This window comes from Microcaecilia unicolor, chromosome 3 (assembly GCF_901765095.1).
Source record: "Microcaecilia unicolor chromosome 3, aMicUni1.1, whole genome shotgun sequence".
NCBI classification, from domain to species: Eukaryota; Metazoa; Chordata; class Amphibia; order Gymnophiona; family Siphonopidae; genus Microcaecilia; species Microcaecilia unicolor.
In genome coordinates, this window is record NC_044033.1 from 252,791,520 (window position 1) to 252,863,608 (window position 72,089).

The following is a 72,089-nucleotide window of genomic DNA, read 5'->3' on the forward strand; positions in this document are numbered from 1 at the left end:
GCAGCTGTGATTTGCACTGCCTACGAGACTCATAAGGTTTGCATAAAAGGCAAATGAATCATGGCTACAGGCAGCTGATATGTCCCTGAAGAAAAGCACAAACTGGACCCCTTTTTTTTTTTTTTTTTTTTTCCGAATGCAGGGTTTGTTTAATGTATCTGTGCAGAAGCGGGGAGGAAACAAGCTGCAACAAGCTGTCTCGGTAACTTTGACATAAGCTACAAATCTGAGTTTTAAAATCCAATGTTTTAGCTTTTGGGGTGTGGGATACCTTCTGTGGTTTTCTTTACATTCTTTAGGGACTATGGTCAGTAAATGAACACAATACCATAAATCTCACAGTAAATTACAACAGATGCACCGTGCTTTGAACCCAAGTGCAGCATGGAGCTATAAGAATACAAATATTAAATCTAATGTAATAAAAGAGAAACAAAGTGAGGCAACCCAGGCAGTTGCCTAGAAGGGCACTGGGATAGCACAAAATCCTGGTATACAAGGTATATAAAATTTGTAATAACTACACAATCCAAAACTCAGCTAAATAATTCCTATTTATTTATTTTAAACCTCAGAAAATGCCGTCATGCACCTTTCAGTAAATCACAAAGTTGAAAGTTAACATAGCGTGACAAAAACAGCTGGAGAAAAATCAAGGCTGCATTCCTGAAGGGAGGCTTTATATTTAACCTCCGTAATACTATACCCATAAGACTTAAAGAAAAGCATGAATTGTCATACCCTTTTTAACAACCAGATTCAAGAAAGATAAACAACATTATCCCCAGCAACGAAATCCTGGTGCTGCATATACAAAGCTTGCACCGTCTGCTGTAGAAGAGACAGGAACCTCAATATCAATATTAATATTAGCCATTTTACATATAGTACAATAGTATTGCAAATAATAGCAAAGAACAAAAAGTACAAGAAAAAATAAAAAATAAAACAGAAAAATGGCAAGCAGCGTAAGGAAATATAATACAGAAGAAAGAATGACGTCAAAGTTATACTCACAGGATCCAAATAACAAGATAAACTCTGCCACGAGATCAGAAGATTGCAGGGCACCTCTCACGAGCTGGCCAGTATCATAAGACCGATGCACCTGGGCTCAATCAACAGCTCCAAGGAATGGAGTCCCTTCGTGCAGGTCGCCAATTGTACAAAATCCAATAATTGTACCAAATCCAATTGCCCAAAACTCAGTTCATAGTATATAAAAAAAAATAATGTAGAAACCAAAGGTACCAAGGAAATATTTTTATTCAACTGTCAATGCCATGACAGAGCAATGCAACATCAGGTTGCATAGGAAGCAAGTATACACGAACAGTCTCATCAGTTACAAAGCTACAGTTATAATTGCTTGCTAATACATTTCACCTCTAGTTTATATACAGTTTTTTTCTTTTCATCACACACTGCTCTATTCTTTTCATGTGAATCATGATTCTCACTAAAGCCATCTGGCGTCTAGGTTCCTTTCACTCCTTTTTTTTCTTATCTGCAAAAGTTACAGCCACAAGTTTTAGTTCTCTTGCCAATCGTTGTTCTCTGTTATTTTTTCTTTATGACTCATATGCACATGTTCATTCTGCAGGCCTCTGTACATTCTGTACAAGGTCAGATTATATTTCAACTGCTGCTTGTCCAGCAAGCAACCATTTTCTTTCTGTTTGACTCCATTTTGTATTGCCAATTATTTACAATAGATGTTCAGGATACAGAGACTTCTTAATCTGGAGGCTGTGGGAGGTGGAGATCTGAAGAGAGGTAGTTGTATTGCAGGGGGAGGGGAGGTAGTTGAACAGGTAGAAATAGTCCAAAGCTGGGTGACTGCAATGTGCAATATCTCATTTGGAAGAAGATATTTACAGGGTAAAAAATCCAGGTTCGTTACAGGGATTTTCAGCAGGACAGAGCTGTCTGGAGCGAGATGGTGTTGGCTCCATGTCCCTGGCTATAATGGAGGAAGAAGCCCCTCGTGGCTGAAAGGACAAAGAAGTGGTGGGGCTTCACACAGGGAGGAGCAGATAGAGACCAATGGGGACAGAGCCTGCTATCGGATAGCAAGGGGTAGTCCTAGAGATAGGAGGGAAAGGTCATACCTGGCTGACCTCTGAGGACAGATAGTAAGACTGAACAGGAAGACAAAAGAGCCAAGCTTGGCAGAGAGAGAGGGAGAGAGAGAAGGTCTGAGCAGCCTCACAACCAGTGATAGCAGTTCTTACACAGCCAAACAAGTGTGGTTGCACTGCCTGTGAACTACATTACCCACAGTGCGTTGCTCATGTATTTTTCCAGTGGGGAAACTGCAGCAATGATAGTCCTTGGGACTGAGAATAACAGTAAAGGCATTACACACATTTTAGGATCACGTTATAAACTAGTGCGAGGCTGTCGGAGGACAGAACACTGGATTGTTATTGAATGTATGCATTTGCGTATCAGGCGTGTGTGTGTTTGTTCATCAGTCTGTGTTTGGCAAACTGAAAATAGGAGATGGAGCATTAAGAGAACTTCATGAATCATAAATGTCTTTTGGAGTAGGTGAACTTCCTGAAAGAGTGTTGTCTATGTCTCCAGGGTACAAAGAACCAATTTGCGGCTGGCTGGCTGGCCGGACCGGTTGCACCCTCCTCCCTGTAATGCAAAACCTCATCCTTCATACCATAGGTATGGAGCAGGTTAGAGTGACACTGCTCTTCCCCTTTGCCATCCCAGAAAGATTACAGTGGACAGCACTGGGGCAAAGTCAACCTATTAGCACAGCCAGGAGAGAGGAAGAAAGTGACGAGATGTTATAGAAAACCCTGGGGAATTTTCTTACCCCATTAAAGACCACAAGCCTCATGTCCTATGACACTCTTGGATTGGGGGAGGAGGGACCCTGAGAATGGGTCAGCATTAATGTAGACAGGTGACCAAAGCTGACAACCTGGGGGAGGGAATGGGGTTTGGTTACAATCAAAGCGGTTTAAATATTATATTCAGGTACTCATTTTTTACCTGGGGCAATGGAGGGTTAAGTGACTTAGCCAGAGTCTTAAGAAGCTGCAGTGGGAATTGAACCCAGTTCCCCAGGAGCAAAGCCTTCTGTACTAACCACTAAGTTCCAGTCCCTGAGCTGCTCCCCCAGAGGCATAAAGATTTCCTCCCCCCTCCTCCCCACCCGAACTAGCTGTCAGCCTGGCTCCGTTTGTAAGCATTACATGTGCCCTAGGGATAAGGGATCCTAACTGAACCTGTAGACAAGATGCTGCTGTAGTCTTAACTAGGGCTATTGCATAACCTTTTTCTTCCATCTGTAACTTCTCTGCCAAGTTATCTCTGTTTTCCAGCCAGTTCTTGGCTTCTGCAGCATCAACCTAGCTGTTGACAACTGATCTGTGTTCTGAAGCCAGCCTGCCTCATTCCACAGAACAAATCAGGCTCCACCCTTGTGCAAAACATTTTCTGGTGGTAATAAAGTGAAAAGGTAAAACAAAAAAAAAAATTCAAAGAAGGGTGTAAAGAAAGCAGCTTGATGCTCCTCAGCCAGGTTGGCTCTGCAGGATCTGAGACTGGCAAGTATACACTTTACCTGATAGTTTTTTGGGAGCGTGCTTGCTTGTTAATGCTATCGCAGATAATTGGTTTCTTCAGTCTGGGTTACTCAGTGCCTTTAGCTTAGGTTTCATTTCAAAGGAACCCAGGAGTCTTTCTGGCTGCAGGTGGTGACAGGTACGACACTGTGCCTGAGGCAGCTACAGAGCCCCTTCTGGTAGCTGCCTGCTTCTTTCTAAGCACTCGGGGAAGTTGGGAGATCACACTGGTCTGTCCAGTCTGTGTTCCTTTCCTTCCTAATTAGAAGACTGGTACTTTCAACTAGAGAATGACACGGGGAGTGGGACCCACAGTAACCACAGGGACGGGGACAGAGCCCATGGGGACGGGGCGGGGATGGGGGCAGAGCCCCTGAGGACAGGGACAAACTTTGTCCCCATGTCACTTTCTACTCTGAAGCCTGTTAATGAACTGGACTGTTATTTATGTTTGAGGGATGCAGACAACGATATTTTGATTTTTTAGAAAAACAAGCAAACGTGCTGGCCACAGTTAGCAAAATTTGCATGGGGATCCTGTACATTCTTGCTACCAGCACATCTTCTAAGAAGACATCTTCTATTGTAGGAAAGACTGTGGAAGACAGGAGAACTACACTGAATCCTGAGATTGTTGATGACTTATCCACAGATTAAAAAATCATAACAGTACTTCATAGGGCATATTTCTCCCCTCTAGGGCATATAATACGGATTGTATTTTGTACCCCTGGACATTTTAACAGGGTGGATTAGGATTCCTTGGGGTAGTAGAAGTCAGCTATTGTTGGGGGTGGTGGGAGGGTTATAGTTGCTCATTAATATTATTTTCTATTTGTAATTTATAAACAACAGTTGCACAGCATATTGTTCCTTTTTATACTTTCATAAAAAGATTTAAATATAAAATCATAAGTGTTCGGGGCTTCTGCAGATGAGAACAGAGCCCATGGGGATGGGACGGGGACAGAGACAGGGCCTGCGGGGATGGAAACAGAACCTACGGGGACGGGGCAGGGACGGAGACAAATTTTGTCCCCGTGTCATTCTCTGCTTTCAACCTCTGTCTTAATTCTGTCTCTTCTGCTCCCCAGCAGTGGCCCATTAAAAAGGAGAGAGGGGAAGGGAGAGAAGTGGACATGCAGCAGTTATTTGGCTCTTGTCCTGAGGTGCTGGTGAATGCAGTCCTGGATTTACCTGTTCTTTCTCACACTGCATGCTGGGACATGTAATTTTGAATAAACATTCTCTGTAATTACATCGAAGCACATATGTCTTTCCACCTGATTTACGTTTGCATTAACTAGGGAAAAGGTCTTTGGATGCAGAAGAAAAGTTCGATAAAGGACTTTGTGATGAAACATAAGCTGGAACTGAACACTGCCCTCCGACAGCAACAAAGAAAAAGTCAGTTTTCAAGCTTCATAATATTTTTTACTTTTAAATAAACGAACAATTGGACCACAGGTGTTTCTCAATAAATACAGACACAGAAAAATAATCAACAAAACCTTCACATTGGCAGACTTAGAAAAAAAACAGTTGTGCTGGGTTCAAGCTCTATTTTATGATGATTCTTGGATAATTCCTCAGCTTCTGAGTGAAGCTTCTCTGGTGATTCTCTGTTTGTGTTATGGACCAATGTATAATAATAATAATAATATATAATTAATAATAAATATAATACAGAAAACAGAACAAAATAAGTCAAAAATATTAAGTTATAAATACAAATACATATTACAGTTTCCTGCTTGAAAGACCAAATATATTAAATATCAAAACAATAAATAGTGGGAAGGATTTTTGGCAAGGAGGGTGAATGTTATTCTCACAAACACAGGTGTCGGCTGCACTATAAGGACCCCAACTGCCCTCGGCACCCAGGTGCACCTCTTATCTTGCAAAGAGGGGGTCACGCCTGGGGCACAAGCACTTGAGGGCAGAGACAACGAAGTTACCTGTAACAGGAGTTCTCCGTGGACAGCAGGATAAATCAGCCACATATGGGTGATGTCATCCGACAGCCCATTGGATGGAAATGCTCTCCAATAGCTCAGAGAGATTTTTTTTTTAAATCCCTCTGAGCATGTGCAGTAGGTGCCCCTACCGGGCGAGTCCCCTCACTCCCACTTCCTGCCTCAGTCAGTCCCTAGCAAGGGGCAGATCTTTCTAAGGGGAGGTGGGTGGGTTGTGTGGCTGACTTATCCTGCTGTCCACGGAGAACTCCTGTTACATGTAAATAACTTCATTTTCTCCTAGGACAAGCAGGATGCATCAGCCACATATGGGTGACTCCCGAGCCAAGGGGCGTAAGTTGGTTAGGTGCTCCAGTAGGTTTTCAGTCCTTACGGCCCTTGATGTGCTGTGGTAGGAGGGTCTGGCCCCAGCCGCAGGAGCAGGGGATGAAAAAGTTCATACCAAGTTTGTTGGCAGTAAATGGTCATGAAGGCTTACAGTAAACATGGTGCAGTAAGTACAGTGGAAAAAACAAACAGCCTGACTGCAGGCACATAGTCCATATAATGGTGACCGCCAATGGTAGTGTAGGCATGAAGTCCGTATCAGGTCAACCGGCATTGATAGTGTAACATGTAGAAGCGGAACAGGAAGAACGCGGCATTGTGGGACAGGAATACCACAGGTCATTCTTCTTCTTCGTCTTAATTTTTTTCCATGATATTTTATTGGTTTTAATATAGTGTTAACAATACAGAACAATAAAGAAAAGGGCAAAATATGGTATTGCATAACAAAGAGAGAGTGCCAGGGAAATGTACAAAGATAGCTACAAGAACAAAATTACCCTTAGTAATAATTATCATCTAATTTGTCTCAACAGCAATTGAAGCTAAATATGAAGCAACTGGAGACCATAAAACATTTGTCTTAATTATTGAGCCTGTAAGACTAGCTGAGGCCAATTCAAGTTTATGATATAACAAAACAGATTGCCACCAAAAGTCTTCGTCTTAATTTTATTTATTTATTTGAATGAATGCTGGTGATCTGCAATGATGAGTACCAGAACCGTTAGTCCGGAATACCCACGACACCTCAGTGTGAGGACCACCGGGATGGGTGGTGGTAATGAACTGTGGAGGAGAAGGTCAGGGAACTGCAGAGCTCTGGACGGCGTGGTATGCAGTTGATTTGGTCATGAAGGGTGGAAAGTTGATTTTGGGGTGTTTTTTTTTTTTGGGGGGGGGGGGGTTTCGGAGGTAGTCCTGAACTCTCATTAGTCAATATGAGAGCAGATGGAGCATGCGTGAGGTGTTGAGGAGATAGCACAAAAAGCTGTGGGGCATATGGAATCCAGCACAATGATTGTGTCCTCATCCAAAGATGTGGGGGTTGTGCTGTTTCGTGATCGTGGTGCTGCTGACTTGGTTGTTGTCTTTATCCCCATGTTCCATGAATATGGGTTGTCTATGTATGTAAGTAGCTGGTCTGAGTGTGTCAGTGAATCAACTGCTGTTTGAGGGCCAAGAAATAGCCAGAGTAGTGTGGGATAGGGTCGTTCCAAACATAAAGGGTCCTGTTGGTAAGTTTGCACCTTGGTCCATAAAATCGTTCACGGTGAGGCCCCGATCTATATCTCATAGACTTGCCAACCAGGAACACGGAAAGGTCAACACGCACATTCTTGAATCTTCACTACCCCAATTGCAAAGGACTTAAATATAAATCAACTTATGCAACTAGCTTCTCCTACATAAGCGTGAAACTATGGAACACACTACCAAATGTCATAAAAACAATGCATGACCTAACAATCTTCCGAAAATCACTGAAAACCAACCTGTTCAAAAAGGCATACCACAAAGATCCATCCTAAGCACTACCACTTATGAACTCTTACGCCGGAATGAATGAACTTTCTATATCTAAATGTCTAACCTACTCTATAATTTACTCTTTTATGAACTCTAACGTAATACCACTCTGTAACCTATTTTATTATTTATGAACCTTAATGCACTACTACTTTGTATTTCTCAATCCGGAAATGGCGATCACCATCACGGCATAATGTAAGCCACATTGAGCCTGCAAATAGGTGGGAAAATGTGGGATACAAATGCAACAAATAAATAAATAAGTGTTTGAGAATGTGGTTTTAAGAGCAAAGACCACTTTGGGCATTACTTTGTCTTATGTCGTTGAGTTTGAACTATTCCAGTTGGTGTTCCAATATATTTGCTGGTATATATGTGTTTGTCTGTATAATCTATCTGTACTGGAACTAATTATATAGGGGTCGGCCTTGACCCTGCATGGTAAGAGGTCCGTGTACTTGCAGGTGGATCCTAATTATATTTGTTTTCTGGTTAGGGTAGGGGGGAGGCTTGTAGCCTACAGCCCCTGTTGTGATGAATGAGAGAATGTGGTAAAGGCGGTTAGCTTAGCGGAGTTTAAAAAAGGGTTGGATGGCTTCCTAAAGGAAAAGTTCATAGACCATTATTAAGTGGACTTGGGGAAAATCTACTATTTCTGGGATAAGCAGTATAAAATGTTTTGTACTTTTTTGGGATCTTGCCAGGTATTTGTGACCTGGATTGGCCACTGTTGGAAACAGGATGCTGGGCTTGATGGACCTTTGGTCTTTCCCAGTATGGCAATACTTATGTACTTATGATCTCCACCTCGCTGGGGCCTCCCCCACCTCCGCTCCATGGCTCAAAAAAAAAAAAAAAAAGAAGCCGTTCAAACCCTTTTTTTTAAACTCTGCTAACCACCTTTACCACATTCTCAGAAGCAAGGCCCATCATCATGAGTAGCAGGCGGGCCTTAGATGAGTGCTCCAGATGAGAAGAGTGGAGCCAGGTGAGGTAGGTCGTATTGCCGTGTCCCATCTCCCCTCTGATGTCTGTGGGGGGGGGGGGGGGAGGAGTGCCAATCGGCGCAATCCCGCAATGTTTGTAATTTAGGATATCTGGGATCTGTAGAATGCCTAAGGGTTGGGTCCAGTTGCCTCCTGCGCTTGTATGGGCGGGGCCCACAGGAGCGGCAGTGCTGACGAGAAACGGTGGGCAAGGCCTGGGAGTGGTGTTGAGGCCTAAAATGGCGTGGGGGCTGGGCGGGAGTTAGGACCTGTGTTGTTAATGGCGCCAGTGTGGACAGGTCCCCTGATGTGTGTTGCTCCTCAGCCCAGGGTCCTTTCAGGTATCCCCCAGTGGTGGAGCCTTATTTGTGTTGCTCCTTAGACCAGGAGCATTTCAGGGTTCCCGCTGTTCGCACCTTTGAACAGGCGCCAGATGGAGTTCGGGCGCCAGGACACCCGTGTGTGCTGTCCTTGGACTGGGGCCATTTCAGGGTTCAGTGCGGCCCCAGGCAGCCGATGGGTGCTGCACTCAGCCCAGGACCTTTTCCAGGTTCCCGGTGATAGAGCGTGTGAGCAGATATTGGCTACAGCCAAGGCTCCCCGATGTGACCCTAACTCAGAGCTGGACCATTGCTGAGTACTTGGTGAAAAGCCATGAGGGGCAAAGGCGGGGGGCTTACCTTGATGTCCATTTTGTCCGAGCGGCTGCTGGTGTCTGAGGCATGAGCTGGCTGCGGAGCAGAGAAAAGTTGCTGCTGGTGCAGGGTTTTGTATCACCTCCTGCAGTGACAGTATTGTGGAGAAAAAGTCTCGCCTGTGCATGTGGGCGCGGTACGTGCAGCCATAGAGCAGACAGGCAAGGTGAAGTATAGACCAGATTTTCTCCTTGTGGCTTTAGCACCTTAATATCGGTGTCTGTATCCCAGACGCTTGATGTTCGACGGCGGAAAACTTAGATGAGGCAGGAAGAGGGAGTGAGGGGACTCGCCCGGTAGGGGCACCTACTGCACATGCTTAGAGGGATTTTAAAAAAAACAACAATCTCTCTGAGCTATTGCAGAGCATTCCATCCAACGGGCTGTCGGATGACATAACCCATATGTGGCTGACGCATCCTGCTTGTCCTAGGAGAATTCAAGATAGACCTGGGGGGGGGGGAGGGGGTAAAATATAGAAAGTCTGTAGCACCTCTGCATCCCCCCCATTCCCTGAGGGGGTAGAAAAATGGCACACGACACCCCAATGTCATGTCCTGATCTCGTCATGTCCCTGTGGTTCCTCATCCTTTTTCCTGTCCCATAAATTATTAATAAAAGACCCCACCTCCTGATTGGGGGGGGGGGGGGGTCACACAGATGCTGCCTCCTCCTCCCCAGGGAGATGAGAGCCAGCATTTACTACTCCCCCCTCCCCACCCTCTGGGGGCAGATCCTGCAGCAGCTTGTGCTCAGGCTCCCTGTGCCACGCTGACAGCGCAGCATGAAATTTTGGTGAGTATGGCGGCAAATTTCTCATCGGAGTCCTCAGTGGCTTCTTTGGAAGGTCAGGTGGTAGATCTCAGCTCACCAGGCTGGGACTGAAAATGTCTGTTTGTTGCACCATGTTGAAGGGATCTTCTGAGCCCTCACCCAGGTCGCTGTCCCCCAGGCCTTCGAAGGGGTCGAGAGTCAGATAGACAGCCTCCACAGGTACCTTGTTCACCAGCGGCAGGAAGTGGCAGAGTGGTGGCAGGGCTCTGCCTGTCCCGATTCCCCCAGTTCGGACATCGCTGAGGGTCAGCGGCATGCGATGCTTCTCCGAGAAGTACAAGTTGTAGCCGTCGGACAGGGGGACCTCCCGAAAATGGCAGTCGGTCTCGCTGTACACCTCCTGAGGAGAGGGAAGAGAAGAGACATGGAGATTCAGAGGAGGGGGTAAAGCATGAACGTACAAATATCAGCTTATTTTTCCCTAGGGGAGGGGCTGTTGTTTCAAACGAATGTCATCTAACCATAAGACACCCAGTATGCAGATACGGGACTGGATTTGATATAAAGCGTTGCGAGTAGTGCGTGGGGCCAATTCATGTGCGCCACTCAATTGAGTAGCGAGCCAAACAGTGATGATAATTGGCCGATAACACAATTATCATCAAGAATTGGAATTTATGCACGCTTCTTTGGCGTATTCTAAGAAGAGGTGTGTGTAAATTCCAGGGGGGTGTGGCCATGGGAGGACTGCAGGCATGTCAGGGACATCTATCAAATGTATGCGCGTTCTAGAATTCGGGAGAACGTGCGTACATTTAGGCGCGGTATTTGCACCAGGTTTTCAGTGGCATAACTGGCTGCTCGTTCCCCCGGCCTATATGCTATTCTATAAAGTGCATCTTACTGTAGGTGCGGTTTATAGAACAGTGCTACGTATGTTATTCCGACACGCCTACAATTCAGACATCATTTACTGAATCCGGCCCATAGTGCCCACCCTCCTTAAAGTCTTGCACTGGTTGCCTTAATGCGCAGTTTTTCCTGATAGAATGCACAAGTGTGTGCATATGAGATTGTTCGTATGTGCATGAGGGTTCACGCATTCGCGTCTATCGGGAAAGAGTGCACAAGGGGGGTAAATGCTCAAAAGGTGGCTGAAATGTAGGCGTTGGGATGTTGCCTGTTAAGCGAATTCTACAACGGCCATCACAGAATATTAGCGAAAGTCCATATTTACATACCTAACTTTGAGCGTCAGCGCTTATGCCACCTCAAGGCACATGGAGGAACGAGGAGGCTCGAGAGGGAGGGAGTGGGTAGAGAAAGGAAGGAGTCTTTTCCCCTGGGGGATTGGAGAAAAAGAAAAGACTACAATTCCCAGCAGCCCCTGAGTAGGTCCCATGGTAGAAACAGGGACTTCAATCCCCAACAGTCCCCAGAGGAGGTCAGGAGACGGGCAAGAGAAGGGAGTTGGAAAAACCTGTCCCAGAGAGCCAGGATGAGGGAAGGAGTTCTGAACTTGCCCAATCAAGCAAATGGAGAGCAGCTGAGCAATGGGTGTGGGGAGGAACCTATGGACTGGCAAGGGGAAGAAAAGGAGGAAGAACTAGAGCAGGGGGAGCCAATGGAGATTGCTGCTCTGACTAAACTGGAAGGAAAGGAGGTGAAACAGCAGAGGGCTGCTCGGGAGGAGAGCCTGGTAGAAGAAGGGAAAAGGTGGCTATCCCACAGGGGAGCTGAGAGAACTGGTTTACCACAGAAGGGTCATGCGGGTGGTGGTCAGGGTATATTGCTGGCCTGGTTGGAGAGGGACCCTTGCCACTCTCCCTAGGTTGATTTCTTTTGAAAGGGAGAGAGGAGGAGTGGTGGTTTTGGGCATAACTGCTATACATGAACTGCTGGGAGTTTGAACCCTTTCTGAACTGCTGTGTTTGGGGAATTGTTTTGCCTAACTGCTGACAGAAGCTGCTGGGGAGGGTTTGAACTAGAGAGTTGCACGGGGACAGAAATCCTACCCATCCCCGCCCGTCCCTGCTGGAATCTTACCCGTCCCCACCCATCCCCGCTGGAATCTTACCCGTACCCACCCATCCCCGCAAAAATTTAAACCATCCCAACCCGTCCCCACCCGTCCCCGCAAGAATTTAACCCATCCCCACCCATCCCCGTAAGAATTTAATAGTACATAAAAGAAAGTTTGTCAGCTCCCTTTCTGGATTTGAGCCACAGCACTGTAGGCAAGGACGGACCGGAAGTTGGAACTTGGAACACTCTGGTGCGCACATGTAAGATTTGTCTCTGATTCACTGGGATTGTGTGCTGAGAGGCCGCCACATGCACGCACCAGTAGGTCAGGTGACATCTGATTCTCGTGCCTGTGTCAGAGCTGAGGTCTGCACCAGCCTGGGAGCAAAGAGGATTAATAGTAACAAAGTAAGTGACAGCAAATAGACCTGAACGGTCCATTCACTCTGCCCAATAGTCACACTCATGATCAATTCATCATTAAATCAACGGTGTGATATTATATACTTGATTATGGTCTTTCTTTCGTGTTTCTGGAACAAAGACCACAGGAGTCTATCTGGCCCCATCCTTATGTTCTAACTGCTGGAGTTGCCATCGAAGCCCACTCCAGCCTATTCATGTTCTCATTTGTGGGACACAGACCGTAAAAGTCTGTCCAGCACTGTCCTCATGTTCCAGCCACTGAAGTTGCTGTCTAAGCCCTTTCCAGCCCATCCTACACCAGATTGCCATGTATGAGACACAGAACATACAAGTCTGCCAGGTATCAGCTCTAGTTCATCACAGCCAGAGTCGCCATCTAAGCGTCACTTGACACATCCACACACATGCAGCCATTTAAGGTTAGCTTTTATATAACTTCCATTCTCCGAGGACAAGCAGGCTGCTTGTTCTCACTGATGGGTGACGTCCACGGCAGCCCCTCCAATCGGAAACTTCACTAGCAAAGTCCTTTGCTAGCCCTCGCGCGCCCGCGCGCACCGCGCATGCGCGGCCGTCTTCCCGCCCGAAACCGGCTCGAGCCGGCCAGTCTTCTTTTGTCCGCACTCGGTACGGTCGTATTTCGCCGTGTCGGGCCCCGGAAAGTTGACCTCGCGCGTCCAAATTGTTTTTTGAGCGTGTTTTTTTTCTTCGGAAAGCTTTTCTAAAGTCGGGAAGTGCTCCGGAAACCCTCCACCGGGTTTCGTGTCAATCCTCCCCGTACTTCCAGCTTTTTGCCCCGGTAAGTTTTCTTTCGTCGTCGGGGTAGGCCTCTTTTCGGCCTCGGTCGAGATTTTTCTCCCTCTAAATTTTGTGCTTCAATTTTCGCCATTTCGGCTTTTGATTTCGCCGGCGTGATTTTTCCGCCCATGACATCGAAGCCTTCCAGCAGCTTCAAGAAGTGCACCCAGTGCGCCCGGGTTATCTCGCTCACTGATCGACACTCGTCGTGTCTTCAGTGTCTGGGGGCCGAGCACCGCCCTCAGAACTGCAGTCTGTGTTCCCTGCTTCAAAGGCGGACTCAGGTAGCGAGACTAGCTCAGTGGAACGTGTTGTTCTCGGGCTCTTCGTCGGCATCGGCACCGGGATCTTCGAGTGCATCGACGTCGTCAGCGTCCAGACCATCTTCCTCGGCCGCCCCGGCATCGAGTGCATCGAGGCATCGGGCCTCTGCATCGGCGCCGAGACATCGGATAGCTGCATCGACGTCGGTGGTACCAGGACCTCGTCTGCTGATGTCGTCGGACGGTGGTGCATCGGGTGGAGTGCAGGTGAGGGCTGTCCATTCCCCTGCTGGTGGCGGTGAGCCCTCGGGTGGGTCTCCTCCTACCCTGAGGGCTCCTGCGGTACAGCCCCCCCGAGATCGACCCTCTTCGGTCTCGGCCCCGAGGAAGCGACGGGTGGATTCGACGTCCTCCTCGTCGGTGCCGGGGAGCTCCGGTGACATGCTTCGGAAGAAATCGAAGAAGCATCGACACCGGTCCCCTCCCCGCGTCGGCACCGAGAGCTCTGGGTCGCCGAGGGAGTCGGCACCCAGCAGGCATCGGCACCGAGAGGACCCGCTCACCCTCTGTTCAGGAGGTGTCGATGCGCTCCGCCTCTGGACAGCCCGGAACAGCCTCCACGCCCGGAACAGGTACTGACGTCGACGCCTGCATCGACCTCCATGCCTTTCTCTGCAGCCGCTCTGAATGAGAGCCTCCGGGCCGTTCTCCCAGAGATTCTGGGGGAGCTGTTGCGCCCTACCCCTCCGGTACCGGCGGTGCTTGCGCCTCCGGTACCGTCGAGCGTGGCCGCCGGCTGGCCCATCGCCCGGGGTGAGGTCCCCGACGTCGGTACCGCGTGCGGTGCCGACTGCGGCCACCTCCCAGGATGGCTCCCCGACTACGTCGGCGGAGGGAGCTTCGCCGATGCGGGCGAGGGAGTCTACCTCTCGACGCCCCCATCGTGGACGTGGCTCCACGGAGTCGAGCCGGGCCCGGTTGCAGACGCAGGTCCGTGAACTTGTGTCTGACACCGAGGGTGAGGCCTCGTGGGAAGAAGAAGAAGATCCCAGATATTTCTCTGACGAGGAGTCTGAGGGTCTTCCTTCTGATCCCACTCCCTCTCCTGAGAGACAGCTTTCTCCTCCCGAGAGTCTGTCTTTTGCTTCCTTTGTCCGGGAGATGTCTACGGCCATCCCCTTCCCGGTGGTTGTGGAGGACGAGCCCAGGGCTGAAATGTTTGAGCTCCTGGACTATCCTTCTCCACCTAAGGAAGTGTCCACTGTTCCCTTGCATCATGTCCTAAAAAAGACATTGCTTGCGAACTGGACGAAACCTCTAACTAATCCCCACATCCCCAAGAAGATCGAGTCCCAGTACCGGATCCATGGGGACCCAGAGCTGATGCGCACCCAGTTGCCTCACGACTCTGGAGTTGTGGATCTGGCCCTAAAGAAGGCTAAGAGTTCTAGAGAGCATGCTTCGGCGCCCCCGGGCAAAGACTCTAGAACCTTAGACTCCTTTGGGAGGAAGGCCTACCATTCCTCTATGCTCGTGGCCAAAATTCAGTCTTACCAGCTCTACACGAGCATACACATGCGGAATAATGTGCGGCAGTTGGCGGGCTTGGTTGATGCTCTTCCCCCTGAGCAAGCCAAACCTTTTCAGGAGGTGGTCAGGCAGCTGAAGGCGTGCAGAAAATTCCTGGCCAGAGGAGTTTATGACACTTTTGATGTTGCGTCCAGGGCCGCTGCTCAAGGTGTGGTGATGCGCAGGCTCTCATGGCTGCGTGCCGCCGACCTGGAGAATAGACTCCAGCAGCGATTGCGGACTCGCCTTGCCGGGCGGACAACATTTTTGGCGAAAAAGTCGAACAGGTGGTAGAGTCTCTCCACCAGCGGGACACCGCATTCGACAATTCGCCCGCCGGCAGCCTTCAGCTTCTACCTCTACAGGTAGACGATTTTTTCGGGGGAAGGAAGACTGTTCCCTATACTTCTGGCAAGCGTAGGTACAATCCTCCTTCCCGACAGCCTGCGGCCCAGGCTAAGCCCCAGCGCGCTCGCTCTCGTCAGCAGCGTGCGACTCAGCAAGGCCCCGCGGCTACCCAGCAAAAGCAAGGGGCGAGCTTTTGACTGGCTCCAGCAGAGCATAGCCGACATCCAAGTGTCAGTGCCGGGCGACCCTGCCAGTCGGAGGGAGGTTGAAAGCTTTTCACCAAAGGTGGCCTCTCATAACCTCCGACCAGTGGGTTCTCCAAATAGTCCGGCAAGGATACACCCTCAATTTGGCCTCAAAACCTCCAAATTGTCCACCGGGAGCTCAGTCTTACAGCTTCCAGCACAAGCAGGTACTTGCAGAGGAACTCTCCGCCCTTCTCAGCGCCAATGCGGTCGAGCCCGTGCCATCCGGGCAAGAAGGGCTGGGATTCTATTCCAGGTACTTCCTTGTGGAAAAGAAAACAGGGGGGATGCGTCCCATCCTAGACCTAAGGGCCCTGAACAAATATCTCGTAAAAGAAAAGTTCAGGATGCTTTCCCTGGACACCCTTCTCCCCATGATTCAGCAAAACGATTGGCTATGCTCTCTGGACTTGAAGGATGCCTATACACATATCCCGATACTGCCAGCTCACAGACAGTATCTGCGATTTCAGCTGGGCACACGCCACTTCCAGTACTGTGTGCTACCCTTTGGGCTCGCCTCTGCGCCCAGGGTGTTCACAAAGTGCCTAGCTGTGGTAGCAGCGGCGCTTCGCAGGCTGGGGGTGCACGTGTTCCCATATCTCGACGATTGGCTGGTGAAGAACACATCCGAGGCAGGAGCCCTGCAGTCCATGCGATGACTATTCGCCTCCTGGAGCTACTGGGGTTTGTGATAAATTACCCAAAGTCCATCTTCTCCCAGTGCAGAAACTCGAATTCATCGGAGCCCTGCTGGATTCTCGGACGGCTCGCGCCTATCTCCCAGAGACGAGAGCCAACAACTTGTTGTCCCTCGCCTCGCGGGTGCGAGCGTCCCAGCAGATCACAGCTCGGCAGATGTTGAGATTGCTGGACCACATGGCCTCCACAGTTCATGTGACTCCCATGGCCCGCCTTCACATGAGATCTGCTCAATGGACCCTAGCCTCCCAGTGGTATCAGGCCGCTGGGGGTCTAGAGGACGTGATCCACCTGTCCACGAGTTTTCTCGAATCCCTGTTTTGGTGGACGATTTGCTCCAATTTGACTCTGGGACGTCCCTTCCAAATTCCTCAGCCACAAAAAGTGCTGACCACGGATGCGTCTCTCCTGGGATGGGGAGCTCATGTCGATGGGCTTCACACCCAAGGAAGTTGGTCCCTCCGAGAACGCGATCTACAGATCAATCTTCTGGAGTTGCGAGCGATCTGGAACGCTCTGAAGGCTTTCAGAGATCGGCTGTCCCACCAAATTATCCAAATTCAGACAGACAATCAGGTTGCCATGTACTATGTCAACAAGCAGGGGGGCACCGGATCTCGCCCCCTGTGTCAGGAAGCCGTCAGCATGTGGCTCTGGGCTCGCCGTCAGGGCATGGTGCTCCAAGCCACATATCTGGCAGGCGTAAACAACAGTCTGGCCGACAGGTTGAGCAGGATTATGCAACCTCACGAGTGGTCGCTCAATTCCCGTGTGGTGCGACGGATCTTTCAGGCGTGGGGCACCCCCCTGGTGGATCTCCTTCGCATCTCAAGTGAACCACAAGGTCCCTCAGTTCTGTTCCAGGCTTCAGGCCCACGGCAGACTGGCGTCGGATGCCTTCCTCCTGGATTGGGGGGAAGGTCTGCTGTATGCTTATCCTCCCATACCTCTGGTGGGGAAGACTTTGTTGAAACTCAAGCAAGACCGAGGCACCATGATTCTGATTGCTCCCTTTTGGCCGCGTCAGATCTGGTTCCCTCTTCTTCTGGAGTTATCCTCCGAAGAACCGTGGAGATTGGAGTGTTTTCCGACCCTCATCACGCAGGACGACGGGGCTCTTCTGCATCCCAACCTCCAGTCCCTGGCTCTCACGGCCTGGATGTTGAGGGCGTAGACTTTGCCTCTTTGGGTCTGCCAGAGGGTGTCTCCCGCATCTTGCTTGCTTCCAGGAAAGACTACCACTAAGAGAAGTTACTTCTTTCATTGGAGGAGGTTTGCCGTCTGGTGGTGACAGCAAGGCCCTAGACCCTCGCTCTTGTCCTACACAGACCCTGCTTGAATACCTTCTGCACTTGTCTGAGTCTGGTCTGAAGACCAACTCCGTAAGGGTTCACCTTAGTGCAATCAGTGCATACCATTACCAAGTGGAAGGTAAGCCGATCTCAGGACAGCCTTTAGTTGTTCGCTTCATGAGAGGTTTGCTTTTGTCAAAGCCCCCTGTCAAGCCTCCTACAGTGTCATGGGATCTCAATGTCGTTCTCACCCAGCTGATGAAACCTCCTTTTGAGCCACTGAATTCCTGCCATCTGAAGTACTTGACCTGGAAGGTCATTTCTTGGTGGCAGTTACTTCAGCTCGTAGAGTCAGTGAGCTTCAGGCCCTGGTAGCCCAGGCCCCTTACACCAAATTTCATCACAACAGAGTAGTCCTCCGCACTCACCCTAAGTTTCTGCCAAAGGTCGTGTCGGAGTTCCATCTGAACCAGTCAATTGTCTTGCCAACATTCTTTCCCCGTCCTCATTCCTGCCCTGCTGAACGTCAGCTGCACACATTGGACTGCAAGAGAGCATTGGCCTTCTACCTGGAGCGGACACAGCCCACCAGACAGTCCGCCCAATTGTTTGTTTCTTTTGACCCAATAGGAGGGGAGTGGCTGTAGGGAAACGCACCATATCCAATTGGCTAGCAGATTGCATTTCCTTCACTTACGCCCAGGCGGGGCTGGCTCTTGAGGGTCATGTCACGGCTCATAATGTTAGAGCCATGGCTGCGCCGGTAGCCCACTTGAAGTCAGCCTCCATGAAGAAATTTGCAAAGCTGCGACGTGGTCATCTGTCCACACATTCACATCTCATTACTGCCTGCAGCAGGATACCCGACGCGACAGTCGGTTCGGGCAGTCAGTTCTTCAGAACCTGTTTGGGCTTTAGGATCCAACTCCACCCCCGAGGGCCCTGTTTGTTCTGTTCCAGGCTACACTCTCAGTTAGTTGGTAAATTTTTTAGGTCAATCTCAGTTATGTCCTCGCCGTTGCGAGGCCCAATTGACCAATGTTGTTGTTTTGAGTGAGCCTGGGGGCTAGGGATACCCCATCAGTGAGAACAAGCAGCCTGCTTGTCCTCGGAGAAAGCGAATGCTACATACCTGTAGAAGGTATTCTCCGAGGACAGCAGGCTGATTGTTCTCACAAACCCGCCCGCCTCCCCGTTGGAGTGTCTTCCCTTGAAGTGTATTGTCTTGCTACATACTGGACTGGCCGGCTCGAGCCGGTTTCGGGCGGGAAGACGGCCGCGCATGGGCGCGCGAGGGCTAGCAAAGGACTTTGCTAGTGAAGTTTCCGATTGGAGGGGCTGCCGTGGACGTCACCCATCAGTGAGAACAATCAGCCTGCTGTCCTCGGAGAATACCTTCTACAGGTATGTAGCATTCGCTTTTTCTAATTAGAGATCCTCTGTGTTCATCCCACTCCTTTTTGAATTCCGTCATCATTTGTGACTCTACCACCTCCTTAATGGAAGACTTTCCACATTTATGCTGTTAAAGCAAGGAAGAAGAGGAGGAGGAGACAGCACTCAAATAAATTGGTATTCGGTAGATGAGAGGCTGGTGCAGGTGCAGCTTACACTTCCACGGGAAGCCCACAGAACTGGTTCCATCCCCGCGGGAACCCCGCAGGAACTGCCTCCGTCCCCGCGGGAACCCCGCAGAACTGCTTCCATCCCCGTGGGAACCCCGCATGAACTGCCTCCGTCCCCGCGGGAATCCCGCGGGTTTCGCGGGATTCCCGCGGGGACGGAAGCCATGCAGCTCTCTAGTTTGAACCCTTTCTGGAGCTACTGTGTTTGGAGAATTACTTTGCATACCTACTTTACATGAACTACTGGGAGTTTGAGCCCTTTTTGAGCTACTTTGTTTGAAGAATTGCTTTGCATAACTGCTTTATATGAACTGCTGTTTTGTTTTGAATACTATGCTGTTGAACTGCTATGTGTTATGATTCTGCCGGTTTGGCTGAGGGGCAGGGTTGCCAGGTGGAAAATTTTTTTCCAGCCTAAAGGAGCCCAAAATCCAGCCCAAAACCCGCCCAAACTCAAACCCCGCCCTGACACCCCCGCCCCCGCGTCATCACCCCCGCCCCCGCCGTCATCAACCCCGCCCCCGCCGTCATCGGCCCCGCCTCCCCCGTCATCGGCCCCGCCTCCCCGTCACTAACCCCGCCTCCCCCGTCACTAACCCCGCCTCCCACGTCACTAACCCCGCCTCCCACGTCACTAACCCCGCCCAGAAACGTCATTAACCCCGCCCACCGCGGCCGAAAAAAGCCGGCGAAAAAAACCGCAAAAAGCCGGCGAAAAAAACCGCCCCGAAGCCAAAAAGGAGCCCAAAAAACCGCAACCCGCCGCGGGCAAAAATTTCCTGCGGCGGGTCGCGGAAAACCGCCCAATTGGGCGGTAAAACCGCCCACCTGGCAACACTGCTGAGGGGGAGGGGGGACGTCTCTTCTGATTGGCTGCCAGGGTTGTGCTGACGTCAGGGGATAGTACTTTAGCCTGCAGCTGAAGAGTTTTCTCTGCTTTTGCGTTACTTATCTGGTGGTAACAGGAAAGCCTGATAGGTTTCTCTCAGAACGTGCTCTAGGTTCTGACAGGGATCTGTGTTGATTTAGAGTATTCTTTTCCTTCCCTCTGGGTTAGCTGCTGCTGTGTGTGGGTGTGTGCGTAGCTCTGTAATCAGGGTCAGCTGCTCGTTGTTTAGTGGGGGCTGGGCATTGCTCAGCCTCCGGGGCTCTGGGCTGAGTGAGAGCGTTCTCCTTTGTTTGTTTGTTTTAAGGATTTCTCTTCCCAGTGTCCTGGCCTGCTGGCTCAGTGAGTTTAACCCTTTGTGTACTGTGTGTATTGTATTCCTGCCTCTGCCAGTGTGTTTGTTTGGATGGGCCCCACTCCCTCTCGGGAGGGGAAGCATTCTCTCTGATTGTTTGTTGATTTATGGCACTCTCTCTCAGCTGGCTCTACAAGCTTAACCCTTTATGTTCTGTGTGCCTCTGTCTACAGTGGGTTTGAGGCAAAGGCTTTCTGCCTTCCTTTGTGTTTGGTTCCTCTGGCTTCTGCCTGGGGCTCCTACCCTGGTGGGAGGGGGGTTGCTGTGTTAGTTCCCCTGTCCTGCGCTAGTCCCCTGCGTGGGCGTGGCCCGCTCTGGTCCTTTGTTTCCCCCTCTGCCCTATTGCTGGTGTTCAGCGCGTGTCTGGCATCTTGGGGCCCTCTGGGTTCTTTCACCCCCTCCCTGTGTGTGATTGGGTTCCAGTTCAGCCGTGAGGCTCGCACGAGTGGCTCTGTTCTGCGTGGGTTCCGGTTCGGCCGCGAGGCCCGCCTGTATGCCTATTTCCCTTCTTCCTGAGGGACTGGGGGGAGGGTAGCTTAGGGGGTATTGTGTAGCTGGGGTGTGCGGTGGTGGGTCGGTCTCCCCTTGGCCTGGGTCGGCGCCCTGCTGGCCTCGGCCAGGGCCCAAGGGCTCACGACCAACCCAACGGATTACAGAACGCAAAAGCCATGAGCTCGACCGATCCATCCCCCATGCAGCTGCTCCAGCAATTGCATGCTCAGCTACAACAGGTATCGGGAGTCGTGAACGCACTGTCTCAAACGGGGTAGACTCGCTGACTGTCACGGGGGCTGCGGAGGTCCCGCCAGCAGCTACTCCGCCTAGTTCCCACGCATGTGGCCGAGGGATTCGGGTGGCTACGCCCCCGAGGTACGAGGGCGACAGTAAGACCTGCCGGGGGTTCCTCAATCAATGCCAAATTGTCTTCGAGTTGCAGGCCCGGGATTTTCCTTCGGATCGGGCGAAGGTGCTTATATTATCTCTCTACTGGCAGGCCCCGCTCTGGCCTGGGCCTCGCCCTTATGGGAGAAGAAGGATCCCCTCCTGGATAATTTGGCAGAGTTTTTGAAACAATTTCGGCTCATCTTTGAGGAACCCGGGAAGCCCTCCTCGGCGGCGACTCAGCTGTTGAACCTACATCAGGGGCGACTCTCTCTGGGTGAGTACGCCATCCAGTTTCGGACTTTGGCCGCAGAGCTAGGTTGGGATAACCCAAGCCTGACTGCGGTATTTTGGCATGGTGTCTCGGCCAACATTAAGGACGAACTCACAGGCCGGGAGCTGCCCTCAGATCTGAATGACCTCATCCGTCTCTGTACCCAGGTGGACATCCGGTTCAGGGAGCGGGCCTGTGAACGTCGCGCTGGTCAGCAGGTTGCAGGGGCTAACTCGAGGAGCTCGCACAAGAGCCCTGTTTCCCCGTCGCTGGGTGTGCCCGATGGGTCTGAACCTATGCAGGTTGACCGGGCGGCCCAGGAGAGACAGCGGAGACGCTCTAAGGGGCTGTGCCTGCATTGTGGAGTGAAAGGGCACTTTGTCCGTGAGTGCCCGAAGAGAAAGAAGTCGGGAAACCAGCAGCCCTGATACCGGCTAGGGAGACCGGGTCAGGGCCAAAGTCCTTCTCCCCTTGGATGCAGGTTTTGGTGCCAGTTCTACTGGCGATTAAGGATACCCCTTGTTTTGAGGCGCTAGTTGACTCGGGGGCGGGAGGCAACTTTATCAGCGCGGACCTGGTGCGGGTTCATCAAATTCCTACGATGGAGTTACCTCAGCCCATCACCGTCTCAGCGGCTTGGGGACTGGTTCGGGGAGTTCTCCGCTCCAGAACCGTGCCTATGACCATACGGGTAGGAGTCTTACACAAAGAAGTTATCTCCTTCTACGTCCTTCCGTCGGCCACTGAGGCCATAATCCTGGGATTACCCTGGCTTCGCCTGCATAACCCTTGCATTGATTGGGCCCGGGGTGAATTGATGGCGTGGGCCCGGGTCTGCCAGAAGGTCTGTTTGGATAAGGTCTCGCCAGCCCCAGTGATGCTTCCTTTGGATCGAGCCAATGTTATGTTACCGGGCCCTACAGATCCCTTTGGAGATGTTTTTTCCAAACAGCAAGCAGAGATTCTGCCTCCGCATCGCTCCTATGACTGTGCCATAGAGCTACTACCTGGCACTGAACCTCCCCGTGGCCGCGTATACCCCCTATCCCGGCCAGAGACGGAAGCCATGTCCCAGTATATTCGAGAGAACCTAGCTCGAGGCTTCATCCGGCCCTCTAAATCACCCGCGGGGGCTGGATTCTTCTTCGTGGAGAAGAAGGATGGGGGGTTGCGCCCCTGTATTGACTACAGGGGACTCAATGCCATCACGCGGAAGGACAAATACCCCCTTCCCTTGATTTCTGAGATGTTTGACCGCCTCCAGGGGGCCCAGATCTTCTCCAAGCTCGATCTCAGGGGGGCCTACAACCTTGTGCGGATCAAGGAGGGGGATGAGTGGAAGACGGCGTTTAAACACCCGTGACGGGCATTACGAATATCTGGTATGCCCTTTGGACTTGCTAATGCTCCAGCCGTCTTCCAAGCCTTCATGAATGACATCTTCAGGGATCTCCTGTATAAGTTTGTGATGGTCTACTTGGACGATATTTTGATTTTTTCAAGGGCTGAGGAAGAGCACCAGGAGCACCTGAAGACCGTATTGCAGCGGTTGAGGGAGAACCACCTCTATGTGAATTGGAAAAATGTGAATTCCATCGCTCCGAACTGCTCTTCCTGGGGTACATCATTTCTAACCACGGGCTGCGTATGGACCCCAGTAAGCTGACAGCCATCCTGCACTGGCAGCAACCTACGGGGCGTAAGGCTCTACAGCGCTTCTTAGGTTTTGCCAACTACTATAGGCAGTTTATTTGGAATTACTCGTCCCTGACTGCCCCTCTTACTGCCTTGACTAAGAAGAACGCTGACGCTCGCAACTGGTCGCCTGAGGCGTGTCAGGCCTTTGAGAATCTGAAACAGGCATTTGTTGGAGCTCCAGTGTTGCGCCATCCCAACCCAACAAATAAATTTTTCGTGGAAGTGGATGCATCATCGGTTGGCGTAGGAGCAGTGCTGTCCCAGGCCCACCCCAGTGGGAAACTTCTCCCATGTGCATTCTTCTCTAAAAAGTATACCCCTGCCGAGAAGAATTATGCCATCGGGGATCAGGAGCTATTAGCCATTAAATTGGCCCTGGAAGAATGGCGTCATCTGCTGGAAGGGGCGCAGGAGCCCTTCACGGTGTTCACGGACCATAAAAACCTGACTTATTTACGAGAAGCGAGAAGGCTGAATCCTCGCCAGGCCCGGTGGGCACTATTCTTCTCCCGCTTTGATTTCATTCTGACCTATCGTCCAGCGGAGAAGAACATCAAGGCAGATGCCCTCTCCAGGTCCATGGAGGCTGACCTGGAGGAAGAACCCCTGCAGTATGTAATTAAACCTGATGTCATTGTGCCCGCGATGACGCTAGCAGTACCTGCAGGTATGACCTTTGTGCCACCCGGCTGAGAGAAAAGACACTCCAATGGGGGCATGCCTCTCGAATGGCAGGACATCCTGGGATCCTGGGAACCAAGCGGTTCATCTCCCAGCAGTATTGGTGGCCTTCACTTGATCGGGATGTGCAGGAGTTTGTGGCTGCGTGTCCTGAGTGCGCCCAGCATAAGGCTGACCGTCGGAGACCCCAGGGGTTGCTGATGCCTTTACCGGTACCTGAGAGACCGTGGACCCACATTGCCATGGACTTTGTTACGGATCTGCCTAACTCTGAAGGCCACACAGTTGTCTTGGTAGTGGTGGACTGGTTTTCTAAAATGGCCCACTTCATACCCATGCCTACCCTTCCTTCGGCGGTGAAGCTGGCACAGTATTTCATCAGCTCTATTTTTCGTCTCCATGGTCTGCCAGAATCTATTACCTCTGATCGAGGAGTACAGTTTGTCTCAAAGTTCTGGAGAGCCCTGAATCGGGCCCTTGAAGTAAAGCTGAACTTTTCGTCGGGATATCACCCACAATCCAATGGCCAAACAGAACGAGTGAACCAATGCTTGAAGCAGTTCCTACGGATGTATGTCAATGAGCACCACAACAACTGGAGTCAGCTGCTGCCTTGGGCAGAATTCGCTCATAACAACCGAGTGAGCTCGGCCACGGCGCGTCGCCCTTTACATCGTATATGGACGACACCCGCGGATACCAGCCCCCTTGAAAACCAACTTGGATGTCCCGGCAGCGGTTGATGCGGTGACCTCGCTCCAAGCAATTTGGTCATCAGTTCAGAAAGCGCTGCGAGTGACCTCCACTCGTATGAAACGCCAAGCGGATCGGTCTCGCAGAGTGGAACCGCACTTCCAGCCTGGCGACTTGGTGTGGTTGTCCACGCGTAATCTTCGTCTGAAGATTCCCTCCTCCCGCTTTGCACCTCGATTTTTGGGCCCGTATCCCATTGTGAGGCAAGTGAATCGGGTCTGTTATCAGCTAAAGTTACCACCTACATTACGGGTACATAACACCTTTCATGTGTCCTTGCTGAAGCCTGTGATTCTGAGAAAAGGGGCTTTGCCCGCGTTGCCTGCTAGTCCAGCCATCTCAGCCTCCCAGGGGGGAATACGAAGTCCGGGATGTCTTGGATGCAAGGCGCTTCCGGGGACATCTCCAGTATCTCATTGCGTGGATGGGATATGGACCGGCAGACAATTCCTGGGAGGACGCTACTCATGTCCACGCGCCAATCCTAGTCAGACGGTTCCATCGCCTTTTCCCTCACAAACCTAAACCTCGTGGACGGGGTAGGGGGGGCCCTTGAAGGGGGGGTGATGTTATGATTCTGCCGGTTTGGCTGAGGGGGAGGGGGGACGTCTCTTCTGATTGGCTGCCAGGGGTTGTGCTGACGTCAGGGGATAGTACTTTAGCCTGCAGCTGAAGAGTTTCTCTGCTTTTGCGTTACTTATCTGGTGGTAACAGGAAAGCCTGATAGGTTTCTCTCAGAACGTGCTCTAGGTTCTGACAGGGATCTGTGTTGATTTAGAGTATTCTTTTCCTTCCCTCTGGGTTAGCTGCTGCTGTGTGTGTGTGTGTGTGTGTGTGCGTAGCTCTGTAATCAGGGTCAGCTGCTCGTTTGTTTAGTGGGGGCTGGGCATTGCTCAGCCTCCGGGGCTCTGGGCTGAGTGAGAGCGTTCTCCTTTGTTTGTTTGTTTTAAGGATTTCTCTTCCCAGTGTCCTGGCCTGCTGGCTCAGTGAGTTTAACCCTTTGTGTACTGTGTGTATTGTATTCCTGCCTCTGCCAGTGTGTTTGTTTGGATGGGCCCCACTCCCTCTCGGGAGGGGAAGCATTCTCTCTGATTGTTTGTTGATTTATGGCACTCTCTCTCAGCTGGCTCTACAAGCTTAACCCTTTATGTTCTGTGTGCCTCTGTCTACAGTGGGTTTGAGGCAAAGGCTTTCTGCCTTCCTTTGTGTTTGGTTCCTCTGGCTTCTGCCTGGGGCTCCTACCCTGGTGGGGAGGGGGTTGCTGTGTTAGTTCCCCTGTCCTGCGCTAGTCCCCTGCGTGGGCGTGGCCCGCTCTGGTCCTTTGTTTCCCCCTCTGCCCTATTGCTGGTGTTCAGCGCGTGTCTGGCATCTTGGGGCCCTCTGGGTTCTTTCACCCCTCCCTGTGTGTGATTGGGTTCCAGTTCAGCCGTGAGGCTCGCACGAGTGGCTCTGTCTGCGTGGGTTCCGGTTCGGCCGCGAGGCCCGCCTGTATGCCTATTTCCCTTCTTCCTGAGGGACTGGGGGGAGGGGTAGCTTAGGGGGTATTGTGTAGCTGGGGTGTGCGGTGGTGGGTCGGTCTCCCCTTGGCCTGGGTCGGCGCCCTGCTGGCCTCGGCCAGGGCCCAAGGGCTCACGACCAACCCAACGGATTACACTATGCTTCTTGAGAAATGCTGTGGTGGGAACTACATTGAGCCTGCAAATAGGTGGGAAAATGTGGGATACAAATGCTACAAATAATAATAATAATAATATCCCACGTTATCCCAAAGGAATCTTGAGTTCAATGTGGCTTACGTTAGATTACTACTACTACTACTACTATTTAGCATTTCTATAGCGCTACAAGGCGTACGCAGCGCTGCACAAACATAGAAGAAAGACAGTCCCTGCTCAAAGAGCTTACAATCTAATAGACAAAAAATAAAGTAAGCAAATCAAATCAATTAATGTGTACGGGAAGGAAGAGAGGAGGGTAGGTGGAGGCGAGTGGTTACAAGTGGTTACGAGTCAAAAGCAATGTTAAAGAGGTGGGCTTTCAGTTTAGATGTAAAGGTGGCCAAGGATGGGGCAAGACGTAGGGGCTCAGGAAGTTTATTCCAGGCGTAGGGTGCAGCGAGACAAGGCGCGAAGTCTGGAGTTGGCAGTAGTGGAGAAGGGAACAGATAAGAAGGATTTATCCATGGAGCGGAGTGCACAGGAAGGGGTGTAGGGAAGGACGAGTGTGGAGAGATACTGGGGAGCAGCAGAGTGAGTACATTTATAGGTTAGTAGAAGAAGTTTGAACAGGATGTGAAAACGGATAGGGAGCCAGTGAAGCGACTTGAGGAGAGGGGTAGTATGAGTAAAGCGACCCTGGCGGAAGACGAGACGGGCAGCAGAATTTTGAACCGATTGGAGAGGGGACAGGTGACTAAGTGGGAGGCCAGCAAGAAGCAGATTGCAGTAGTCTAAATGAGAGGTGACAAGGGTGTGGATGAGGGTTTTGGTAGAGTGCTCGGAAAGAAAGGGGCGGATTTTACGGATGTTGTAAAGAAAGAAACGACAGGTCTTGGCAATCTGCTGGATATGAGCAGAGAAGGAGAGAGAAGAGTCAAAGATGACCCCAAGGTTTCAAGCTGAGGAGACAGGGAGAATGAGAGAGCCATCAACAGAAATAGAAAATGGGGGGAGCGGGGAGGTGGGTTTGGGGGGGAAAATGAGAAGCTCGGTTTTGGTCATATTTAATTTCAGGTGGCGTTGAGACATCCAGACAGCAAAGTCAGACAAGCACGCTGAAACTTTGGTTTGGATGCAAGGTGAGATATCAGGGGTAGAAAGGTAGATAATCAAAATAACTATTGGTGTAATTGATTAGTTATAGGTTGAAGAAACGGAAATGTAAGGATGGTAGTGTTAAGTAAGATGGCTGAGGGGAGATAGGATAGAGGTCTGTAAAATAATGAGTGGAGTGGAACGGGTAGACGTGAATCGCTTGTTTACTCTTTCCAAAAATACTAGGACTAAGGGGCACACAATGAAGCTACAAAGTAGTAAATTTAAAACGAATGGGAGAAAATGTTTCTTCACTCAATGTATAATTAAAGTCGAATTCATTGCCAGAGAATGTGGTAAAAGCAGTTAGCTTAGCGGGGTTTAAAAAAACGTATTGTACTGTTTTGGGATCTTGCCAGGTACTTGTAACCTGGATTGGCCACTGTTGGAAACAGGATGCTGGGCTTGATGGACCTTCGGTCAGTCCCCGTATGGCAATACTTATGTACTTATGTAATATCATTAAAGTAATTAAAAAGTCAGTCAAGGGTTGGATAGATCAGCAATAGTAGGAATTAAACATAGGATTGTTAATCTGTTGTCAAGAGCGTATTAAATATTTATTTATTTAAAAATGTATATTCCGCTACAACTAAGCCAAACATAATCCAAAGTAAAAACAAATAAAATTCAAATCAAAACAAATACACATAAAATATAAAATATTAGCCCCATGATAACTCATACAAAAGCAATCTCAGCAGTTTCAAATTAAACCTTTTATTTTGACACAACAAAATGTTTTAACACATTAGCCTCAAGCCTGCACACAAGATATATTATGACGCAATCTAACGACTCCAGGTAGTGTATTCGAAATCTGAGGACCAACAAGTGAGAAATTGAGTTTCAGGTACAAAGATATCTTACAGAATGTAAATCTCCAGTTACCAATAACATCACATGATCTGACCTCAAGGTCCTAAACGGCCTGTACACAAGAACAGAATTTTCAAATCCCAAGGAACAAAAAGAGAGAGGATTTCAAAGATTTGCGGAATTGTTAGTGTTCGATAGGTTTAGGTAGTAAGTTCCACCATTTCGAGCCCAGATAAGTGAGCTCCGTCGCTAGAATACATTTCTACACAATTTTTCTGCAGTTTGGGAAATGTAAGCGAATCTCTAGCTCCCGGGACTCCATTGTGCAGGGGACGGCCTTTGTAATTTCAAATATGATTTTATGCGGTTCGTAGCATTTTTCAGATCGCACGACCTATGTCTGCTCACTAGCTGTTCAGTCTGTATATTTTTATTATAAGCATGAATTTATTATTAGGAGTTGATTTATGTTATTTATACTTTCGATGATTTTAATACAGTTACATATGTTTGCATTGTAGCTTTACACTTGACGCAACCTTTAGGTGAAACGGGTTCTTGTTTTGATAAACCGCCATGTTCATCAGAGTGCTGGTCTGCGCTTTACTTTGCACCTTTGCTGGGTTGCAGATCACCTGCCTCTTTTTCGTTTGCTTTGCCCATCCCTGTTTAACACTCTCCCCTCCTTCCACCTGCCAAGATGATCATCTTGAGAATGAGCTGCTCGCACTAGGAGGAAGCCTGGACTATATGAACCCCCTGGCCACCATTTGTAAAAGACCGGCTGCCTTGGTCCTGCCTGGGGGCTAAGTCACTCGTCCAACCCTAGCCCTGCCTTTCCTCACCTGTGCCTATGTTGGAATAGACCAGGGACGGGCTGTTGTTTGAAACGAACATGGCTCAAGATCACACGCTTTTTGCATGCATGTTTCTTATAGAATGTGCATGAACCCTCGGATTCTACAAAGGGCGCCGAAATTTGGGCACGATTCACAGATGCATGCGCAACCTGGTTGATGTTAATTGGCACCAATTAAGGGTTACACACACATCTGGCTGCGATATTCTGTAAGCCTTGGCGCCCAAAAGAGGACGTAGCCCCAGCTGTTCTCAAAAGATGCGCGCAGTGTTTAGAGAATTCCGGTGATCCGCGTCCACTTTGCATGCCAGGATTTACACCAGTTCCAGGCTCATCCTGGAGCGCTCTTTTTAGAATGATTTCAGCGCCGTTTACTGAATCCGGCTCTCTCTTTCTAAGACAAATGTGCAAATACTATGATCAATTAATGACATTCAAAACAGAAAGGTTCTGCCTGCCCAGCCCTAGAATCGAGATGCAGCTGCTGGGACAATGTGGTCCGTAGACCCAGCACCACCCTGGGTTTCATTCCAACCACATGTCAGCGGAAGTTAACGGAGAGGGGACCCTTAAAAACCAAGTGGTCAGAGTTGTAGATCTACTCTGATGCCTCTGGAGGGGTGGGATGTCCAGTAAAGCCAGCAGCTGTCTAGCTCAATTCTTGCCACACCTCTAACTCGGGTTTCTACCCATCTCTGTGTCATAGGGAACAGGCTGAATCCCTCGCTACCCATCTATTGCATGCTGGGAATTGTAGTTCTGCATTTCCCCACTAAAACAGGGGTTCTCAAGCCAGTCAGGTTTTCAGGCTATCCATAATCTGAAGAGGCACTAGATAAATTTGAATGCACTACACTTCCCAGCATTCAGTGGGGAGGGAAAACATCTTTTAACTGGATACTTTTCCCCTCTCACAGGGCCCTACTGAAGCTGGCGGGGACGGCAGGTGGCAGCTTTGTGAGGAACTTACTGATCCAAAGAGACGTCCCATGGAGTCCATGCAAAGGTACCGTAGGGTCTTCTTACCCTGTATCACCAGAACGCTGGGCTTCACCGCTTTCATTTCCAGCAAGCCTAAGGGGAGGACAAGAGATTAACATCCGTTAAGGGTCCGTTTATAATGGGCCAACTATTTAGAACGCAACTAATGCAAAGAGGCCGAGAAATACCAACAGAAGTCACTAGTAAAATGAACCCAAAGACATTTACACCTGTATCCCAGTGCAGTGTTGGGGACCCTCTCCTCTCTGAACCAGTTCTGAGCCAGTGTCCCAACTAGGTGTTAGGGGGCTCTCCCCCCTCAGAACCTGTACTGACCCAGTGTCCCAGTATGGTGTTAGGGGACTCTCTCCCTTCAGAACCAGTACTGACCCTGTGTCCCAGCATGGTGTTAGGGGACTCTCTCCTCTCTGAACCAGTTCTGACCCAGTGTCCCAACTAGGTGTTAGGGGACTCTCTCCCCTCAGAGCCAGTTCTGACCCAGTGTCCCATCATGGTGTTAGGGGACCCTCTCCCCTCTGAACCAGTTCTGACCCAGTGTCCCAACTAGGTGTTAGGGGACTCTCTCCCCTCAGAACCAGTTCTGACCCAGTGTCCCATCATGGTGTTAGGGGACTCTCTCCCTTCTGAACCAGTTCTGACCCAGTGTCCCAGTATGGTGTTAGGGGACTCTCTCCCCTCTGAACCAGTTCTGACCCAGTGTCCCAGCATGGTGTTAGGGGACTCTCTCCCCTCTGAACCAGTTCTGGCCCAGTGTCCCAGCATGGTGTTAGGGGACCCTCTCCCCTCTGAACCAGTTCTGACCCAGTGTCCCAACTAGGTGTTAGGGGACTCTCTCCCCTCAAACCAGTTCTGACCCAGTGTCCCAGTATGGTAACATAGTAACATAGTAGATGACGGCAGAAAAAGACCTGCACGGTCCATCCAGTCTGCCCAACAAGATAAACTCATATGTGCTACTTTTTGTGTATACCTTACCTTGATTTGTACTTGTCCCTTTCAGGGCACAGACCGTATAAATCTGCCCAGCACTATCCTTGCCTCCCAACCACCAGCCCTGCATCCCACCACCGGTTCTGGCACAGACCGTATAAGTCTGCCCAGCACGATCCCCGCCTCCCGCCACTGGCTCTGCCTCCCAATCTCGGCTAAGCTCCTTAGGATCCATTCCTTCTGAACAGGATTCCTTTATGTTTATCCCACGCATGTTTGAATTCCGTTACCGTTTTCATTTCCACCACCTCCCGCGGGAGGGCATTCCAAGCATCCACTTTTGGTTTCAGATGGGTATTGGTTTTATTAGGGTTCCCGGGTAGGGGGGGGGGGGGGACTTGTGAATATGTATATAGTGGGCTGATTTGTATTTATGTATTTTTAATGTACGGTTGTCTATTGATTTCCGTCTCTATAAATAAAAGAGTTCTCCAAGCATCCACTACTCTCCCGTGAAAAAATACTTCCTGACATTTTTCTTGAGTCTGCCCCCCTTCAATCTCATTTCATGTCCTCTCATTCTACTGCCTTCGCATCTCCGGAAAAGGTTCGTTTGCGGATTAATACCTTTCAAATATTTGAACTTCTGTATCATATCACCCCTGTTTCTCCTTTCCTCCAGGGTATACATGTTCAGGTCAGCAAGTCTCTCCTCATACGTCTTGTAACGCAAATACCATACCATTCTCTTAGCTTTTCTTTGCACCGCTTCAATTCTTTTTACATTCTTAGCAAGATACGGCCTCCAAAACTGAACACAATACTCTAGGTGGGGCCTCACCAACGATTTATGTTAGGGGGCTCTCTCCCCTCAGAACCAGTTCTGACCCAGTGTCCCAGTATGGTGTTAGGGGACTCTCTCCCCTCAAACCAGTATTGACCCAGTGTCCCAGCATGGTGTTAGGGGACCCTCTTCCCTCTGAACCAGTTCTGACCCAGTGTCCCAGTATGGTGTTAGGGGACTCTCTCCCCTCAAACCAATACTGACCCAGTGTCTCAGCATGGTGTTAGGGGACTCTCTCCCCTCTGAACCAGTACAGACCCAGTGTCCCAGCATTGTGTTAGGGGTCACTCTCCCCTGTGAACCAGTACTGACTGACGAGTGTGATGTTGGGGAAACTTGTTCTGATGAAATACTGACCCTGCTGTGTGGTCCAGGAGGTCCAAACCACTTACTGTAAATGTTCTGCTCCTTGGCTCCTGTGACCTCTCCATTCTCAGTGATCTGCAGGTGTAGCTGAATATTCTCGTCCGCCGTGTACAGGTGCCGTAGCCTCACCAAGTCCGAAAACTGGAAGAGGGGATTGGTGTCATGGATGGGAAAAGCCAGCGCCCTCCTAAGGCAGGTTACTTGCAGGACTGCGAGGATCCAGAGCCAGCCCTCCACCAGGGGTCGGTCAAAGGAGACCCTATGCAAAAACAGCATCCTCCTTGGCAGAGGTAAGCTTAAAGTGCTGAGACCGGATGCTTTTGTGACAGCTGTGTGTGAGAGGAACCCCAGCAAAGTAGGAGTCCCGAAGCAAAGTTTGACCAGCTTCTTAGGAGAACAAAAAGTGCTGAGAATATTTAATTTAAAATAAAATAAAAATCGGTTTCCAAGGAGGAAGATGCCAGATCTTCTCTGCTTTTTCTGTCTTCGGCTTTTTAATCTTTTCCAAGATAAAATACTGACAAAATTTTTCACAGCCTGTCCCCCTCTCTATCCCACTGCCTCTGCCGTGGTTCTCCCTTAGGCACAGTTTTCCTTAGAGGAAGGAGAAACTTTTCACACTGTCTAAACAGTTCCACGCAGACCTGTATTTATATACGAGTCTTGTTCAGAAATATTGCTCCCTTGCCAGCCTTTTTCCTTTTTGATTTTTTTTTCCCCTTTATCGGTCGCCTCTGAGTCACAGTGCTAGATTCTATGACCCTGGAATTGACCTTATGTATAACGCAACTTCTGTTTACAAGTTAAATAACTTGGAAAAGGGGATTGTGTGTGGGTGTTTCAAACTTTCATATGGGTAGCTTCTGTAAATCTGTTGTGGCTGCCTTGGCACTTGGTAGTTCGTGCCAGGGGAAGAGCTGGGAGCTGACCAGGCATGTCGGACCGCAGAAAAGGCAGTTCTAACTTTGCCCATTTTACTGTGCTGGTCCTGGACAAAGCCTGGCGCTAAATATCTGAGTCTGAATTAGACAAATGTGGTCAGCATTTAAAGAAACGCAGTCCGCCATAAGGGGATACGTTTAATAGACATTTAAATACATAAAATAGAGCTGTTTGAGGAGGCAGCTTGCTGTAAATTGATCTAAACTGTCAGCCTAGTTACTAACGCCGTGAACTTGCATTATTTTGTCACAAGTCCCATTTCGTATCATGGGTCCTAGTTCCCAGTAACATGATTTCATGGTGTTAAGCGAACACTAACGCGGTAGAGTGGGTTAAGATTATCCTTTTGAAGGAGTGGAACGCCGGTACTACCTGAATACTACTGAGCAACAGGACAACCTCATGTTTTGTGCCTACTGATGGACTTTTACTTATGCACTCTACCTCTGCTTTTGGCTGTTTGGCCACACCTTATTACTGCACTGGACATTTGTGCCTTATCCAGTTTTACTGTTTACTAACAAGACAAGTTTGCTGTTTACTAATGTACAGACAGAATGCAGGGCTATTAGATATATAGCTTGTAACAGTAGTTTGCAAGGCCTATACAAGACCAGCTTGCACGTAGCAACGCCATCTGAATAGGCGACCTTGGAGGGTGCTGACACCCCCCTGCATTCCTGAGCCGCACCTTATCTCCTGTGCTAGAAAGGAGCATTGTGTGTACAGAATAAGCTGCTAAGTTTCGTTTTTCTTGCCAGTATCATTTCAGTGTTATGACGTGTGTACGTACTGGGACTACAATTTTGTACTGTAAGAACTACAAATGTTTACTGCGCATGACAGTTGTGACGTGTAAGGGGCCAAATGCGCAGGCCCAGTAGGGAAGTATAAATGTAAGCGTCAGATGATTTATGACACACAGTGTCCCGAGGCTACTCGGTGCTGTTCACTTGCTAGCAATAAAGTTGCCTTATTTGGAACCAAAATTTGCCTTTCGTCTCCTGATTTCCCACCTGTTTCATTGGCGACCCAGATGGGACAGAAGTAGAAAGGGGAATCGGATTATATTCTTCCCCTCCCCCACTGCAGTCGGATCGGGTCATCGATTCCCACCCGAGGAGGTGGTGAGTGGCCACCGCTGATTTCAGCGTCCATCTCCCGGAGGAGGGCCGATCCACTCCGCCTGACTGTAGAGGGGGCTGTGTGGTTCCGACAAGGCACCTTTTTCCATTTCAGGGAGAAGCGCACGACGGCGCGGCCTGCGACCCCGGCGGACAGGCGAGTATACTCTACGTAGTGACCGGCCCAGTAAGGACCGAAGAAGAGGCGTGATCACCCTCTTTTAGCCAGTGACTAATACGGACTATTGGTATCCGACTAGGTCCCGAAACTCACTAGGCTCCGGCGACGAAACCGAGCGGCGAACGAACGGGGGGGTTTCTTGTGGCGTATGAAAGTGTGTGAGTGGGCTTGCAGTTCCAGGCCGGGCGACCGCGTCCTGGTCAGGCCGAGTGTTGACCCTTCTGTGTCTGGTGGAACGAGACCCCTTACTCCTCCACCTCCCCTTTCCCCCTTTGTCCGTCACCTGTCCTTTGGCACTCAGGTTAGGATGGGCGGGGGTGGGTCTTCACCGTTAGATTTAATGACGGAACACTTTAGCGAAGTGTTCGACCTAGATAAATGTAGCAGGGCCGGGATGATACAGAGATGTCAATTTATGTGGCCAGGGCTAGGAATTGCTGGATGGCCCCCGGAAGGGTCATTCGAGTATGAAAAAGTGGCGGCGGTCATGAATATTGTTATAATTGAGGGAAACCCAGGCTGTCCCGAGGACATTCCATACATAGAAGCGTGGTTGGATGTAGTCCGGGATCCGCCGGCTTGGGCCCAACGGAAGGTAGAAAAGGCCGCCCTTATGTTGGTAAAGCAGAGAAAAGGCCGGAAAACCAAGCTTAGAACCCTGCCGACCCATGCCTTCGCTCTCCAAAGCTCGGCAACCGCTGCCGTCCCGAAGGCCGCAGGGACCGCCCCCATACGGCCTACCGCCCCTAGCACTGAAGCCACTGAGACCACGCCCCCTGCTACCAGAGTCAAGGCAGGAACTACGCCCAGTACTACCAACACACTTTCTAGGAAAAAAACCCCCAAAGAAAACCGCAGGGAAAGTTCAGGGTTCGGCCGAGAAGAAGCCTCCAAAAGCCCCGATACTTGCTACGGCGGAAGCATACGAAGACGACATTGCACCGCCGCCCTATGCTCCTATGTACCCTGACCTTACGGGCCTAGCAGAAGGCCCCGCTGACGCCGAGACTTCCGGGTCAGAGTCGGACACCGGGGAGACGTCCCGTCCAGCCTCACCTGAGTCACCTGGCCTCGCAACCACACGGAAGAGTAAACGGGTTGTGAAGAACATTACTCGGTTCCCCAAATCGAGTCCGCAACAGGCCCTTCCGTCCAGCCGAAAAGGGGGAACCTCCCACTTATTCCCAGTTCGACAGTCCACCACCTATACCCCTAACCCGGCGGAGGGGGGGGGGCCAGCCCATCGAATCAACAGTTTATAGCCACGTTCCCTTCTCAAGTGCCGATTTGTATAACTGGAAATTCCATGGGCCGTCCTACGACCAGAAACCCGAGCAGCTGATAGAGCTGGTGGAAGGCATTATATACAGTTATAATCCAACTTGGGCAGACCTTAGGCAGTTGAGCGCCCACATCCTGACCTCTGAAGAACGCCGCCTTTTACAACAAAATATGGAGCAAGCCATCCGGGATGCGAATCCGGCCCATGCCAATTTACAGAACCTACTAGAAACGGAGGCGCCCATCGCTGCCCCCACGTGGGATTACCGAACCGCCGAAGGCCAAACCTTTATCCGCCGATACCAGCAGGCGTACCTGGCCGCCTTAAAGAAGGGGAAGCAGAAGGTTACCAACATGGGAAAAATCCACAGTGTGGTCCAACAAAAGGACGAGAGTCCAGGGGACTTCCTTGAGCGACTTATGGAAGCATTTAGGAGGCACAGCCCGATAAATCCCGAGGACCCTAAGAACCTCCCAACCGTGGTTATGAGTTTTGTTAGCCAGTCAGCACCGGATATACGAAGAAAGCTACAGAGAACAGAGGGGTTCGAAGGGATGAGCCTCAGCCAACTGAAAGCTATAGCTGATCGCGTGTTCGGATATCGCGACCAGGAGGAAAAGGTGGAGGCCCGGAAGGAATCGACCAGGCGGATGCGGGAGAAGGCAGATGTGTTGGCTACGGTGCTGGAAGAACGAATGAGGTCTAGACCAAAGGGGAGGGGCAGGAGAACAAGAGGAACGCGGTCCCCCATAGGGCGTAACCAGTGTGCAAATTGCCGACAAGAAGGACACTGGTGGGCTGATTGTCCAGAGGAGATACGGGACAACCCGAGAGAAGAGGAATCATGGGACCGGCAGAGAGAGGAGGAGACCGGCGACCGCACGGGGGCCCCTAGGCGAGGCCGTGGAAGGGGCCGAAGAGAGAGAGGACGGGATGACCGGAGGGAATGGCAGATGGCTGTGGACGCTACCCGAGACGGCACAGCATGAAGAAACCGGGAGGGCAGAGTCCCCACTGACCCTCTGGTGGAAATTCGGGTGGGGACAGAATCTATGAGGGCCTTACTAGACACAGGGGCCCAGCGATCTGTTATCACCACTGCCATAGCCCCAGCCACGAAAGAAACTATACCAATTGTGGGAGCCTCCGGGAAATCCCTTGCGGCCCCCCTCCTCAAAGAGCGCCAAGTCCAGATCGGAGGGACGATGGTGTCCCATCAGTTCATACACATCCCTGGATGCCCGGTCCCCTTGATTGGTCGAGACCTACTCTGTAAGCTCCAGGCCACCCTGAAGTTCAAGACTACGGGTGAAGTGGAAGCTCGCTTTGAAGATCGGCCAGTAACACTTATCTGTCCAGTAAGAGAAGAATGGAGACTACACGCTCCCCCAACTGTGGGACCCGGCGACTGCCGTTACGACCAGAACACCCCTTTCGCCCAGCAGAGGCGGGCCATAATGGATGAAGTGCCTGATGTATGGGCGGAATTGAACCCCGGCGGACTGGCCGTAAACGCTATCCCCATCTGGATTGAGCTCAAACCAAATGCTCAAGTTGTCAACCAAGGACAATACCACATCCCCTATGCAGCCCGGCATAGTATGCATACACATCTACAGAAACTCCTTCAACAGGGAGTCCTTAAACCAATCAGATCCGCATGGAATACCCCATTGTTGCCCGTTAAGAAACCAGGAACATCCGAGTACAGACCCGTCCAGGACCTGAGGAAAGTCAACAACCAGGTAGCCGACATAGTTGCCCTCGTACCAAATCCATACTCCATCCTAGCCCAAGTGCCATCTCAGACCAAGTGGTACAGTGTCATTGATTTGAAGGACGCCTTCTTTTCCATCCCTCTTGCTGTCGACAGCCAAAAGTTGTTTGCCTTCACGTGGGAAGACTTGCAGACGGGAACCAAGCAGCAATACACATGGACCCGTCTTCCCCAGGGGTTCAAGAACTCGCCTACCCTCTTCGGCGACCAACTTGCCCAGGACCTGAAAACGTACCAAGACGAGTACGGGCCGGTCGTCCAATACGTGGATGACCTGTTGGTGGCCCGTGAGACGTACACGGACTGTGCAGAAGCCACCCTTTACCTCTTGAAAACCCTGGAAGCCCAGGGGTACCGGGCCAGTCGCAAGAAGGCACAGATATGCGAGATCGAAGTCGAGTATCTGGGGTTTCGCCTCCGAGAAGGCACCCGAAGGCTCGGTATCCCCCGAACCCAAGCCATCCGCAACCAACCCACTCCTGCAAATAAGAAGGAACTACGGGCACTCCTCGGAGCCGCTGGATATTGCCGCATTTGGATCATCAATTTTGCCATCCTGACCCACAGTTTGTACGTCAAACTGAAAGGACCTGAACTCGAGGGCCACGATCTCCAGTGGGAGAAACACGAACTGAAAGCCCTTCAGGACCTCAAGGAGGCCCTTGTGGCCCCACCAGCGCTCGGACTGCCAGATGTGACTAAGCCGTTCTACTTATTCATCGACGAAAAGAAGGGATTGGCACTTGGAGTCCTTACCCAACTGGTCGGTACCTGGCAACGCCCTGTAGCATACCTCTCCAAGAGCATGGACAACGTGGCACGAGGATGGCCGGGCTGCCTACGAAGCATTGCGGCTGCTTGTCTCCTGATACACGAGGCCAATAAACTCACATTCGGCCAAACACTTTTTGTGACCACACCCCACACCATCCGCGGCCTACTCGAGAGCCACGGACCCAGATGGATGACCAACTCCCGATTGGTCAAATACCAAGCCCTCCTGTGCGAAAATCCGGAGGTGCGGATCCTGGACACGACCAACCTCAATCCTGCCACCCTCCTTCCGGCCCCTGAACCACCACTCCACGACTGCGAAGAGGTAATGGCCACTGTGCACTCGAGCAGACCTGACCTGAAGGATCAACCCTGGCAAGGGGGCATCACCCTTTTTACCGACGGAAGCAGCCAGGTGATAGAGGGAATTCGAAGAGCTGGCTATGCGGTGGTATCTGAGGACCATGTGATCGAGGCTATGGCTCTGACACCCGGAACATCAGCCCAGAAAGCGGAGCTAATCGCCCTCACCAGAGCCCTCCTGTGGGCTGAAGGAAAAGTTGTCAACATTTACACCGACTCCAAATACGCTTTCCTCACCCTCCAGGTGCATGGAGCCTTGTACAAGGAGAGGGGATTTCTGACGGCTGAAGGGAAAGGACTTGCAAATGCCGCTGAGATCTGCCAATTACTCGAGTCGGTATGGAAGCCGAAGAAGGTGGCCGTGATGCACTGCAGGGCCCATACTGGAAGAACGGACCCTATCGCCCGGGGAAATCAGCGGGCAGACGACGCTGCAAAAAGGGCAAGTCAGCTCCCCTACTCCTCTCACCCTTCTGACCCCGTACTCGTCGTCCAGCTCCCTACGGAGACCCCTATTTACACCCCCCAAGAAACGGAATGGGCCCAACAGGAGGGTCTACAGTCACGCAATGGCTGGTGGATACTACAGGATGGGCGCATATGGATACCCGAAGCCTTGGCCTGGACGGTGGCCAAGGAGGCTCACGACCGCACCCACCTGGGAAGGGACGCCCTGGGGCGCTTACTTGAGAAGACCTACTACATCAACAAACTATCCCTGTGGACCAAAAACGCTTCCAGCCGATGCGCGACTTGTGCCCGGAACAACCCTCGAACGGGGCCCGGCCCTATGCCAGGACATGTTCTCCGAGGCACCAGCCCTTTTCACGTGTGCCAGATTGACTTCACACACATGCCCCCGGCGCGCGGCTACAAAGCTATCCTCGTCGCCGTGTGTACCTACACCGGATGGATTGAAGCCCAGCCTACTAGAACGGAAATGGCTAAAGAAGTTACCTCCCTACTGCTTCATCAAATCCTACCCAGATACGGCCTCCCCAAGCAAATAAACTCTGACAACGGTCCCGCCTTCGCTAGCGAAGTAACACAACAGCTCAGTACCAGACTGGGCCTCGATTGGAAGTTGCATTGTGCCTGGAGACCCCAAAGCAGTGGAGTAGTGGAGAGGGCTAACCGATCCCTGAAGAACCAGCTAGCCAAGCTATGCCAAGAAGCAAAAGCCAAATGGCCCGACCTGCTTCCACTGGCCTTGCTGCATCTTAGGTGTACCCCCAAGGCTACCGGCCTTACTCCCTACGAGATGATGTATGCTAGGCCACCACCACTACCCTCCTTTCCCGACTCCTTGCAGATACAGGGTGAGAGTTCCTTAGTGAAACAGATGAGAGCCTTACACCAGGTAGTGCAAGACATCCAGCAGTACACTGAAAGAGTAGCTCCCTTGGTCCTCACCAATCCTACGCACAGGTTCAGGGTGGGAGACGAGGTCTGGGTAAAAGAGTGGGATGAATCTGACTGCCTAAAGCCAAAATGGAAGGGGCCCTCCCTTGTTCTCCTAACGACCTCCACCGCTGTTAAAATTGCAGGAAGCCCAGTGTGGATACATTGGACCCGATTGAAGCCTGCTGCTCCCACTAGCAGCACCCTGAAGCGTTGGACTGCGCACCAACATCCTGACGCTCCATTACGGCTGACTCTAAGAAAGACGTAAACCACCAGATTCATGTCTGCCCAGCAACAGGAACTCAGTTTCTGGACCCACTGCGTTTTTGGCTCTCTCTTTATCGCAGCCATAATCGTGGGCCTTATCATCTTCTTGCTGCAAAGGCTCGGATACCTTCCACCGCATATATGATGCTGAGCCTACTACTCCTCCTTTGCTCAGTCCCGAGCTATTACCCCTTGAGCCAGAACTGTACTGAATGTTTGCGCCTCGTGCGCCACCGTATAGAGGGAGGATATCACCTAGTCACTACCCTCATTCACCAGACGCAGCCCCCGGAAGGCGATTGCCAGTTTCTCCCGACTTGTGCCCTCATCACTCCGAATGGCCTCCAACAGTTCCACAGATGCCTCCAAGGAAATCTCACTATCTGCCACAGCCCTACCAAACCAAGATACTACAATGTCACCCTCAGCGTAGGACTCCCTGCGTATGTGGCCGGACCTCCGGGAGTCGAGGGAGATGGCATTCTGTATTACATTAATTCCACTCGTATCCTTGTCGGTGGCATCCAAACTGTAGCAACCCTCACCTTCGACGTCTGTGCCGCCATGGACAAGCACCCTTGGTCTCGCAAGTGTGGTAGCCAGAGTTGGCGCGAGGCATACGTTAAGGACCACAAGTATGTCTGCCCCTTCAGTCCAGACATGAGATGCTGCTCCCCGTGGGTGTGGCTCCCATGCGCCGGCGACACTCGAGCCTCGGGCTGGGACCGAGTCTGTGCTTATACGGGAGGAGGATATGCCGGATGCGCCGGCCTGGGCGAATTTCGTCGAGGTTCTGGTAACTATGTGTCCCTAGACTGGCCCATCCGAGGACACGACATGCCCTGGAGAGGAACGTGGGGCCTCGGCATTGACGGCGGAGGAATGGATCCGTTGACATATATTACCATATATCAGAATCTCGAAACGAAGCCTCCTACGCACTACCAGACTACTGTTGTCGGCTACCAAGACGTATTTGATGAAATTGCTCGTGCTGAGCAGACCGAGACTAAATTCCCCATTTCCCCAGAAGCCCGAAATATGTTCCTCAATTTGGCTGAAAACATCGCCCTCTCCCTCGGAATTGCCAACTGTTTCGTCTGTGGAGGCACTGACATGGGTGAACAATGGCCCTGGGAAGCGAGAGAGATCCGACAACACACATGGGATGCACTCAACACCACTAACATTACCTTTCCCCAACGGCCGAAGCCGTACGAATGGGCCCTGAGAACAAATATCATAGGTACCCTCTGCGCTAGTCGAGCGCCATCGAAGCGTTACTCTGTACCAGTGGGAGACTCTGCTTGTACGGGGGTTCTTCAGTATAATGGCAGCCGGACGACCTGGTGGCAAACGGACAACCTGCCCGCCCCGGAGCCTATCTGGACAGAACCCACCTTGAACATGACATGGACATACGGAGGGAACGCTTCCCTCAAGTGGGTAGCCCCGGCGGGCTACTACTATATCTGCGGACGCAGGGCCTATGAACAACTCCCGACCCGCTGGTACGGTACCTGCCTCTTGGGCACGGTCCGACCTAGTTTTTTCCTTCTGCCCATACAAGTCGGCGAAACTTTGGGTATCCCCCTATACGTGGAAAAGGGGCCTGATAACCCTACCCGACGAAAACGGTCTTTCCCAATCATCAAGCCCAAAGTCCAGATTGGAGACTGGAAGGACAACGAGTGGCCGCCTGAACGTATCATTCACTACTATGGACCGGCCACATGGGCTGAAGATGGTACATACGGGTACCGCACCCCTATCTACATGCTGAATCGCATTATTCGCCTACAGGCCGTACTCGAAATCCTCACTAACGATTCTGCCCTGGCCCTCAATATCCTAGCTCGACAGAACACTAAGCTCATTACCGCCGTCTACCAAAATCGCTTGGCTCTTGACTACCTCTTAGCCCAGGAGGGCGGGGTGTGTGGCAAGTTTAACCTCAGTAATTGCTGCTTACAGATTGATGACCAGAGCCATGTCATCAGAGAGATAACTGACCGGATGGTCAAACTAGCCCACGTCCCCGTCCAGACCTGGAACAGTGCGTGGGATTGGACTTCCTCCCTCACCAGCTGGCTCCCAACCTCCGGGAGCCTGCAAGGCCTCCTCGTCATGGGTGGCCTGTTCTTGCTGTCTTGCCTAATAATACCTTTGTCTCTTCCCTTAGTTTTCAGGTGTCTCCGCTCCACCATGGAAAGCATCGCTGACCGCCGTGCTGCTGCCCAACTTATGGCTCTCCAGATGTACTCCCCCATTCCCCAGTCTGATGAAGCTGACGATGAAGCACCTTGTGGCTGATGTGCACTTTGAACCCCCTGAGTCACTAAAGGGGCCATCACCCTTGTGCCAGCAAAAGACCGGCTACAAAGGGGGGGGGATTCCACTAGGGGCCCTCCGTCTCAACCCCGGCGAAGCAACCACCGGCTGCGCAAGGGCTTAGGGCTCGCTTGCTGCCTCCCTCGCTAACTATCCTTGTCCTTTCTTTCCTTTTCAGGGTTTATGGAGGTGATACTCTCCACCAGAATGGATGTTCAAGTATCAAAAGGGGGGAATGAAGGAGTGGAACGCCGGTACTACCTGAATACTACTGAGCAACAGGACAACCTCATGTTTTGTGCCTACTGATGGACTTTTACTTATGCACTCTACCTCTGCTTTTGGCTGTTTGGCCACACCTTATTACTGCACTGGACATTTGTGCCTTATCCAGTTTTACTGTTTACTAACAAGACAAGTTTGCTGTTTACTAATGTACAGACAGAATGCAGGGCTATTAGATATATAGCTTGTAACAGTAGTTTGCAAGGCCTATACAAGACCAGCTTGCACGTAGCAACGCCATCTGAATAGGCGACCTTGGAGGGTGCTGACACCCCCCTGCATTCCTGAGCCGCACCTTATCTCCTGTGCTAGAAAGGAGCATTGTGTGTACAGAATAAGCTGCTAAGTTTCGTTTTTCTTGCCAGTATCATTTCAGTGTTATGACGTGTGTACGTACTGGGACTACAATTTTGTACTGTAAGAACTACAAATGTTTACTGCGCATGACAGTTGTGACGTGTAAGGGGCCAAATGCGCAGGCCCAGTAGGGAAGTATAAATGTAAGCGTCAGATGATTTATGACACACAGTGTCCCGAGGCTACTCGGTGCTGTTCACTTGCTAGCAATAAAGTTGCCTTATTTGGAACCAAAATTTGCCTTTCGTCTCCTGATTTCCCACCTGTTTCACTTTCACCAGTGGCGGAGGACAGACATTCCCAAAAGGAAGCTTGGGTGGGATTTTCACTTATTTTTAGGATCCCTAATAATCTATGCGCATATTTTTACAGATCTCATGGGTACTACACAGCTTGTGTATAGTTTTGGTGGAGTAATTTTCAAAAGGCTGGGTTGTCTGTATTTTCTCTTTGAAAATTGGCGTATCTTATATTGCATTGCGTATTTTTGGATCTGCAATTTTCACAGATCTCGTGGGTATTGTATGGCAGGTGTAAACACGGGCTTTATGTAGTTTTGGTGGGGTAATTTTCAAAAGGCAGATTTGCATGTATTGTCGCTGAAAATCAGTGTAACTTATGCACCCATGTGCTGTAGAAGTTATATGATCTGTTGTAAAATTATTGTCAGATTTATGGAGACGTCAAGTATCTGAAAACTTGGGGAAATTAATCTGAAAAGCACCCCTAGCTCCTGGATCATATGTAGGGTGGGTCGTCGGCTAAGAAGACAAGTGCCAACCTGAGCCACCAGCCCAGGGAGGGGAGCACTGCTGTGCCATGCTGCTGCTGGAAGGAAGCATCCCGCAGCCACTGCTGCGTATCATCGGAGGAAAAGACCTCCAGCCTGTGTGGGTATCTGTATATATATTTGTGTTTGTTTCTGACAAGTGGGAGAGATAAATAATTCTTTTAGTGCTGAGTGATGAAACTTTCCTGGTGCTGCCGCTGGAAAGGAAGTATGCCCACGCCATGGGCTGAGCCAGCTGGCACTGTGTCAATAGGACAGGCTGCTCCAATCCAACCCCGTCTTTCTTCGCCTAGTGGGCCAAGAGATGAAGTCACAATTACATGTCCCAGCATGTTACTAGGAGCAGATCAGAAAGCATACAAACCCCTACCTGCAAATGTTTAATGTGAAAGGAGATCCCCCAGCCCACATCTACCAGATCATAGTTGAGGAACATGTTTTTCTTCTGGCATATGCCAGGGCAAAAGTGGTAGAGAGGGGCAAATTGATACCTTCCTGCCAGGAGCAGTGCCTCCCTCATCCCTACACATCCTTCCCCAGCCAGGCCCGGGTTTCAGTGCTGTGGAGAGGGGGTGTCCCTTATTATCAAGAGCAGTCAGAAGAGAGAGAAGCATCCTGAGATATCTAAAGGATGAAGACAGCTGCAGAAAGACCTTGAGAGAAGAGATGGGCACATCCTGAGACAGCCAAAGCATGCATACAGCACAAACGGTGCAAAAGGTTTAAGGGGAGTTCTTTGGAAACAAGGGAGATGCATTACCTTACAAATCGTATATTTTCCAGCCTAATATCTATATTAATAAATCCCACCTTGAACGTTCTGAAGCTCACTCCAAGGCAGAGAAGCACAAAAATCCTGTAGTATTCATAGGCTAGGACCAGTCACCTCACTCATAGACCCGCCCTCAGCCACGCCCCATCTGTACATTAAACGCTACCTCAACATTCTGAAGCCAACCTGCTGAAGCCATCTGCAAAATCCCTAAACAGTTCGTAAGTTCATGGTGGTGAAGCCATCCAACTCACCATGTCTCTCTGCCCCCGCCCTCGAGGGCGGAACACAGAGAGTAAAGGGATCCATAAAGGCACCCCTACCAACTAGCAACCCCCTCCAACAAACAACGACCCAGGCAGGGGGAGTGTTTCCGTACTCCTCCCCCTGCCTAGGAATCGCTAGACTGCTGGCAAACTCCTCAACCACACGACCACAAAAGCCACCCGCAACCCCCCCCCCCCCCCCCACAAACACACACACACACACACACACACACACACACATAAACACACACACAAACACACACACACGCAAACACACACACACACACATAAACACACACACACATAAACACACACAAACACACACACACGCAAACACACACACACACACAAATGAACGCACACACACATAAACACACACAAATGCAAACACAAACACACACACACAAACACACACACATACACACACACAAACACATACACACACATAAACACACACACACGCAAACACACACACACAAACACATACACACACATAAACACACACACACGCAAACACACACACACACGCAAACACACACACATACACACACAAACACATACACACACATAAACACACACACATGCAAACACACACACACAAACACATACACACACATAAACACACACACACGCAAACACACACACACACGCAAACACACACACACACATAAACACACACACAAACACACACACACACACATAAACACACACACACACAAACGCACACACATAAACACACACAAACACACACACAAACACACACACACATACAAACACACACACACACACACACACATAAACACACACACACACAAACACACACACACACACACACACACACACACAAACAAACACACACACACAACACACACAAACAGCCTCGACGGTGCACCTCTAAGTGCCCCCCCCCGCCGCATCGCCACAGCAACCCGTGCAACGGGGCATCAGAAAGCTCCTACCCCTTCCCTCATTGCCGCATCACCCAACCCCTCCCCCGCCGCTTCACCAAGCCCCTCCCCCCCACATCGACCACCTCGCCACCCGCGACCGCTAATACAAACTCTGTCCGGCGGCTGCTGCTGCTTCTATTCAGCAGCAGCAGCCCGTACATAAAGAAAACAAACAAACAAAAAAACAACCTCCTAAAACGCACCTCCGTGGAGAACCATCTCACATTGGCTGACATCTCTGCAGCCGCTCCTCCTCTCCCCTCAACGTCAGTGCCCCTGCCGGAAGACCCCGGAGAAACGCCGAGACGTCAAAGGGGAGAGGAGGAGCGTATGCTGAGACTTCAGCCAATGTGAGATGCTTCTCAACGGAGGTGTGTTTTAGGAGGATTTTTTTTTTTTGGTTTTCTTTATGTACGGGCTGCTGCTGCTGAATAGCAGAAGCAGCAGCCACCGGACAAAGTTTGTATTAGCGGTTGCGGGTGGCGAGGGGGTTGATGAGGGGGGGAGGGGCTTGGTGATGTGCTACGGTGGGGGGGGGTCGGGTGATGCGCGAAGAGGGGGGACAGGGGGCTTTCTTTGGGTGCTGCACCTGCTGGGGGGAGAAGGGGGGGGTCTCGCTGGACATGGGTGGCTGGAAGGAAGCAGGAGGAGGGGAGGGGAGGGTTGCTGCACATGGGTGGTTGCAGGGGGGGCAGGGAACAGGGAGATAGGGATGGGGCTCCACACACCACATGGGTGCCTGCAAGGGGGACAGGGGATACAGGACGGACACTGCAGGGTGGGCAGGGGGACAGAAGGGTTGGTGGTCATCAGGGGGGATAGGTTGGTCGATGGACATGGCTAGGGTTACCTTATGGCTCCAGAAAAAGGAGGACGGATTGAGCCAGCCGGGTTTTACTTCCATGGCCTTGAGAGCAGGCTCAGGGCATGGAAGCCCTTGGAAGCAAATTCAGAGCAGAAAAAAGGTTGCTGTGGGCACAATCAGTGCTTGAGGCTGAGAAGCAGAGCAGCTCTTAGGAGCAGGCTCAAAGCAGGGAGTTCCTTGGGAGCAAGCTCAGGATAAAAAAAGACATTGAGGGTACAATTGGTGCTTGCGTGGCTGGCCACAGGGGAGGAACAGGGAAAAAGGAGGAGTGTCCTCAGACATGGGTGGCTGCACAGGAGAGGAGGGCCGCTGGACATGGGTAGCTGCAGGGGGGGGCAGGGGGACAGAAGGGTCGCTGGACATGGCTGGCTGCAGGAGGGACGCTGCACATGCGTGCCTGCAGGGGGACAGGAGGGATGCTGAGGGGGAGGGGCCTGAGACCACATGGGTGGCTGCAGGGGGAGCAGGGGAGACAGGAAGGACGCAGCAGGGGGAGAGGAGGGTTGATGGGCATGGGTGGCTGCAGGGGGATGCTGGACATGGGTGGCTGCAGGGGGAACATGGGGAGAGGAGGGTCGCTGCACATGCCTGGCTGCAAGGGGGCAGGGGAGAGGGAGGGGGTGAGGGGGTTCCTCACACCACACACGCAGTGACTCATTCTCTGTCTGCCACATACACTCTCACTCACACACTCACTGTCTTTGTCCCTCTCTCTCACACAGTGTCACACAGAAACACAAACACTGTCTCTCACACACACTCTCTCTCTCTCTCTCTCTCTCTCTCGCACAAACACATACACTCTGTCTCTCTCTCTCTTACATTCTCTCTCTGACACACACGCTCCATCTCTCACACACGCTCTTTCTGAAACATACACTCCAAGGAAAACCTTGCTAGCGCCCATTTCATTTCTAACAGAAATGGGCCTTTTTTACTAGTGTTAAATATAGCACCAGAGAGAGAACCTCTGGGAACAGGATGGTGAGGAGACCCAGGAAATCAGGCAATGGGGGGAGGGGAGCAGCACATCTCTGAAAAATAAGATATAAACAGCTGTTCTAAAGCACATGACAAGTGACAGGGGGCTCTTTAGGAAATGTGAGAGGCTGCAGCTGCAGGCAGAAGAGGACTGCAGCTGAGTGTAGATAGACGGAGCCTTCAGAATATTACTTCACTGCCCTGGGTTGTCATTCCTATCTCTGTCTGCTTCTCTGCTCTATTCCAGCTGTCTGTGCTGTATTCATACTTTTGGGTAAAGGGTCAAGGATTTGCTATACCGCCTTTCTGTGTTACAGCCAAAGCATTTTTATTTTATTTGGTATATTTTTCCTGTCTGTCTGTCCTGATTTAGATTGTAAGCTCTTTTGAGCAGGGGCTGTATTTTCTTCATGTTAAATTGTGAAGCGCTGCGTACGACTGGTAGCACTATAGAAATGATTTTTAGCAGTAGTAGTATCCCACATTTTCCCATCTATTTGCAGGCTTAATGTGGCTTACAAAGTATCGTAAACGGCGTTAGCCGATTCCGATAGGAACAAATGCAAGGTATGCACAATTACAAGGTGCTATTGTGGTAGAATGAGGTACATGTATGGTAAATACAACTGGGGGGAACATTAGAGAGGGAGAGGAAGAGTTGGGATATGTCCATTACGGTCCTTGGTTTTGTTATGTCGCAGGTATCCAGGTTTTTAAAGTTTACATATTATATGCAGGAACTTTGTCCCTACTGGGCTCAAAATCTGTTTTTGTACCTTTACGGGCATCAGTCTGACTCCTGCATGAGGCTCTGATAGAGATGAGCTCTTCAGCTGTCTGTGCTGTATTCATGCTTTATGTGTATCAGTGTGACTCCTGCATGGGTCTCTGACGAAGATCTGCTCTCCAGCTGTCTGTGCTGTATTAATGCTTTGTTTATCAGTGCCTGAAACCACTTAAATCTCCCTTATCCACAAAACTCTTTGGTAACTTAAATGCTCTTCACATATCCAAAGATGAGAACTATGAGAATGTCCACAGTCTACTTACAGGAAATACGTTCGCCTTAATGATTGCAAAACTCAAGCATCCATGTATCTTATTTCAATGCCTTCATAAATTGACTCATTTTTGGGAACCCTCGGACGATACCACTAAAAGGCAATCTCATAAATTTCTGCCTAGTGGCTCAGCATCTCTTCATAGGGTCTTCCCTCAATTAACTATTAGTGCTGTTTTTAGTGCTGTGACAAACAAACTCAAAAAGTGCCAAAATTATATACGTGTTATAAATAAATAAAGAACTCTAAAAGAACTTATCTTGAGTTCTAATCCATGTCTCTCGCTGGTGTGATCCACTTAGGCTTCCCCTAAATTGCGCCCGACGCCGCGGGTTTCAAAACTTGCATCAGGGACTCGGGTTAAAGACTACCTTAGATTCACAGCGGTTTATCAGTGCGACACCCACTTGGGGATCTGAAGAAGATCTGCTCTTCAGCTGTCTGTGCTGTATTCATGCTTTGTGTATTAGTGTGACTCCTGCATGAGGCTCTGATAGAAATCAGCTCTTCAGCTGTCTGTGCTGTATTCACACTTTATGTTTATCAGTGTGACACCCGTTTGGGGTTCTGATGAAGATCAGCTGTCTGTGCTGTATTCATGCTTTATGTGTATTAGTGTGACTCCTGCATGGGTCTCTGACGAAGATCTGCTCTCCAGCTGTCTGTGCTGTATTAATACTTTGTTTATCAGTGCGACACCTACTTGGGGATCTGAAGAAGATCTGCTCTTCAGCTGTCTGTGCTGTATTCATGCTTTGTGTATTAGTGTGACTCCTGCATGAGGCTCTGATAGAGATCAGCTCTTCAGCTGTCTGTGCTGTATTCACACTTTATGTTTATCAGTGTGACACCCGTTTGGGGTTCTGATGAAGATCTTCTCTTCAGCTGTCTGTGCTGTATTCATGCTTAAATGGTATCAGTGAAATGCCTGCATGACGAAGAGCAGCGTGGACCCCGTTGACAATCATCAAAGCAGTACTCTTGATGTACACTTAATTTCGTACGCATGGGAGTATGTTAAGCAAGAAAGAGAAAATTGAAAAACCATTAACACAGATTACTCCTCAGAAAGAAGAATGTGCAGCCGAGGTGAAGAAAGAGCAGAATTATTTTCATGTGTATAGAGAGATTTCTTAATATGAATTTTTCTGAGGCTTCGCCAACTTCCCTCGCTTGCATTTTGGAGAATCACCAGCGAACAGGAGCCAAGAGATAAACCTGATCTAATCCCGTAAACCAGTGTAATTCTTTCTACAAATTATCCGCTTATAACTGAACCTCAACCCTATTCATAAAGCATTAAGTAATATCCCCTTGAAGGTTTATCAGAAATAAAAAGTTCCAAATGTGATTATTATTATTCCTGTATGTAACCAACTATTTACAGGGAAATTTCAGGAAAAAAAGTTCCTCCTACAGCCAAAACTTTTGCCTTCAGCTGTAGGAATTGTACATAAGAACATAAAATCAGCCATGCTGGGTCAGACCAATGGTCCATCCAGCCCAGTATCCTGCTTCCAGCAGTGGCCAATCCAGGTCACAAGTACTGGGCAGAAATCCAAATAGTAGCACCATTCACACTACTAATCCCAGAGCAAGCAGTGGCTTCCCTCCTTGTCTATCTCATTAACAGGCTATGGACTTTTCCTCCAGGAACTTGTCCAAACTTTTTTTTAAACCCAGATACACTAACTGCCATTATCACATCCTCTGGCAGTGAGTTCCAGAGCTTAACTATTCTTTAAGTGAAAATATATTTCCTCCTATTTGTTTTTAAAATAATTTCTATGTAATTTCATTAAAGGTTATCAACAGAAATCAAACAAAATAAAACATGGAAAAGAAAATAAGATGATACCTTTTTTATTGGACATAACTTAATACATTTCTTGATTAGCTTTCGAAGGTTGCCCTTCTTCCTCAGATCGGAAATCGGAATAGTACACTCGCCCCCCTGACATGCCAGGACACCAACTAGGCACCCTAGAGGTCAGTGCGGTGGACTTCAGACAATGCTCCCACATGCATAGCTCCCTTACCACGGGTGCTGAGCCCCCAACCCCCCTCCCCCAAAACCCACTACCCACAAATGTACAACACTACCATAGCTCTTAGGGGTGAAGGGGGCACCTACATGTGGGTACAGTGGGTTTTGCAGGCCTCCCATTTACCAGCACAAGTGTTACAGGTAGGGGGGGTGGGCCTGGGTCCGCCTGGCTGAAATGCACTGCGGTACCCACTAAAAGTGCTCCAGGGACCTGCATACACGCAGGCCTCTAGGACTGGTTGCTGCTATATAACATTGGCACACCAGTTGACACCTGAAGACTAATCTCTCCGAAAACGTCCTTTATTGGAATAAGCACGCTTACTCACAGTTACCTGCAGATCAGAGGTTGTGCCCCACTGGCAAAGAGTCTCCCTGGTACTGAGATGAACAGTAGGTCAGAGCTGGCAGAATGCTGTACAATGCCCTCTTTCAGCCACATTCAAGGTAAGAACTAAGTTCTGTAACGTGGCTAACACATGAAAGGGATCTAAAACTGGCTTACAAAAATGGCCACTACCTCATGGACTACCGGAAACAAAACAGGGCACACTCTGACCCAGTAAGCAGGGGGAAAAGCACCATGGGAGTAGAGCCTACCAACTACCAACATCATGAGCATTTGCCACAAGCTAGTGGAATCACGGAGCCCAATACCCTACAGCCACCACAATGCATTGCTGATGTGACTCTGCAGTGCGCATAACAGAAAAGGTGTCACACTCACCCGAGAGCCACATCAGAACCAGGGAAAGGCTGTGACAGGATCGAACATATTCTGCTGTCATGGAGGTGGGTACGGCATTTGAGGCTGGCATAGAGGCTGGAAAAAAAGTTTGTAAAGTGTTTTTTTTTGGTGGGAGGGGGTTAGTGACCACTGGGAGAATCCGGGATGGTCATCCCCGATTCCCTCCAGTGGTCATCTGGTCAGTTGGGGCACTTTTTTGGGACCTGTTCGTGAAAAAAAAGGGTAAAAAAAAAGTGACCCAAAATCGCGGTAAAAACACCTTTTTTTTTTCGATTATCAGCTAACGACTCCCATCTCTCCTCGGCCGATAACCACGCCCCAGTTCCTCCTCCACCACGCCTCCAACACGCCCCCATCAACTTTACCCGTTTCCGCGACGGATTGCAGTTGGAAACGCCCAAAATCGGCTTTTGATTATACCGATTTGGGCGCCCATGGGAGAAAGACGCCCATCTCCCGATTTGGGTCGCAATATAGGCGTTTTTCTCTTTCGATTACAAGCTGGTTAGTCTGCTTGGCCACATGGGGAAAAATATAAATCTGCTGAAAGGAACACTTTTCTTAGGAATTGTTCTAGCTCGCTTAGCAACTGTATCTTGTGATGTCTCTGAAACTTGGGAGATACCAGGAGTATTGTTTGAAACAATCTGATCAAACTCTCCTTCTTCCCTGGTTGCTTTGATGGTAGAGAATAGTGTTTATGTTATGAGAACCTCTAAAGAGTCAGCTTGATTGAGAATATTTCAGTGTCTTCTTCAAAAACATTTTCAAAAGCTCTAAATGTGCCAGGGTAGGTAGTGAGGTACTGGCAGTGCATATTTTCTAGCGAAAAAGGTGCCAGTACTCAAATGGCAGTCCACCCTTCAGGGGTGGAAGTGATCACTGAGGGACCCACCCCACAATAGCCAGGCCCCCTGCAACCAGTAACAGAACCTATGATAAGGCAGAATTGTTGTGTAGAGCCTGAGATCTTTCATTAAAACTTGGAGACCATGGGTCAATTTTAGCAGACAGTGGAAAGGTGCCGGTACTCAATACCCCCAAGTACCCCCTCAAAAAAAGCCCTGGGTACTGGGAAGATTTCAAATCCTGAGATTTTTCATCTTAAAATGAGTTTCCATCACTAAGGAGCTGAAGATTGCAAAGTGGTGAAAGTTGAATCAACTTTCTGCAAGTGGGTTTCCTTTTCAGTGATTTTTTTTTTTTTACAGACCCTTCTTGAGAAAATGTACATAATAAAGGAGTTGTACCTTGAAGGGAATCCTCAATCCTCTTACCTACTTTCCAAATATCTTTGTGATGAAACAGTTCTGTCTGGAAAAGATGCTCCTTCCTGAGCAAAGTCAGATGATATCTGGACTGGCAAAGGCAGAGAAACCTTAACCAGGTTCACTGCCGAAACTGGAAGACCAGAAGAGAGAGTGTCCTTAATGTGTCAGAGGTCTTGGGTGTGATATATCCCAGTCCTCTCAGAGGCAGTTAGCTTAGCGGGGTTTAAAAAAAGGTCTGGATGACTTCTTAATGGAAAAGTCCATAGACCATTATTAAATTGACTTGGGGAAAATCCACTGCTTATTTCTAGGATAAGCGGCATAAAATGTATTAAACTTTTTCGGGATCTTGCCAGATATTTGTGACCTGGATTGGCCACTGTTGGAAACAGGATGCTGGGCTTGATGGACCTTTGGTCTGGACCAGTGTGGCAGTTCTTATGTACTTATGATGTCAGTTCAGTTTGTGAAGAAAAAATGGTGGATGCAGGGCCGGCGTTGGGGGGTGGCAAACAGGACAGTTGCCCTGGGCCCCCATGCCACAGGGGGCCCAATCCTGCCTGTAGTTGAAGGAGGCATAGCTTGCAGGTGAGCTCAGAGGCCCCCTTCCCAGTTTTTTCCCAGGGCCTCTGCTTATTTAACACCAGCTGTGGGTGGACATACCCGAGTGTACAAGGACAGGTATTGGTAACAGAGGGGAGGGAGGGGGTCATACCATCCTCCATGAGGCCCCACCACAAGATCTGTCATGTTCGATCTTGGAGGATACGGCTTCCGGAAGGATGGGGGATGTTAGGAGGTCAGGCGACAAGGAAAAAAAACTGTATGCCTTAATCCCCCAAACGTTTAACATTCACTTTAGGAAGGATCTAGCCATCTTGTTACATACAAGCCCAAACATGTTCCCTGGAGCAATATGTGGCATTACCTCATCCCAGAAAACTTCAGGAAAGCTGTAGTTCCACTCAGTGACTCAGCAGATTGAAGGAAAGCAGGGTCATAACGTCATCCTCCAGGCAGTGTCAGGGGAGGGCATGTCTCTGAGCCTGCACAAGTTTCACCCCTCTCCTGCACAGGCCTTCAGAGCAGTTTCCACTGTAAAAATGAGAGAACAAGAGAGAGCAAAGAAAAGGCAGGGATTCCATTAATTATAATGGAAAGGAGAATTTCTGGTCACCTTCGAAAGCTAATCAAAAAAATGTATTAAGTTAGTCCAATAAAAAAAGGTATCATCATATTTTCTTTTCTCTGTTTTGTTTTATTTTCTATTGATTACCATTAATTATAAGACAGGGAAGAGCAGAGAGGAGGTGTGAAAAATTAGAAGAGGACCTTATGGAAGCAAAACCCGGACTGGATCAGTGTGTCCTCCTTTTTCTGGAGCCATATAGTAACCCTTACGAGATTGGAGTGGGCGTCTAAATGGCAGATGCGGTTTAATGTGAGCAAGTGCAAAGTGATGCATGTGGGAAAGAGGAACCCGAATTATAGCTATGTCATGCAAGGTTCCACGTTAGGAGTCACCGACCAAGAAAGAGATCTCGGCGTCGTTGTTGATGATACGTTGAAACCTTCTGCTCAATGTGCTGTGGCGGCTAAGAAAGCAAATAGAATGTTAGGTATTATTAGGAAAGGAATGGAAAACAAAATGAGGACGTTATAATGCCTTTGTATCGCTCCATGGTGCGACCGCACCTCGAGTACTGTGTGCAGTTCTGATCATTCCATCTTTAAAAAAGATATAGTGGAATTAGAAAAGGTACAGAGAAGGGCGAGAAAAACGGTAAAGGGGATGGGACGACTTCCCTATGAGGAAAGGCTAAAGCGGCTAGGGCTCTTAGCTTGGAGAAAAGATGGCTGAGGGGAGATATGATAGAGGTCTATAAAATAATGAGTGGAGTGGAATGGGTAGACGTGAATTGCTTGTTTACTCTTTCCAAAAATACTAGGACTAGGGGGCACGCAATGAAGCTACAAAGTAGTAAATTTAAAACGAATCAGAGAAAGTATTTCTTCACTCAGTGTGTAATTAAACTCTGGAATTTGTTGCCAGAGAATATAGTAAAAGCAGTTAGCTTAGCAGGGTTTAAAAAGGTTTGGCTAGCTTCCTAAAAGAAAAGTCCATAAGCCATTATTAAGATGGACTTGGGGAAAACCCACTGCTTATTCAATGCAAAGAAATGCAAAGTGATGCACTTAGGGAGTAGAAATCCAAGGGAGACGTATGTGTTAGGCGGAGAGAGTCTGATAGGCACGGACGGGGAGAGGGATCTTGGGGTGATAGTATCTGAGGACCTGAAGGCGACGAAACAGTGCGACAAGGCGGTGGCGGTAGCTAGAAGATTGCTAGGCTGTATAGAGAGAGGAGTGATCAGCAGAAGAAAGGAGGTTTTAATGCCCCTGTATAAGACGGTGGTGAGGCCCCATCTGGAGTATTGTGTTCAGTTTTGGAGGCCGTATCTTGCGAAGGATGTTAAAAAAATGGAAGCGGTGCAAAGGAAAGCTACGAGGATGGTATGGGATTTACGTTCCAAGACTTATGAAGAGAGGCTTGCCGACCTGAACATGTACACCCTGGAGGAAAGGAGGAACAGGGGTGATATGATACAGACGTTCAAATATTTGAAAGGTATTAATCCGCAAACGAATCTTTTCCGGAGATGGGAAGGCGGTAGAACGAGAGGACATGAAATGAGATTGAAGGGGGGCAGACTCAGGAAAGATGTCAGGAAGTATTTTTTCACGGAGAGGGTGGTGGACGCTTGGAATGCCCTCCCGCGGGAGGTGGTGGAGATGAAAACGGTAACGGAGTTCAAACATGCGTGGGATATGCATAGAGGAATCTTGTGCAGAAGGAATGGATCCTCAGAAGCTTAGCTGAAATTGGGTGGTGGAGCAGTTGGGGGGAAGAGGGGGTGGTTGGGAGGCGAGGATAGGGGAGGGCAGACTTATACAGTCTGTACCAGAGCCGGTGATGGGAGGCGGGACTGGTGGTTGGGAGGCGGGTAATACTGCTGGGCAGACTTATATGGTCTGTGCCCTGAAAAGGACAGGTACAAATTCAAGGTAATGTATACACATATGAGTTTGTCTTGGGCAGACTGGATGGACCATGCAGGTCTTTTTCTGCCGTCATCTACTATGTTACTATGTTACTATGTATTTCTAGGAGAAGCAGCTTAAAGTGTATTGTACTATTTTGGGATCTTGCCAGCCAGGTATTTGTGACCTGGATTGGCCACTGTTAGAAACAGGATGCTGGGCTTGATGGACCTTCAGTCTGTCCCAATGCGACAATACTTATGTACTTATACACTATACAAAGGTATATTATACATCTCGGCTGATCCAGACAAGACCTAAGGGAGATCAGGGACTATAGGCATCTTGAAACAGGAAGGTTTTGAGAGCTATTCCAAATTCAGTAGTCTAATTTGGGCAGGGAGTGAGTTCCAAAAAGTGGGACCGGCCACATAAAAGGCTTTACAGCAACAGATTTATGGCGTATTTGCCAGAGTGAGGGTACCTGCAGCAGGTTTGATTGGGACAAGCTTAAAGTTCTGGGAGGGATGTACAGAATCAGTTAACAGGAGAGGTAGGAGAACTGGAATATTGTGAATCCAAATGAGGATTTGGTGGATAATTCGATGTGAGATGGGAAGTCAATGTCCCTCTTTCAGGAGGGGGGTAACATGAACAACTTTTCTTGAATTAATCGGTAGTTTTACGGCTGTATTCTGTACCAATTGAAGCCATCGTCGTTTGGAGGCAGTTACCCCTTGAAAAAAACTATTACAATAATCTACATTTGTAATGACAAGGGAGTGAATAAATATTCAAAGTGCTTGTTTGGTGAATAGGTGGCACACACAGGAAAATCAGTCTAAATTTGTAAAAGCAGAGTTGAACGGCAGTAGAACATAAGAATAGCCATACTGGGTCAGACCAATGGTCCATCTAGCCCAGTATCCTGCTTCCAGCAGTGGCCAAGCCGGGTCACAAGTACCTGGCAGAAACCCAAATCATGGCAGCATTCCAGAACCCCAAAGAGTAACAAGATTCTGGAACCCTAAAGAGTAGCAACATTCCATGAAGAACCTCACAGAATAGGAACATTCCAGAACCAAAAAGAGTAACAAGATTCCAGAATCATAACGAATAGCAAGATTCAATCTCAAAGAGTAACAAGATTCTGGAATCGTAATGAATAGCAAGATTCCATATAGAATCTCAAAGAGTAGCAACATTCCATGCTACAAATCCCAGGGCAAGGGGTGGCTTCCCCATGTCTGTCTCAATAGCAGACTATGGACTTTTCCTCCAGGAACTTGTCCAAACCTAACCCAGCTACATTAACTGCTTTTACCATTTGCTGTGGCAAAGAACATATGAATAGCCATACTGGGTCAGACCAATGGTCCATCTAGCCTAGTATCCTGCTTCCAGCAGTGGCCAAGCTGGGTCACAAGTACCTGGCAGAAACCCAATTAGTAGCACCAGTCCATGATACCAATTCTGGGGCAAGCAGTGGCATCCTCCATGTCTGTCTCAATAACAGACTATGGACTTTTCCTCCAGGAACTTGCCCAAACCTTTTTTAAACCCAGATATGCTAACCGCCGTTACCACCTCCTCTGGCAGCGAGTTCCAGAGCTTAAATATTCTTTGAGTGAAAAAATATTTTCCCAATAAACACCACTGGTAATTCAGGAATTATATCAAAATACAATCCCGCAAATACTTAGCTTGACTGAAGAGGCATCCTGTCCTCATACTGGACTGTCAAAACCGCTATTGCTCTGGTACGTAAGAGAGATTTCTTCCCCTGCTGTGATGCATAAACATATTTCAGCTGTTCAGAACTTCGACAAGGGCTACTTTTTTCGCAAACCCACTGCTTCAGGAGGCTCACCCTGCATGCAATGGGGTAAATCCAGGATTGGCTCAACCCAGTCCTGTAAATCTGGATTCAGTTGGCAGCCTTATCCTCCGCCCAGGGCGCGAGATAGAATGAGATAATCTCATTCGCTATCAGAAGTAATTCTACAGCTTCTCAGTTACCTATGCCAAGTTCCTGTATCCAAGCTGGGGATTCTGGGACGGTCCTGGACTTCCGGCCACCCCATCATACAGCACTGGTTTCAATGGGCAGTATCAGGCACTACAAATCCAATGCTGCTTTGGGATGTAAGTTCAAAACCAGGACTGGCCACAAAGTCTCCCTCCTGGAGCTGGGTAATTGGCAGCTCTGTAACACATCAACACTTCTTCTCCCCTCCCTATAAAAAGGCTTTTTTAAAATCAATTTTTCATTTGATTTCCCTTTTTCCTGTGGCATCCATTCGAGTGGTGAACAGATACAGCGTGAGGAAGATCAGGGGAGCCACCTAGTGGTGAGGTGTCAGTATAACCACTGTTCTACCCAACCAGGCTCAGATGCCCATTCAGTGCCACCAGACCTCTCCTACCACCTGCCGCATTTCCTACGAAGACCGATTGGATCTTCCAAGTACCAAATCTGGTCCAACAGGCAAAATGTTCCCTTCTGGAGGACAGAAAAGGCCTCAGTAAAGTAACATAGAGTCATTATCCATCCTGGATGGGGGGAGGGGAGAAAGGAATATTATTGAAACTAGAGGGGGAGGGGCTGTGGGCCGAAGGGGTGCCCCTGGATAAGACTCTGGTGAGACGAGAGACCGAACCTTCAAAAAGATATAAACAGGATGGCGTCGGTCCAGAGGACGGCTACTAAAATGGTCAGTGGTCTTCGTCATAAAACGTCTGGGGACAGACGTAAAGATCTCCATATGTATACTTAGGAAGAAAGGTGGGAGAGACATTGGAATACCTATGTGGCATAAATGCACAGGAGAAAGGAGAAGGGAGATATGATAAATACCTCTGTGGTATAAATGCACTGGAGGTGAGTCTCAGTTGAAAGGAAGCTCTGGAACAAGGGGGCACAGGATGAAGGTGAAAGGGAACAGACTCAGAAGTAACCTGAGGAAATCCTTCTTCACGGAAAGGGTGCTGAATTCGTGGAACGGCCTCCTGTGAAACTAGTGGAGATGAAAACAGTATCTGAATTGCAGAGAGCTTGGGACAAGTCCAAAGCTTGTAAAAGACTCTATATAACACATGAACCTTATTCGACCACATCAACTCCTTGTATTTGTTTCTCTACCGGAGATGGCGAACGCCTCTACGGTACAATGTAAGCCACATTGAGCCTGCAAATAGGTAGGAAAATGTGGGATACAAATGTAACAAATAAATAAATAAAATGGGGAGTGACAGGGAATATGGTAAAGGCGGTTGGCTTAGCAGAGTTTTAAAAAGGTTTGGACGGCTTCCTAAAGGAAAAGTCCATAGACCATTATTAAATGGACTTGGGGAAAATCCACTATTTCTGGGATAAGCAGTATAAAATATTTTGTACTTTTTTGGGATCTTGCCAGGTATATGTGACCTGGATTGGCCACTGGCTTGATGGCTTGATGGCTGTCCCAATATGGCAATACTTATGTACTTATGTAGCTGGCATAGATGGGCAGACTGCACAGGCTGTATGGTCTTTATCTATCCTACATATTTCTCTTTCTACAGATGTGCCCACAGAGGGGAAAGCACCCTGGCCTCAATGGTGCCCACAATAGTAAGATTTTTTTAAATGCCCATTTTCTCTTTGCTTGTACTTCTAATATCTCCTGTTATTCCTTTGTTTGTGGGATTTAGAGACCTTTGTGGACATAATGATTTAACACGTGCTGCTGCACTCATGCGTTAGGAGGTAAAGCCTGGATCAGAGCAGCTGCGATAAAAGCTGAGTAGTTACTTCTCTTCTGGAGACAGTACTACAGCACATACTTACTTTAAAGCGCAATCACAGTTCTCACCCATAGAGGTTAGCCAGAATGTGCATAATGACAGGATTCTATCATTTATTTTTATTTTATTTTTTATTTATTACTTTGTATCCCACATTTTCCCGCAGAGCAGTAGGCTCAATGTGGTTTACAGGTTCCGGAGAGGAGAGTACCATCTCCGGGAATATAAACTCTGTAACAAAGAAAATGTTCTATTCAATGTGGAAGCTCAAATGATTAAAACCTTTCTTCCCAAGAGCAACTTTTCGATACCTAATACAATCAATGGTCCTAAGCCATGCAGATTATTGCAATGGAATCTACGCGGGCTGCAAAGAACAACTCATAAAAAAACTCCAGACCGCCCAAAATACAGCAGCCAGGCTGATATTCAGCAAAACACGCTTTGAAAGTGCCAAACCCCTCCGAGAAAAGTTGCATTGGCTCCCAGGCAAAGAACGGATCATCTTCAAAATCTGCACCTTAGTCCACAAAATCTTGTACGGCGTAGTCCCAGGATACATGACAGACCTTATAGACTTACCAATAAGAAACAAAGTCAGATTGTCAAGATTCTACCTAAACCTACACTACCCAAATTGCAAAGCACTGAAATACAAAATAACTTATGCAGCCAGCTTCTCCTACATAAGCGCACAACTATGGAATGGGCTCCCAAAAGCTGTGAAAACAATCCACGACCACTTGAAATTCAGGAAATCACTAAAAACCAACCTCTTCAAAAAGGCCTATCCCGACGACCCCACGTAACCCTCTTCACCTACCAACACAGCATGACTATGATTGAACAGGACAACACGCAATCTTCATCCATTCCGACCCTCCACTTATACCTTATACGATCACAATACAACTTTGTATTTGTTATCCACCGACTGGGCAAACGCCTTTGACGGTACTATGTAAGCCACATTGAGCCTGCAAATAGGTGGGAAAATGTGGGGTACAAATGCAACAAATAAATAAATACAGAGTGGAAAATAGAGTAACAGTAGGTGCAAGGAAGCTGATACGGTTCCAGAAAAGAGAATACAACTCTGGGACGCATATATAGTAGCATATAGAGAAAAGTAATCTCAATGAGGCTGGTAAGTCTCCGGGGATGGGACTACAGCTTCTAGTGAGCAATACAGAGTAGGGTAAGGGTAGAAGTACATTTAATTATAACTGGAGTGGTAAAATTCGTACAGTTTGAAGTAATAGGATTATGTGAAAGGGGTATTGTTCGTTTCTTAGATCGAAAGATGTGATACATTGTTCATGAATTAGTTTGGGTCTGCTGGGTAGGCTTTCCGGAAGAAGTGAGTCTTGAGGTCTTTTCGGAATTTTAGATGGGTGTTCACAGTTCTAATGTTTCTAGGTAATGCGTTCCAGAGCTGGGTGCAAATGTAGGAAAGCTGGATGCATATGTTGATTTGTATTTTAGTCCTTTACAGTTTGGGTAATGCAGGTTTAGAAACGTTCTTGATGTTTCGATGATGTTTCTAGTTGGTAAGTCAATAAGTTCGGTCATGTAGGTTGGGGCCAGACCATGGATTATTTTGTGGACCACAGTGCAAATTTTGAAGGCTATTCGTTCCTTGATTGGTAGCCAGTGCAGTATTTCACATAGGGGTTTAGCACTTTCGAATCTTGTCTTTTGAAAATGAGTCTAGCTGCCGTGTTCTGCGCAGTCTGGAGTTTCCTTAAGATCTGTTCTTTGCATCCCGCATATACAGCTTTACAGTAGTCAACATGTGATAGTACCATTGTTTGAATTACACACAGCTCTGCCAATGCACCTCACTCCTGCCCTGCAGCACCCCCTACTATTCCAGTGCTGACACCCTCACACACAGGTCTGCATTTTACCTTACTTCTGCCCTGCAGCACCCCCTGCTATTCCAGTGCTGACACCCTCACACACAGGTCTGCATTTTACCTTACTTCTGCCCTGCAGCACCCCCTGCTATTCCAGTGCTGACACCCTCACACACAGGTCTGCACTTTACCTCACTCCTGCCCTGCAGCACCCCCTACTATTTCAGTGCTGACACCCTCACACACAGGTCTGCATTTTACCTTACTCCTGCCCTGCAGCACCCCCTGCTATTCCAGTGCTGACACCCTCACACACAGTCTGCATTTACCTCACTCCTGCCCTGCAGCACCCCCTACTATTCCAGTGCTGACACCCTCACACACAGGTCTGCATTTTACCTTACTCCTGCCCTGCAGCACCCCCTGCTATTCCAGTACTAAGCTCCCATCACAGGTAGAAAGCTCTGTTGCTGTTCCTCACTCCTGCAGTCTTGTCACTGCTTTTTCTCTCCCTTACAGGTGTACCTCTGATTCTTCTCCCTCTCTTTGCCTCCTCCTCTTTCTGCATCTCTCCGCTCCCTCTCCCACAGGTAAATAAACAGGGCGGTGTGTACCAATCGCCATCCGTGCCAATCCCTAGAAACCCAATGCTAACAGGAACCAAAGGAAAAAAAATAATCTTATTGTTTTGGTAATAATAGAAAAGGAGAAATGTGATCTCAGCTGCTCGGAGGAGTGCTCTGGGCATTGAAATCGCTCACAGCCTGTTCCTGTGAGATGCTTTCAGTGCTGCGCTACCTCTGTCTCCGCCTAGATCTGGCTCTTCTCTCCTCAAAACCACTAGGCAACCATTGGAAGGTACGTACTGGATCAGTCCAGCGCTGGCACCTCAGCTGTGGGAACAGGCATCGAATGGGTGGGGGAAAGAAGGTGACTTGAGCTTCTGTATTGATGTAGCCACAGGCCACGATCAAAGCGTCCATGTAACCATCCTAAAAATGCTGGAAAGATACCACAGCCCACATCCCGTGTGGCTGGGGTTTGCTAAATACCCTCACCCTGGGATTCTCCAGAAATTACGTACAGGATCCTACACAGCCTAAATGAAATATACCCCAGACAGGGACAACCACCAGCATCAAAAACAGTAGGGCGGGGCAACAAGGAAATGTTCATTTCACTTTCTATAAATATTCTTTTTCTTTAATTAAGGAGGGAAGTTATCGATGTGGGCTCCCGTTAAGAAGTGTTATTTTATTGTTAACCCCAGTTTTTAGTAACTAGGTCTCTACCAGAGGGGGTGTTCTTGGCGATAATCAGCATTTGGCATGGTTACCGCGTGGGTAACACGTGAGCCCTTGCCACTAGGCCAGTGGGTGGAGGTAAGGGATCAGGCCGTAAACAGGCACGCACTAGTTTTAATTTCAGTGCATGCACATTTTAAAAAAAGCCCTTTTTCCCAGCTGTGGTAAACAATGGCCCAGCGTGTGCCCAAAACACGCAGCCAGAGAACCGCAGGCAAACGTTTTACCGCGGCTTAGTAAAAGGACCCCCTCAGCTTTTTAAAAAAGTCGAATACTGTGTGTTTTTCCTCGGAGTGCATTTGGGAGGGGGAACTGTTTTTAAAACCAGAATTAAATCAAGTCACCCACTCCCCCATTTTCGGCCTCCTATTAACCCGTGCAGAACAGTAGACAGCCATCACTTTGGTAGGACCAGTGAGATGTTATTTTCCTGTTGTTTGAACTTCACATGTGCTTAAAACCAGACACAGGGAAACACAGTCATTATCTGCATGGCTGACCTTAATTATAAATACCTCACAGTGATAGTCCCTTGGCAGCCATCTCCAGGCAATGGGCCTAACTCCAAGAACTGGTTTTCCCTCTGGTGCCTTTGGCATTTCTTCCCACAGCTCCCACTCCCTCTCTCTCCTCAGCTTCTCTGTGTCTCCCTGTCCCCCAGATCCACTAAACTGCAAGGGATCATTTTCAAAGCCATTTAAATGAACGAAGTAGTGTTTTACCCACACGAATGAGCTGCTGAGACTCTCCACCATGCATGTGCATTCAAATAAGTATGTAATGAGGGGCATAATCGAATGGGGTGCCCAAGTTTTCCTGAGGACGTCCTCACAAGACGTCCCCGCGAAGGGGCGGGGAAACCCGTATTATCGAAACAAGATGGGCAGCCATCTTTTGTTTCGATAATACAGTCGGGGACGCCCAAATCTTAGCATTTAGGTCGACCTTAGAAATGGTTGTCCCCGATTTTCGGCGATAATGGAAAACGAGGACGCCCATCTCAGAAACGACCAAATCCAAGCCATTTGGTCGTGGGAGGAGCCAGCATTCGTAGTGCACTGGTCCCCCTCACATGCCAGGACACCAACCATGCACCCTAGGGGGCACTGCAGTGGACGACACAAATTGCTCCCAGGTGCACAGCTTCCTTACCTTATGTGCTGAGCCCCCCCCCCCAAAAAAAAAAACCACTCCCCACATCTGTACACCACTACCATAGCCCTAAGGGGTGAAAGGGGGCACCTACATGTGGGTACAGTGGGTTTGTGGTGGGTTTTGGAAGGCTTACCTTTACCACCACAAGTATAACAGCTAGGGGGGGATAGGCCTGGGTCCGCCTGCCTGAAGTGCACTGCACCCACTAAAACTATTCCAGAGACCTGCATACTGCTGTCATGGAGCTGGGTATGATATTTGAGGCTGGAAAAATATTTAAAAAAATTTTTTTAGGGTGGGAGGGGGTTAGTGACCACTGGGGGAGTAAGGGGAGGTCATCCCCGATTCCCTCCGGTGGTCATCTGGTCATTTAGAGCACATTTTTGTGGCTTGGACATAAAAGAAAAGGACCAAGTAAAGTCTTTTATTAAGGCGCTCATAGGAATGCATTGGCGTCTAATCTTTAGCGCACACCTGTTTTTAGCGAGCGCTAAAAACGTGAGTATCCCTTAGTAAAAGACCCCCCTTAGTTTGCATATTAATACTTTTCAAATAGTTAAACATCTGTATCATATCGCTCCATCCCTCTTTCCCCATCTCTTCTCGTACATCCTTCTGACACAAGCCCTAAATCAGTCGCCTTCCTCAAAACTGCTTCAAGTCATTCTGCGTCTTCAGCAAGATACAGCCTCCAAAAGTGGATGCAGTACTCCAAGTAGGGCCTCACCCAGGACTTGTACAGGGGCATCAACACCTCTTTCCTTCTGCTGGTTACGCCTCTCTCTATGCAGCCTGGGGGAGGGGGGATGGGGTAGATTCTCCTGGTTTCCGCCCAGGTACTCTGATGCCTGCTTGAAACCAGGGGGGCACCAGGAGATTGAAAGCTAAAATAAGGTGCAGAGTGATGCACTCGGGGTGTCGAAATCCAAAGGAGCTGGACGTGATAGGGGATGAGAGGCTGACACGCATTGACAGGGGGAGGGGGCCCTTGGGGTGATACCGTCTGAGGATCTGAAGGCGGCGAAACAGTGGGACAAGGTGGTGGCCTTAGCCAGAAGGATGCTGGGCTGCGTCGAGAGAGACGTAACCAGCAGAAGAAAAGGAGGTGTCGTTGGTGAGGCCCCAGTTGGAGTGTTGGGTTCAGTTTTGGAGACCGTAACCTAGGGGAAAGGAAGGACAGGGCAGATATGATACAGACATTTAAATACTTGAAAGATATTAATATAGAAACAAAAGGCTTAAGCTGAAAAATGGCTTGCGGTAGTGTAGGCGTGGGTTTTGGGCGCGTGCCGATCCATTTTTTAGCGCGCCTGTAAAAAAAAGGCCTTTTTTTTCTTTTTGCCAAAAATGGACATGGGGCAAAATGAAAATTGCTGCGCGTCCATTTTGGGTCTGAGACCTTACCGCTAGCTGTTGACCTAGCAGTAAAGAATCCAGGTGGTAATGACCTGTGCACCTGAAAAGAAAAAAAATAAATATTTTTCAGACCCGCATATCGGACATGCGCCAGAAATGAAATTGCTGCAAGAGCCAGGCGGTAGTCGGGCGGTAGCTCCATTTTGGCACGCGTGGACACTTATGCGGCTTTAGTAAAGGGCCCCAAAGCTTTTTCAGAGACAGGGAAGCAGTAGGTTGCAGGTGATAGACTTGGGAGTAACATCAGGAAATACTTTTTCATGGGGAGGGTGGTGGATGCCTGGAAGACCCTCCTAGTGGAGGTGATAGAGACAGAAAACGTGTGGGAGAAACACGGAGGACCCCTAAATAAAAGAGGAGGAAATCAAAGCAAAACTTAAATGACCTCCACACTTTAAATAGGGCCTGGGGGGGGGGGGGGGGGGGGGGGGTAACCTGAATAGGTAGAACTCTGGATGCCTCACTGGGTTAGACTGAATGGACCGTCCTAGTCTTTATCTGCCGTTATTTACTCTGTCACCTTTGGCTCCTGCTGTGTTTAGGGGATCCTGGGGGTGGGATTGGAACTACAAACGCAGATTTGAATTTCACAGGTGTGCATGGATATTTACGTGATGCAAGGTTTCCACGTTTAGAGTCACCAACCAGGAAAAGGATTTAGCGGCGGCTAAGAAAGCAAATAGAATAACAGGTATTATTAGGAAAGGAATAGAAAACGAAAATGAGGACGTTATAATGCCTTTGTATCAGTTCATGGTGCGACCACACCTCGAATACTGTGTTCAATTCTGGTCACTGCATCTCAAAAAAGATATAGTGGAATTAGAAAAGGTAGAGAAGGGCAATGAAAATGATAAAGGGGATGGGACGACTTCCCTATGAGGAAAGGCTAAAGCAACTAGGGCTCTTCAGATTGGAGAAAAGACAGCTGAGGGGAGATATGATAGAGGTCTATAAAGTAATGAGTGGAGTGGAACGGGTAGATGTGAATCGCTTGTTTACTCTTTCCCAAAATACTAGGACTAGGGGGCATGCGATGAAGCTACAAAGTAGTAAATTTAAAACAAATTGGAGAAAATATTTCTTCACTCAACGTGTAATTAAACTCTGGAATTCGTTGCCAGAGAATGTGGTAAAATCAGTTAGCTTAGTGGGGTTTAAAAAAGGTTTGGAAAGTTTCCTAAAAGAAAAGTCTATAAGCCATTATTAAGATGGACTTAGGGAAAATCCACTGCTTATTTCTAGGATAAGCAGCATAATATGTATTGTACTATTTTGGGATCTTCCCAAGGAGTGTTTTTCCGTAACCTGGTACAATCATTAGTGCTCAGTCATCTAGACTATTGCAATGCACTATATGCCGGCTGCAAAGAACAAATAATCAAGAAACTCCAGACAGCCCAGAACACTGCAGCTAGACTCATATTTGGCAAACCAAAATTTGAAAGTGCAAAGCCCTTACGAGAAAAATTACACTGGCTCCCACTTAAGGAACGCATCACGTTCAAAATATGTTCACTAGTTCACAAAATTATCCATAGAGACGCACCAGCTTACATGTCTGACCTAATAGACCTACTACCTAGGAATGCCAAAAGATCATCCCGCACATTCCTTGATCTACACTTCCCAAGTTGCAAAGGAATGAATACAAACTAATGCATGCGTCAAACTTCACCTACTTGAGCACACAGTTATGGAATGCACTGCCACGCAACTTGAAATCGATATACGAAATAACGAACTTCCCCATACTACTGAAGACCCATCTCTTTGAAAGAGCATACCAAAAAGATCAACCCAAGTGAATATGCACAACTCGCCTATTTAATTTCAGAACTAATCAAAACACATGAAGTCCACACACACTGTTAACAATGCATCAATACATCCTCTTCCGTACTTCTATCCCCCGCAATCTTACACGCTTAAACCTAATCTACAGGCAAAAAACAGAAAATATTATACCCGAACCATCTCTTGCTATCGCTCTGCTGCCCAATCAGGATCCGGTGTTCTTCTATTGTTTTGTTTTTCTTTGCCATTGTTTTATTCTCTTTAACGATACAGGGACTTGTTTTAATTTAACGCCTCTTAATGTAACCATAATTATGTTGTAACAGATTGTACTTCCATCAATACAATGTATTGTAAGCCACAATGAACCCGCAAATAGGTGGGAATATGTGGGATACAAATGCAATAAATAATAATAATAATAATACTTGTGACCTGGATTGGCCACTATTGGAAACAGGATGCTGGGCTTGATGGACCTTCAGTCTGTCCCAGTATGACAACATTTATGTTCTTATTTTCTTAAGTTATAGTCTCTAAAACCATATCCACATACATTGGCAGATCAGAACGTGTGTGGCTACTTTTCCCAGGATAATTTTCAGTTTGCAGCTATATGGTGATGAATAAAATTACCCACCCAATATAATTAAAAAGGAAAACAGAGATGATAATACATATTAGTGATCAAAACATTATGATAAGGTTACGGGGATCTTAGAGGATTATGCAAGAGACAGTTCCCTGGTTCAACTGCCTGTCCAGATTTTCCCTTGTCTGGTCTAGTAACATAGTAACATAGTAACATAGTAGATGACGGCAGAAAAAGACCTGCATGGTCCATCCAGTCTGCCCAAGACAAACTCATGTGTATACCTTACCTTGATTTGCACCTGTCTCTCCCAGGGCCCAGACCGTACAAGTCTGCCCAGCAGTTTTTCCCGCCTCCCAACCACCTGTCCCGCCTCCCATCACCGGCTCTGGCACAAACCATACAAGTCTGCCCTCCCCTATTCTCGCCTCTGAACCACCAACCCCTCTTCCCCCCACCTGCTGGACACCACAGATTCTGTGTCTCTGACTGCTTATTCTCGTATTTCTGCAGAATCAGATGCAGTTTTCCTGCTAATTCTTTGATTTTTCCCTCTAGCTTCTCTCTCTGGATTTTGTTCAGTACAGGAGGAAATGCATTTCTGTCTCTCTCTCTCTACTCTTGCACTGCAGACAGACTCTGAGGTCTCAGGGTTTCCAGCTCAGTTTGTTTCTGCAAGGTTTCTAGTTCTAATTTGTGATGCCTTATTCTATATATGGTGAAGGTCTGTCCATGTTCTGTCTGGCCAAGGTGAGGGCTTCTTCTAGCTAAACTCTGCTAAGCTAACCGCCTTTACCACATTCTCTTTCGCAGTCACACCAACAAAGTTTCTTCACTGTGCCGAGCTTCCAGAACTTGAGATGATGCGCAGTCACTATCACCTTTTAATTACACATTGAGTGAAGAAAAAGTTTCTCCAATTCGTATTAAATTTATTTATTTTATTTGTTACATTTGTATCTATCTCACATTTTCCCACCTATTTGCAGGCTCAATGTGGCTTACATAATACCGTAAAGGCATTCGCCAAGTCCGGGAGAGAAACAAATACAGGTGATATAGTCGAATATAGGTACACGTGTTTCAGGTACAATGGGGATCGAGGAGAGGAAGGTTTTGTGGAGGGGCATAATCGAAAGGGGCTGGCCAAATAGATGGCCGGCCATGTATTCTGCCAACGCAGCAAAGAGCTGCCCGAACCGTATTTTCAAAAAGATGGGTTGGGACCGGCCAAATGCCTTGGAGTTGGCCAGGTTCACCATGGCCGGTGTCGTTTTTCCGCGATAATGTTATCAATAGAAATCAAACAAAATAAAACATGGAAAAGAAAATAAGATGATACCTTTTTTATTGGACATAACTTAATACATTTCTTGATTAGCTTTCGAAGGTTGCCCTTCTTCGTCAGATCGGAAATAAGCAAATGTGCTAGCTGACAATGTATATAAGTGAAAACATTCAAGCATTACTATGACAGTCTGACAGGGTGGGAGGATGGGGGTGGGTAGGAGAATACATGGGGACATCAAAGCATATCACTGATATTCTAACAGGATGGGTGTGGATAGGTGAGGGGTGGGGTGATCAACAGAGACATACAGCTTTATGATTTATTATGGGCTAGGAACCCCAGATCCTTGTTAAGTCCTTTCTGTTGGGTGTTAAAATATTCAATCATTCTGACTTCAAAGGTCTTACGTTCTTGTATGGTTTTAAAGTTACCTTTCAGTATTCTCACTGTGAAATCACTGGTACAGTGTCCTGGTTCTGTGAAGTGCTGTCCCATCGGGGTGGGGGCCCTACTGGCTGTATTGTTCATGTGATGTCTATGTAAATTGAATCTTGTCTTAAGCATGTGGCCTGTTTCTCCAATATAGCATCCTTTGTTACATTTTTACACTGAATGATATATACCACATTGGAAGATGAGCAAGTGAAAGATCCCTTTATGTTGAATATCTTTCCTTTGTGGATAACTGTGGGGTTCTGTGAAATATTTTGGCATGGTTTGCAACTGGATAAATTACAGGGACGTGTGCCCTTCTGTTCCTTTTCAGTCTGTGATGGAAGTTTACTTCTGATTAGCTTGTGTTTTAAGTTGGGTGGCTGTCGGAAGGCCAGTACTGGTGGGGATGGGAATATCTCTTTCAGTAATTCATCCTCCTGGAGTATAGGTTGTAGATCTCTTATGATTTTCCTCAGTTTTTCCAGCTCTGGATTGTATGTCACTACAAGGGGGATTCTGTCTGTGGATTTTTTCTCCTTGAACTGTAGCAGATTCTCTCTGGGTGTTTTGAGGGAGGAGGCGATATTCTTGGAGATTATTTTGGGGTTGTAGCCTTTGTTTGAAGGATGCAGTCAGGCTTTTAAGGTGTCTGTCTCTGTCCCCTGGGTCAGAGCAGATACGGTGGTATCTTGTGGCTTGGCTATAAATGATGGATCTTTTTGTATGTGAAGGATGGAAGCTGGAGTTGTGGAGGTAGCTGCATCTGTCTGTGGGTTTCTTGTATATAGATGTTTGTATACAGCCATCACTGATTGAGACCGTGGTGCCCAAAAAATTGACTTTTTCTGGGGAGTAGTCAATTTTGAATCTGATTGTAGGATGGTATGTATTGAAGGCAGAATAAAATTGTTTCAGAGTTTCTTCACACTCCGTCCAAATCATAAAAATGTCATCGATGTACCGGTAGTATTTTAGAGGTTTGGTCTGGTGTGTATTCAGAAATGTCTCTTCCAGCTCAGCCATAAAAAGGTTGGCATATTGGGGTGCTGTCCTGGTGCCCATCGCAGTGCCCATTATTTGTAGATAGATATCATTGATAAAGCGGAAGTAGTTGTGAGTTAAAATGAATTTGATTAATTTTGTAATAGTTTCTGGTGAGTATTGATGGTCCAGTGTGGATTTTTTTAGGAGTCTTCCACATGCAGCTATGCCACCCGCATGTGGAATGTTGCTGTATAGTGATTCTACATCCATCGTGACCAGAAGGGTGTTAGGTGGTAGTTGCTTGATATTTTTCAATTTATTCAGAAAGTCTGTAGTGTCTTGTATGAAGCTGTTAGTTTGTGTACGAGAGGTTTCAGAATTCCCTCTATGAATCCAGATATTTCTTCCGTGAGTGTGCCAATACCTGATATGATTGGTCTGCCAGGGTTTCCCGGTTGTGGATCTTGGGTAGCATGTAGAATGAGCCCACAGCAGGCTGGTTTGGTATGAGTTTCTTCAGGTGAGGTTGCGCTTGTGTAGGAAATGTTTTTGATAAGGTCTTTCAGCTGTTTGTGTAATCCTGTGTGGGGTCCGCGATAATGGAAACAGACAGTGGCCATCTCAAACCCGGCCAATCCAAGGCATTTGGTCGTGGGAGGGGCCAGCATTCGTAGTGCACTGGCCCCCCTCACATGCCAGGACATCAACCAGGCACCCTAGGGGTCACTGCGGTGGACTTCAGAAATTGCTCCCAGGTACAAAACTCCCTTCCCTTGGGTGCTGAGCCCCCATAAACCCCCAAAACCCACTACCCACAAATGTACAACACTACCATAGCTCTTAGGGGTGAAGGGGGCAACTACATGTGGGTACAGTGGGTTTTGAAGGCCTCCCATTTACCAGCACAAGTGTTATAGGTAGGAGGGATGGGCCTGGGTCCGCCTGCCTGAAGTGCATTGCGGTACCCACTAAAAGTGCTCCAGGGACCGGCATACATGCAGGCCTCTAGGACTTGTTGCTGCTGTATAACCTTGGCACAGCAGTTGACACCTGAAGACTAATGTCTCCGAAAACGTCCTTTATTGGAATAAGCACGTTTACTCACAGTTAACTGCAGATCAGAGGTTGTGCCCCACTGGCAAAGAGTCTCCCTGGTACTGAGATTACCAGTAGGTCAGAGCTGGCAGAATGGTGTACAATGCCCTCTTTCAGCACCATTCAAGGTAAGAACTAAGGTTCTCTAATGTGGGTAAC

At 48.8% G+C, this 72,089-nt stretch overlaps 1 protein-coding gene across 1 annotated transcript; it reads right to left on the minus strand.

The window, feature by feature from the left end:
• Positions 1–9,791: 9,791 nt before the first annotated feature.
• FGF21 (fibroblast growth factor 21) lies at positions 9,792–32,838 on the minus strand. The gene is made up of 3 exons (XM_030197839.1): positions 32,363–32,838; positions 30,165–30,268; positions 9,792–10,281 (listed from the first exon to the last, which is right to left on the minus strand). Exons 1-3 carry the CDS (start codon positions 32,610–32,612, stop codon positions 9,970–9,972), a joined length of 666 nt encoding a protein of 221 aa, XP_030053699.1. The 5' UTR covers positions 32,613–32,838; the 3' UTR covers positions 9,792–9,969.
• Between the last annotated feature and the right edge of the window lie 39,251 nt (positions 32,839–72,089).

Excerpts from the sequence above, each read along its gene's own strand:
- FGF21 (XM_030197839.1), bottom strand. The coding sequence starts at position 32,612 with ATGCTGTTTTTGCATAGGGTCTCCTTTGACCGACCCCTGGTGGAGGGC. Across the intron at positions 30,269-32,362 it reads CAAGGAGCAGAACATTTACA|GCTTGCTGGAAATGAAAGCG; the intron begins GTAAGTGGTTTG and ends TCCTCCCCTTAG. Across the intron at positions 10,282-30,164 it reads TGGGACGTCTCTTTGGATCA|GAGGTGTACAGCGAGACCGA; the intron begins GTAAGTTCCTCA and ends CCCTCTCCTCAG.